The sequence below is a fragment of the Emydura macquarii genome, unplaced genomic scaffold, assembly GCF_026122565.2.
Source record: "Emydura macquarii macquarii isolate MOO-44397 ecotype Brisbane River unplaced genomic scaffold, CSIRO-AGI_Emac_v2 contig_1113, whole genome shotgun sequence".
Lineage (NCBI taxonomy): Eukaryota > Metazoa > Chordata > Testudines > Chelidae > Emydura > Emydura macquarii.
In genome coordinates, this window is record NW_027131250.1 from 146,750 (window position 1) to 217,413 (window position 70,664).

A 70,664-nucleotide genomic window follows, 5' to 3' on the forward strand; every position below is an offset into this window, starting at 1 on the left:
GGCCAGTGCCCCCGTATGGGGGCGGTAGTGTGGGGCTCTGAGACTCCCTAGTTGGTCGCTGCTGTAACTTCTTATTAAGCTGCTGACAAAGTCTCTCTACGCTGGGATCCTGAGAGCTAATAAACCCCCCTGACTCCCACGCTGCTGAGAATCGCTTCTGACTGCACGGCCCCTTCGGGCCGTGTCACAGCTCCTCAGGGTCCCAGCCGGGGGGACTCCCAGGGGAGCTCAGGCAGAGCAGATAGGCTGAACACTGCAAGGCTCCCCTCCCAGAGCTGGGGATAGAGCCCAGGAGTCCTGGCTCCCAGCCCTCCGCTCTGACCACTAGACCCCGCTCCCCATCCAGAGCCAGGATAGAGCCCAGGAGTCCTGGCTCCCAGCCCTGCCCCCGGAGTCCTGGCTCCCAGCCCCCTGCTCTGACCACTAGACCCCGCTCCCCATCCAGAGCCAGGATAGAACCCAGGAGTCCTGGCTCCCCTCCCCCACTAGACGCCCCCCCTCCCGTCCCAGAGCTGGGGATGTCCTGACCCCTAGTGGCAGAAATTATTGGCCCCAGTTGTCCTGAAAAGTGGAACTGTCTTGCCAACGCCCAAGAGCTGGAGGAAGCTGGGCATTGCCTGTGGACAGGAAAAGGAAAACAGGGGAACGGACTTTGGCCTCATTTGGAAACCTGGACAAACATTGATCCTGTGCCAGACCGGGAACCTCCCTGGGAAATAATGGAACTGAAAACAATGAGCCAGAGGTGAGAAGCTATAAAAGTTAACATGTAAAAGCTGCAGCTACCGTACCAAGCACCGGGCCTCCAGCGCCCGGAAAGGACACCCCGCAAGCCTGGGGGTCTGTGCTGCCTTCCTCTGTCTTGGCAATAGCGGCAATGGGACCTTTGGTTTCCCCTGGAGGATGCCTTGGGGGTCTCGGAGACGTAGATTGTCACCGAGCCAGTCGAGTCAATGGAGCCAGCCCCCAGCAGGTGCCAATTGGCCGTGGCGCTGTTGGAGTCCGTGGACTTTGTGGTGTAATAAAACATTTGTGCTCTGTACCCACAAGCGAAATAACGGCATGAAAAGACCCAGACTTCCCTTTTTTTTTTTAAAAATCACTGTGGGTCAGTTTGAAATTAATGGGGCCGTAGATTCCTTCCTGACTCCATCTGGAGCCTTCCAGCTCTGACCTGTGTCATAGCACAGCCCCTTTTTGGTCCGACTGTTCGACTGGAAATGATCCTGGCCATGTACATCTTCTCCCCTGTTTGGGAAGCCCCAGCTCTAGAAATCGCTTGGCCCTTTATGCCCCCGCCGCACATTCAGCTGCGGGCGGCTGCGTCTCTTTGCGGAGTTGCTGCGTTGGCGAATAGATTCTTTCCCTTCGGTCACGCTGGGTTTGCTCTTCTGAGCAACTCCTTTTTCTAGCCACCACCGCGGCTTCTGGGATCGAGCCTTTTCCTGCGGCTGGAAACTGCAAAATAGAAATAAAATGCTTAGAAAAACAATAAGGAAACTCACTGATTTGGGATACTGCGGTGGGAACCAGGGGGTGATGTCCTAGCAGCATGCTGCACAGACCCTGACTGAGATCGGGGAAACTGAGTCCCAGAAAGGTGAAGTGATTTGGCCAAGATCACACAGCAGAGACACGGAGAGAAACCAGGAGTCTGGGCTCCCAGCCCCCCACTCCAACCACTAGACCCCACTCCCCTTCTAGAGCTGGGGATAGAACCCAGGAATCCTGGCTCCCAGGCCAATAGAAAGGCACCTAGAAGCTTATCTCAGTGAAGTGTCTCTGCTTTCATTTTTATTTCTTTGTGATTTCTTAACCTCGTTTGCTGCTCAGGCGATAAGGCAGTCGGTCGCCCTCTGAGCTGCAGCAATAAATACAGACCGTGGCAGGATTTCTCAGGGCTACCCCAAGTCGAGATCTGCGGCGCTGCTGAGCAGCGGCCACCTCTGGGGCAGAGCGCCGCGGCCAGCCTCAGGGCATAACAAGGGCGAGAAATTCAGCCGAACAAAGGGCAGCCGTCGAGCAGCGGGGTTCAGCTGGTTGGGAACTTTTTGAAGCTGTTTGATCGACCGGGGGAGGGGGAATGCAGATTTGTTGGCATAGAAACATTTGCTTGAAATGTCTCAGTTTCGAGAAAACTTTTGTCCAGAAGATTTCTCAGGGCCAAGATGAAAAGTCTGGTTAAAACTAGACAGAAAGACCAATGACAAGTGCTTTCGCCTGGGATGGACGAGAAACAATTCTTATTATTAGGACCCTGTTGTACCAGGCACTGCACAGCTCTCGACTGAGATCAGGGTCCCATCACGCCAGGTGCTGCCCAGACGCTAACTGAGATCAGGCCCCTTGTGTCAGGCACCGCATAGATCCTGCCTGGAGCAGAAACTTAAATGTGGGTTTCCCACATTGCACCTGGTTGCCCTGGTCCATTCTGGCACAGGAAGGGGGTGTGGCTGGGTGGGTGTGGGTGTGATTTCTTTCCACACAGAACAGAAACAAATGTCGAAACCTCCACCTTTGTCGCAGAGCAGAATTCTTGTTTTCCGGCCAGCAATAACCACGGGCTCTTTAGGGCTCGGTCTCTATAACGGCCTCAAAAAACCCGCTCAAATGTTGCCACTCCTCATTTCTCCTTTGCCTGTGCGAACCCCTCCAGCCTGCAGACTGGGGCGCGAAGCCTCGACAGTGCGTCATTTGTGCTTGCAAACGGATGGGATGAAAATAACTCTGGGGGCTGGAGTTTGGGGCTGGCAGAATGGGGCGCTAACGGAAGGGGTGCAGTGAAAACCAGCCAGAGCACAGCAGGAAACGCGCTGGACTCTGGGTGGAAAGCCTGGAAGTGACGTGGCCGGGGGCACTTTGGGTTGGAGTTATTGGATCGAGGTTTGGAACAGCCCCTGGTTCTGCTCCAGATACCCAGTGTGAGCCCTTCACTCCATCTCTCTAGGCCTGGTTCCCCGATGATGGTGAGCAGCCAAAATAAGAGTGAAATTGACCCTCTGCGTGAGTTTCACGGCTGGGGGCTGACACTCAGCCTGACTGCCAAAGGTCTCCTGGACCCTACAAGTTTTCAGGCTGGTGGGGGAAACTGAGGCATAGGGAGGGGATGTGACCTGCCTGCGGTCACCCAGAAGTGAGTGGAAGAGCTGGGGCTAGACCTGATGTCTTCCCACTCCCAATAAGTGCTTTAAGCTACGACCGTCCTAATCCTTCCTCCCTTTCGCTTTCCATTCTCCGGCAGGCTGTGCTCGGGCGGGAATTTGGTTCCTTCAGGATGAATTAAGAGCCTTGGATCCTAACACAAATAAGGGGGAGGCGGCCGACAGACAAACCTGCCCCTGAAAGCCGCCTGCTGGCCGAGAGTTACGCTGAATTCCTGCCCGACAAGGGGCTGGATCCTCAACTGCTGTCAGTGCCCTTCACTGGCTCCAACAGAGCCGCGGCCCATTGACCCCAGCTGGGTTCTGGCCCCAGCGACCCCAGCCGGGAGTCCCAGGTCCCAGGGCCAGAGGAGAGCCCCGTGACGGGCGGGTCTGACCTGTGCGGCACAGCCCTGGGGATTCCCCTGCGTTAATTCCCCGTTGCACTGGAGCAGGTCTCTACTTCTCCTCCACGTCCCCAAAAGTGCCCCTGGGGTGGGCGCCCGTACCGGGGTGGGTAGGAAATACGAGCCCCGCAGGGCTCAGCTCCGGCCAGCTGGGCACGGAAGAGCCTCCTGCCCTGCGGGGCTGGGCGCGGCTCCGGCTGCGGGACGATGCCTGGACTCACCCTGAAGTGGGAATCGCAGCACGGGCAGGGCAGTTCTCGGCCTTCCCTGGCTGGCAGAGGCCAGTCCCCTCCCTGGGGAGCCAGCAGGGTCTGTGTGGGTGTGGGGTGCTCTGGGGGCTGCACGGGTGGGCCTGGGCCCTGCATACGGATCTTCATCTCTGAGCTTAGTGCAACCCACAACCAGAGAGAGAACCCAGGAGTCCTGGCTCCCAGCCCCCCCCTGCTCTAACCACTAGACCCCACTTCCTTCCCAGGTCTGGGGATAGAACCCAGGAGTCCTGGCTCCCCTGGGCTCACGGGCTCCATAGACCTGGTTGTGCCCGTCCGCGTGGGGGGAATTTGCCCCTGTGTACGAGGTGCCCGGTGGCTGTAGGGGGTGTGAATTCTCAGGCCTGCCATCGTTAGCTGCCCCTGTCGAGCGGCTGGCGGGTGCGGTGCCTTGAGAATGAAACCGAGGAGGGCCCATTCCCGTCCTGAGCCCCCCCCCGAAGGACACCTGGCTTCCTTCCCGGCAGCGGGGCACGGCACTGACTGACTGCCCGGCTCAGCTCACCCGGCCCATACCAGAGCCCCGGGCAGGGCCCTCATCCGCTCCCGGCTGGGGAGAGCGAATTCAAGGCTGGGCAGTCGCAGAGCAGAACGCAGCGTGGGTCCCACGGGGATGTCCAGACCGGGCCGGGTGGTGACCGGCCGTCTTGGGTCTCTGTCCAGCCGGCCAGGCTGTTGGCCGGGGCCTGTGACAGGGACAGCAAAGAAATGGGCCCCACGTGATAGAAATGTCAGGCTGGATGGGACCTGGAGAGTCCCGCACCCAGCCCCGGCGCTGGGGCAGGACCAAGTGAATCTAGGGCAGCCCTGCCGGGGTTTGTCCAACCTGGTCTTAAAAACTGCCAGGGACGGAGACCCCAGCACCCGCCTGGGATGCCAATTCCAGAGCTTCACTGCCCTGAGGGCTCGCAAGTTTCCCTCATCTCCGGCCCACGTCTCCACTGCGGCAACTGAGCCCAGCTTCCTCTGCTCTAGCCTGGACACGCCCGGCGCTTTCCGCCTCGTCTCTGGAGCCAGGTCTCCTGAACCTTCCATCACTTTTGCTGCCTGTCTGGACTCTGCAGTTTGTCCACATCTTTCCTAGCGCGCGGTGCCCCTACCTGGAGCCGTTCTCCAGCTCAGGTCTCAGCAGGGCTGAGCAGAGCGGGACATTGACCTCCCGGGTCTGACCTACGACAGCCTGTTAACACACCCCAGAATGGCATTTGCCTTGTTCACACAGCGTCATGTTGTTGGCAGAAGCAGCCTTCCCTGCTTGGATCTTCCCTGCTTGGACCTGGGCCAATTTTGATCAATGAGGATGAAATTTACCCCTCGCCAAGGGGTTTTATTTCGAGGGCTTGGGTGGGACTTGGTGCTGGCCCCTCTCCACAGGACGGGTGGATTTCACATGCAGGTTCTGCAGCTCGTTTAGGAGTTGGTGGCTGCCGTCTGCGTGCGGCAACCCATGGCTGTTGTGGCTGGTAAAATCTTGAGGCAGGTACTGAGATACTACAGGGATGGGCAGGGTGTAAAACCATGGGGGGGGAGAGAGGGAGATTGTCTATCGCTGACACCAGCAGCCCACCAGTATCCCACTGCTCACACCAGTGTCACCCTCTCTGCTCAGTGGTAGCAACATTTATGCCCTTGTAATCCAGTCCCCATCATTCTCCCCCAGCTCCGGTTGTTTGTGACTCTGAAGGCAGCTGTATTTTTCACTTTCCACTTCTTGGGCACATGGACTTTCCCCAGAGTTGCTGAGCAAGGGTCACGTCAATACAATGGACCATAAACGCGATAAGGGTGGTGAGGAAGCTTTATTCCCTCACTCCCAGGAGCCAGGGAGTTCCTCTGATGTTGCTGTGGACTGCAGGCCAGGAATGTTTCTTGTAAATATGACAGTTGCCCTGTGATCTGCAGCTCACAATCGGCTCCCAGGCCTCACCCCACGGTAACGCCAGTGGAAGCTCGCTCTGTGCTCTGCCCCCCAACCAGCCCAGCTGCCCTGGGGCTAAACCCCAAAGTAAATGTTCTGCATCGACTCAAGCCCCACTTTACAATAGCGAAGTCATCTGCTCTGCGGGTCGGCAGGGGGGCAAAATGAAACCTACAGAGTAGCACAGGCCCTGTCTATCCTGTAGGTTTGATTTTGCACCCATGCCGACCTGCAATGCAGATGACTCCACCCTAGAAGTGGCTGCATCTCAGCTCCGGGCAAGGATTGCCTGTATAAACAGCCTGTCACGCTGGCTGGATTGGTGGGGGGAGCATTTAGTATATTGTCTGACATCAAGCAGTGGGTCAAAATCATAGTGATTCATGTGAGATATGCCAGGCCAGGTGCTGTTAGAAAGGCTGTGATGTGCTAAGTCAGATGATGATGTTTATGTGTGTGATGGAAGTTATGGATGTGGTTGATATTATCAGTATTTCAGATTGGGCTGTCTGGGTAACGCCTCAGACAGGATGGCGGCAGGACAATAGCCTGTTTAATGGCCCATTAAGACATTCCCAGGTGCAAGAGGCCCAAGGGGAGAAGCCAGGGATACACCTGATGAGGTACCAGAACTGGCCTATGTGACTCTGGACTCCATCTTAGTTCCTGTAAAATTCCACAAGCAGCATGGCCAGGGCCAGGGGGTATATAAAGCGATGGCCTGGGAAACCATTTTGTCTTTTGTTCCTGTTCAGCTCCAGGCACACACCTACCTCTGGATCAATTCACTTGCAACTGAACGGAAGGACTAAAACCCATCCAGATACTGGCTGTATGCCAGAGGAACTGTACAAGCCTGCAACTCCACGATTCTTCCAGAAAAACAGGGCTACTTACCAGTAACTGTTGTTCTTCGAGATGCGTTGCTCACGTCCATTCCATTATAGGTGTGTGCGCGCCCCGTGCATTGGTTCCCGGAACCTTTTTCCCCTTAGCAAGCCCCGTAGGGTCGGCTCAAGCGCCCCCGGAGTACTGCGCTCATGCCGCGGTACATAGGGCGCCGCCGACCCCGCGGGTCCCCAGTCCCTTCTTTCTGCCGACTCCGACAGCAGGGACGGAGGGTGGGTGTGGAATGGATATGAGCAACGCATCTCGAAGAACAACAGTTACTGGTAAGTAACCTTGTTTTCTCTCTTCGAGTGATTGCTCATACCCATTCCATTATAGGTGATTAATTAGCCAGACCTCGGAGGTGGGTAGGAGTCAGCGTTGAGCCGCCCTTGCCAGCACGGCTCTGCCGAATCCTGCGTCCTCTCTTGCCTGCTGCACAATGGCGTAGTGGGACGTGAAGGTGTGGACCGACGACCAGGTCGCTGCTTAGCAGATGTCCTGCAGGGGCTCTCCTCCCAGGAAAACTGCAGATGAGGCCTGGGCTCTGGTTGAGTGCGCTGTCACAGCTCCTGGAAGCAGCACCTTCGCCCGCTCGTAGCAGGTCCTGATACAGGCGGTGATCCAGGTGGAGATGCGCTGGGTGGAGACAGGTGAGCCCTTCATTCGGTCCGCTACTGCCACGAACAACTGCGTCGACTTCCGGAACGGCCGCGTCCGCTCAATGTAGTAGGCCAGGGCCCCTCTGACATCCAGCGAGTGCCATCTCCGCTCCTCCTCCGAACCGTGCGGTTTGGGAAAAAACACGGGGAGGAAGATATCCTGGTTATAGTGAAACTGAGACACCACCTTGGGTAGGAAGGCTGGGTGGGGTCTCAGCCGCACCTTGTCTTTATAAAAGACAGTGTAGGGGGGCTCCGAGGTCAAAGCTCATATCTCGGAGACCTCCTAGCCAATGTAATGGCCACCAAGAAGGACACCTTCTAAGAGAGGACGAGCAGCGGGCATGTAGCCATGAGCTCGAAGGGGGGTCCTGTCAGCATGGTGAGGACCAAGTTTAAGTCCCAGGGAGGCACTGGGTCACAGACCTGTGGATACAGCCTCTCCACCCCTTTGATGAACCTGACTGACATGGGGTGTGAAAATAAAGACCTCCCTTCCAACGGTTGGTGGAAGGCCGAGATGGCCGCCAGGTGTACCCTGAGGGAAGCCAGAGCCAGGCCCTGCAGCTTTAGGTGAAGCAGATACTCCAGGATCGCCTGCATAGGCAAGCAGTTCGGTGGGATGCCCTGGGACTCCGCCCAACAGGTAAACCGCTTCCACTTGGCCTGGTACACGACCTAAGTGGAAGGTTTTTTGCTGCCCAGCAGAATCTGTTGGACCTGCGCCGAGCAGACTCTCTCTCCCTCCGTCAGCCACAGAGTCTCCACGCCGTCAGGTGGAGGGAGTCCAGGTCTGGGTGCAGCATGCATCCCCGGGCCTGTGAGAGCAGGTCATAACACCTCGGGAGCGGGAGCGGCGTGGCGATGGAGAGGTCCAGCAACATGCTGAACCAATGCTGCCTCGGCCATGCTGGGGCGACCAGAATGATGTCCGCCCTGTCCCTCTCGATTTAGAAGGATTGGACATACACAAGTCCATGGGGCCGGATGCAATGCACCCGAGGGTGCTGAGGGAGTTGGCTGAGGTGATTTCAGAGCCATTGGCTATTATCTTTGAAAGCTCGTGGCAACAGGGGAGGTCCCTGAGGACTGGAAAAAAGCAAATCTAGTGTCCATCTTCAAAAAAGGGAGGAAAGAGGATCCAGGGAACTACAGACCGGTCAGCCTCACCTCAATCCCTGGAAAAATCATGGAGCAGGTCCTTAAGGAATCCATTTTAAGGCACTTGGAGGAGAGGAAGGTGATCAGGAACAGTCAACACGGATTCACCAAGGGAAAGTCATGCCTGACCAACCTGATTGCTTTCTATGATGAGGTGACTGGTTCTGTGGATGTGGGGAAGGCGGTGGATGTGATATACCTTGACTTTAGCAAAGCTTTTGATACTGTCTCTCACAGTATTCTTATCAGCAAGTTAAAGAAGTATGGGTTGGATGAATGGACTATAAAATGGATAGAGAACTGGCTAGAGCATAGGGCTCAACGAGTAGTGATCAATGGCTCCATGTCTAGCTGGCAACCGGTCACAAGTGGAGTTCCCCAGGGGTCTGTCCTGGGGCCGGTTTTGTTCAACATCTTTATTAATGATCTGGAGGATGGGGTAGATTGCACCCTCAGCAAGTTTGCGGATGACACTAAGCTGGGGGGAGTGGTAGATACCCTGGAGGGTAGGGATAGGATACAGAGTGACCTAAACAAACTGGAGGATTGGGCCAAAAGAAATCTAATGAGGTTCAACAAGGACAAGTGCAGAGTCCTGCACTTAGGAAGGAAGAATCCCATGCACAGCTATAGACTGGGGACCGACGAGCTGGGCAGCAGCTCTGCAGAAAAGGACCTGGGGGTAACGGTGGATAAAAAGCTGGATATGAGTCAGCAGTGTGCCCTGGTTGTCAAGAAGGCTAATGGAATATTGGGCTGCATTAGGAGGGGCATTGCCAGCAGGTCACGGGAAGTGATTATTCCCCTCTATTCGGCATTGGTGAGGCAGCATTTAGAATACTGTGTCCAGTTTTGGGCCCCCCACTACAAAAAAGATGTGGACAATTTGGAGAGAGTGCAGCGGAGGGCAACCAAAATGATTTGGGGGCTGGAGCACAGGACTTATGAGGAGAGGCTGAGGGAACTGGGCTTGTTTAGTCTGCAAAAGAGAAGAGTGAGGGGGATTTGATAGCGGCTTTTAACTACCTGAAAGGGGGTTCCAGGGAGGATGGGGCTAGGCTGTTCTCGGTGGTGGCAGATGACAGAACAAGGAGCAACGGTCTCAAGTTGCAGGGGGAAGGTCTAGGTTGGACATTAGGAAAAAGTTTTTCACTAGGAGGGTGGTGAAGCATTGGAATGGGTTACCTAGGGAGGTGGTGGAATCTCCATCCTTACAGGTTTTTAAGCTGAGGCTTGACAAAGCCCTGGTTGGGATGATATAGCTGAGGTTAGTCCTGCTTTGAGCAGGGGGTTGGACTAGATGACCTCCTGAGGTCCCTTCCAACTCTAATATTCTATGATTCTATGATTCTATGACTTTGGGCAGCAGCGGAATGGGGGGAAACGCGTACAGGAGGGTCCCCGTCCAGTCTATGAGGAACGCGTCGGAGATGGAGCCCGGCTCGCGACCCCGGAGCAAGCAGAACCTCGGGCACTTCTTGTTCCAGGACAATGCGAACAAGTCCAGCTGGGGAACACCTCAAATGTGGAAAATGGAAGTCACCACCTCCGGGTGCAGCGACCAGTCGTGGCGGGGTAGAAACGACCTGCTGAGGCGGTCCGCCTCGTCGTTCCTGACCCCTGGGAGGTGAGAGGCAGAGACGTGGAAGTCGTGCCTCACCGCAGGGTCCCAAAGTTGAATGGCCTCCTGGCAAAGGGCCGAGGAGCGCGCCTCCCCCCGCCTGTTTATACAGAACATGGCTGCTGTGTTGTCCGTCAGGACCTGCACCATCCTGCCCCTCAGGAACTCGAGGAAAACCTTGCAGGCCAGATGGACTGCCCTGAGCTCCCGAACATTGATATGGCGGCACCGTTCCTGCGTCGACCAGAGTCCCTGAGTGCTGAGGTTGCTGCTTATGTGGGCCCCCCCCCACCCACATCTGAGGCGTCCGTAATCAGGGTTACTGACGGTGCCAAGTCTCTGAAGGGGACTCCCCTCAGCACCTCCCCATGGTCCCTCCACCACTCCAGGGAGGACAGGACCTGGGTGGGGACAGTGACCGCTCTGCCTAGCGAGTGCCTGGCTGGGGCATACACCGAGGCCAACCACCCCTGGAGAGGCCTGAGTTTGAGGCGAGCCAGCCTCACCACGTACGTACAGGCCGCCACGTGTCCCAAGAGCTGCAGGCAGTGCCTGGCTGTTGTCGTGGGGGACCTGTGAAGATGGTCGATTATGGCGGCCATCGCCTCAAAGCGAGGCTGTGGGAGGCAGGCTCTGGCTAGGATGGCGTCTAGGGTGGCCCCGATGAAGTCTATGCGCTGCTCCGGGGTGGGAGTGGACTTCTGCCCGTTGATGAGCAGCCCCAGTCTGGTGCATGTGGCGCAGGTGAGTGCCTGGCTGTCCTGAACGTGGGCCCTGGACCTGCCCCGACCATCCAGTCGTCCCGGTATGGGAAGATCTGAACCCCTCTGCGGCGCAGGTGGGCCGCTACCACCGCCATGCATTTTGTAAAAACCCTGGGGGCGGACGAGAGGCCAAAGGGCAGGGCCGAGAACTGGTAGTGGCAGCCAGCTAACAAAAACCGGAGGAACCTTCTGTGACCGGGGAGGATAGTAATGTGAAAATAAGCGTCCTTGAGGGCAGCATGCCAGTCCCCTGGGAATGATGGAGGCTAGGGAAACCGTGCGGAACCTGAGGTGCCTGATGTACTTGTTCAGACGTCAAAGGTCCAAAATGGGCCTTGGGAATTAGGAAGTATCGGGAGTAGAACCCCTTTCCTGAGGAGGAACCTCTTTCACCGCCCCGAGGAGGAGGAGAGAATGTACCTCCTGGATGAGGAGATGCTCGTGAGAAGGGTCCCTGAAGAGGGACGGGGTAGGGAGAGAGTCCGGGGGGAAGACCGAGAGTTGCAGGGCATAACCTCTGCGCACTACTCCCAGCACCCAGCGGTCTGAGGTAATGCTCTGCCCCTCTGGGAAATACAGCCGCAGTCTGTAGGCAAAGGGGGAAGTTAGATCCAGGGGCATGGGGGAGGTGCCACCCTCGGGCGTCCCATCAAAATTGCATCTGACTGTGTCCCAGTTTCATGCGGACGGGCTCGGCAATGGGCAACCTGACAATGACAACACACCGGGGGCTTTTAGTTAGGATCCTGATTTACTCAGAGAATTTGCTAATACACAGAGAGATTCTAGCCAGCCGGGAGGTGGTGGCACAGACAGACACCCAGACACTGTGCAGACTCTTGGTTTTGCCGTGGCCCCTTGGCATCGCCCCGGCAGCACGGAGGGGCCTTGGAGGGGTGAAGCTGGGAATTCAGGCCTTTATTCGCAGGAATCAGGTGCTGTGGGCATGTCCCGGGCAGGGCGGGGGGTCAGGAGAGCAGTTTCACCAGCAGCAGCCCAGTCAGGCCGGGCAGCTAGAGGGCAAAGGAGAATTTCCCCAGAACCGGGCTGCCTCCACTGCGGGCGACACGGATTGCTTTGCGGGAGGCGATTGTGTTTAGGGCGGTTGCCTGTGGCGGGATTGTTTCAGTGGTGGTGGTGGTTTCTGGAGGGAGAGTGGTGGTGGTTGTTGTAGGGGGGTTGGTGTTGGTGGTGGTTGTGATGTTGGTGGCGACGGTGATGGTGGTGATGGTGACGGTGTTGGCCGGTGTTGTGATGGTGATGGTTGTTGTCGTGTTGGTGTGGGTGACGGTGATGGTGCTGATTGGAGTTGTGAGAGTGATGACAGCGGTGGTGGTGTTTGTTGTGATAGTGGTGTTGATGAATGGTGTTGTGATGATGGTGGTGTTTGCTGTTGTTATGGTGTTGATTGTTATAGGAGATGTTGTGGCAGTGGTGGTTGTTTCAAGAGCGGTTGTTGTAGGAGGAGTGGTGGTGGTTGTTTCAGCAGCGGTTGTTGTAGGAGGGGTGGTGGTGGTTGTTTCAGCAGCGGTTGTTGTAGGAGGGGTGGTGGTTACTGTCTCTGCCGGAGTAGAGGTTGCCTGTGTAAAGAGGTACATGTTGACTCTAGAAGTCAGGAAGGTCCCAGATTTAATGTTTTGTGTAGACACAGTACCGCAGCCTTGTGCAACAAATGCTGAAAGAGTTGAACCTGAGGGAGAAAATCAGCCTCTTATTAGGCAAGGGCAGCTCTGGTTCCTGCTCTACCCCCATCACCTCTGTCCCCACAATCCAGCGCTTCCCTCCTCCGCCTCCCGCTCCCATCTTCCGCTCCGCAACCTTTCACAGAGCACCGGTTGAGCTGGAGGGCCTGATTAAACGCTCCGACGGGCCATATGTGGCCTGCGGGCTGTGGTCTGCCCATCCCTGGACTAGATGATCAGAATGATCCCTTCTGACCTTAAAGTCTATGACCCCATGAGACTCCTGGGTTCTCTGTCCCCAGACCTGCATCACTGATATAACAATCGTTCCCACCACAAGAGTCCGCGCTGTCACAGCTCCAGGAGCAGGGCGGCGTCACGGAAGGAGGGGGGAGCTGGTCCGGAAGGGAAAACTTCCAAATTCTTCCCTCTCCCCCCCAGCCAAAAACCCCTCCACCCCGCCCAAGGGCTCAGCATGGATTCTAGGTTTCACCAGCAGCTGGGCAGAGCCTGAGGTGTAAGATCCCCGGGGCAGCACCCAAACTGCGGCGAGCTGGCAGAATTTACCTTTCAGTATCTGCCCAGTGAAATTGATGCAGTGGATCTCGTCCCCTGTACAAGGGGTGACCTGGGTGGTGCAGGAACCGGAGTTCAGAGCGAAGCAGGTCGGGCACTGCCGCCCATTTGGATTGATGTTCCTATGGGGCACTGAGAACCGAGAGAGAGACACAGTCACAGGGCGGGTTAAACCTCGGTCAAACTCTGGGTTGTGCCCGCTGCCCTGCATTGCCTGAGCGGCCGAGCGAAGGCCCCTCACCCCAGCTGGACGGCATTTCTCCGTCTGTCTGTCACAGGAAACCTCTGAACCCGGCAGCCCATCATTCCAGGAGTGTCTGGCATTCTCTAGGCGCCCAGGGCCAGAACCTGCTGTCTTTGGGAGAAATTGGAACCGCCCTCCACCTTCCCCCGCCATCTGATTAGTCCAGCCACCTCTCGATGTCTGCAGATCAAACAGCTGGTGGATCGGCCCATTGACCCCCCCATCTCAGCCCTGCCCAGCGTCCCAGGGGGTGTAACACGGTGACACCCTGAATGACAGATCTCCCGGACAGAAAGAAGGATGACGGTGGGGGAGGGAGAATGGGGATGACGGGGGCATAGACACAGACCCAGGCATGGGGGGAGAGAAGAGGGGAAGAAAGGTATGTGGGGGGGGGGCACTGAAGCCTTGGCAGAGGCGGCGGTGATTATAACACCAAATTGTCTCCAAAGCATTCCAAGAACTTGTTGGATGATCTGAGTCCTGCCATGTTATTTTCCCAACCGATCTCAGGTGGTTGACGTCCCCCGTCACCACCACGGCCTGGGCTTTGGATAATTTTCTTAGTCATTTCATAAAAGCCGCATCCACCTCTTCTTCCTGGGTAGGTGGTCTGGGGTCGACCTTTACATCCCCCTTCAGTTCTACTCCTTTTATCCTTTACCCAGAGACTTGCAACAGGTCCGTCTCCTATTTCCAGCTCGACCTCAGAGCAAGTGTAGACATCTTTGATATACAAGGCAACACCCACTCCCTTTATCCCTGCCTGTCCTTCCTGACAAGCTGTCCCCTCCTGGACCAATAACCCAGCCCTGTGTATTATCCCACCAAGCCCCTGTGACACCGTTACGTCGTAGTCGTGGTTATTCACTAATTCCAGAACTGAAAGCGACAGGAAATCAAATTGTTTTGGAAAATGTCATAGAATCATAGAATCATAGAATATTAGAGTTGGAAGGGACCTCAGGAGGTCATCTAGTCCAACCCCCTGCTCAAAGCAGGACTAACCTCAACTATATCATCCCAACCAGGGCTTTGTCAAGCCTCAGCTTAAAAACCTCTAAGGATGGAGATTCCACCACCTCCCTAGGTAACCCATTCCAGTGCTTCACCACCCTCCTAGTAAAAAACTTTTTCCTAATATCCAACCTAGACCTCCCCTACTGCAACTTGAGACCGTTGCTCCTTGTTCTGTCATCTGCCACCACCGAGAACAGCCTAGCCCCATCCTCCCTGGAACCTCCTTTCAGGTAGTTAAAGGCCGCTATCAAATCCCCCCTCATTCTTCTCTTTTGCAGACTAAACAAGCCCAGTTCCCTCAGCCTCTCCTCATAAGTCCTGTGCTCCAGCCCCCTCATCATTTTGGTTGCCCTCCGCTGGACTCTCTCTAACTTGTCCACATCCTTTTTGTCGTGGGGGGCACAAAACTGGACACAATATTCTAAATGCTGCCTCGCCAATGCCGAATAGAGGGGAATGATCACTTCCCGTGACCTGCTGGCAATGCCGCTCCTAATGCAGCCCAATATGCTATTAGCCTTCTTGGCAACATGGCACACTGCTGACTCCTATCCAGCTTTTTATCCACCGTTACCCCCAGGTCCTTTTCTGCAGAGCTGCTGCCTAGCTCGTCGGTCCCCAGTCTATAGCTGTGCATGGGATTCTTCCTTCCTAAGTGCAGGACTCTGCACTTGTCCTTGTTGAACCTCATCAGATTTCTTTTGGCCCAATCCTCCAGTTTGTTTAGGTCACTCTGTATCCTATCCCTACCTGCCAGGGTATCTACCACTCCCCCCAGCTTAGTGTCGTCCGCAAACTTGCTGAGGGTGCAATCTACCCCATCCTCCAGATCATTAATAAAGATGTTGAACAAAACCGGCCCCAGGACCGACCCCTGGGCAACTCCGCTTGTGACCGGTTGCCAGCTAGACATGGAGCCATTGATCACTACTCGTTGAGACCTATGCTCTAGCCAGTTCTCTATCCATTTTATAGTCCATTCATCCAACCCATACTTCTTTAACTTGCTAATAAAAATACTGTGTGAGACAGTATCAAAAGCTTTGCTAAAGTCAAGGTATATCACATCCACCGCCTTCCCTACATCCACAGAGCCAGTCACCTCATCATAGAAAGCAATCAGGTTGGTCAGGCATGACTTTTCCTTAGTGAATCCATGTTGACTGTTCCTGATCACCTTCCTCTCTTCCAAGTGCCTTAAAATGGATTCCTTAAGGACCTGCTCCATGATTTTTCCAGGGATTGAGGTGAGGCTGACCGGTCTGTCCAAACGGGCTGTTCTGAATTTTTCACACAAGAACCAACGGGGATAAACTGGCCAGTGACCGACAGGCCTGGGATCCTGGAGCAGGTTTCCAACCATCTCAGCATTTTGATAGGTGCATTTTGATAGGTTCATGAAGGTTTAGATTTGAACAGATCCTGGCTGCTCCCTCTCTTGGGTGCAGCCCTCGCCCTTCGGATTTCAAATATGTTAGAAAATCGGCCCCAACTGCTCTACCATGCTGGATGAGATACCTGCCAACTACATTTATTTCATTGGATGATAGAAAAGACATTTGATAAATTGACTTTGGGGGCAATAAAGGTGAGAAATGGTAACAAATACAATCATGTCGGGTGCTTGTCCACATGAACAAATCGACTGTGGCAAGTGGGGGTGTGAAAGGATCCACTGGGGTGTGAATCTACCCTGTGCTGGCTTGTCGTGATCTAGCGGTTCACATGCACCCCGCTGACGTGCTTGAACCGTTGGTTAATGTGCTGTGAACGAGTCCCCTTCCATGGTGTGCTAACGACCTGATCATGTGCATCACGGAGAGCTAGAGTCACAGCCCAGATCACCGCCGTCGAACTGTTTGTGTGAACAAGCTCTAAAACAGGGACAGTGAGAACAGATCCCTACGTACCGTCCAGTACAGCCGAGTTACATTTATCTGCGTTGTTGCATCGTGAAGCGTTGAGCCTTAGGTACATGCCATTCCCAACAGTGAAAGTGATGGGGACATTTATGCCACTGTTATAGTCATTTATACACTCTTTGGAGAAGACCGACGTCTTTATCCCACCTGTTGTAAAGAAAGAAAACAGGAAAAGGCAATGAGTGGCTGAGGGGGAACCTCGAGTAGGAGCAGGGAGGTTATTTCACCTCCGTGTTTGGGTCACTGGGGGGCTCTCCTGGGACCAGTTGTCCAGTTCTGGGCCCACAAGTCAAGGCGGATGCTGGTCAGTTGCGGGGGGAGGGAGGGTCAGGGTCAGAGAAGAGCCACGAGGCTGATTCCAGGGCTAGAAAACCTGCCTTAGAGCGAGAGATGCCAGGAGCTCGATCTATTTAGCTTAGCACAGCGAAGGTTCAGGGGTGACCTGATCCCCCACTGTCAGCACCCACAAGGGGAACAAATATTGGATCCTGGCTTGTCAGTCGAGCAGGGGAAGGTCTAACATGATTCATCGACTGGGCACTGGAGCTGGACAGATTCAGACTGGAAATAAGGGGAACACTTTTGACAGTGACAGTAATTAACCACTGGAGCAATTTCCCAGGGGCCTGGTGGATTCTCCACCCCTGACAATTTTTAAAGCAGGATGGGATGTTTTTTCTACCAGATCTGCTCCAGGAATGATTTGGGGGCAGGTCTCTGGCCTGTGCCGTGCAGGGGGTCAGACGAGATGATCACAATGGTCCCTTCTGGCCTCGGAGTCTATGAATCTGTGGGCAATGTCTGCACTGCAGAGTTAAGCCAGGTCCAGGCACCCGGGTTAGCCAAGCCCTGGTGTGAGCATCCACAGCGCTAAGGCACCCAGGTTAGATCCATCCGGACACGGCCACGCCAGTGCTGCAGTAGCTGTATTGAAGCGCTAGGACTGTTGGGTGCATATCCCCTGGTTCTTAGCGCTGCACTGAGCTGTGCCGTTCTCTGCGGTGAGTCTCTCTCACACAGCGTCTGTGCTTGAGAGCTGGGTGGAGACGGAGCCGCCTGCAGGGAATGTGGATGTAAAACATCATCAAGGGGCATGGAAACCGGCAGGTGACTTCCAGTGCAGAAGAAGGGAGTAGGCTGAAGAGCAGGAAAACACAGCCCTAAAGGAATTCTGGGAAGGTGTTGGAGGATTATCAGCAACCATGTGAAGTAACCCAGGTTACAGCTGCGTTTCCACTGCAAAGTGGGTGTGTTGCAGGCCATGTTAAAGTTGAATCTGGGTCTAAACTACACCCCAAACTGCGTCGTCAGCTCCCTGAGCTCAAAGCTCGTATCAGCTGAGGTTAAAGGTTTGTGTGTGGACAGTGGGGGGAGTAGGGCTAAACCCCAGATCACAGCCCACATCAGCTCTGCAGTGAAGACATACCTGAGTGGGCTGAAGTTTTAATAAACCCAGTTGTGACTGTGTGTGGTCAGAGAGAGCGAGAGAGAGAGAGATGGGTGTATGGAGATGATAGATAGATAGATAGATAGACAGATAGACAGATAATGACAGACCACGTTAAAGCTGGCCGTGTGCTATGCATCCTTCTTACAGGGTAAATGGAAGGAACGACTGACTCCCTTTTATTCAGTGGAAGGGTGAAAGGACAGGTCTGTACCTAAGGTTTTCGATTCCAAATGGGCAAACTTTGAGAAATGAAGAGAAGAAGTGAACTCAGCTGGAGTGAAGAGCTCAGGGCATTGAACATGGAGAAGGTTTGGAATCTCTTTAAGTCAAAGGGTCCAAAACTAGCTTGAATTTCATCCCAAACAAGGAGGAAACCCTTGTAAGGAAGGGCTCCAGACCTGAGCCAATGACTAACAGCTTCATGCAGGATATTGGCAGCAAGCCGACAGGCTACAAGGAATCTCAGCACCGATTTCCCGTTTTTAAACACGATTCAGAAAGTGCACGTCTGCTGGAACCAGCTTTGCTTTTCACAGCGCAGCCGTCCAGTTTGGAATTGAAAAGGTAGTGAATGAAATTCAGTAAATAAAGCAGCAGGGGTGAAATCCTGGCCTCCTTGAAAGCAATGGGAGGCTTACAACTGACTCCCGTGGGGCCAGGATTTCAAACCGCCCTGTCTTCAGGTCACCATCAATGCCACAGTGACGTTACCTGAATAAATCAAATGTCGGGCAAGAAATGGCTATAAACCGGCCATCAACACATTTAGGCTCGAAATAGAGGTGAAGGTTCCTAACCTTCAGAGGAGTGAAGTTCTGGAACAGCCTTCCAGGGGGAGCAGTGGGGACAAAAAATCTAACTGGCTTCAAGCCTGAGCTTGATACGTTTCTGAAGGGGATGGCATGACGGGTCAGCCTGCGATGGCACGTAGCCGATCTGCGACGGCTAGCAGCAAATATCTCCTACGGCCGGTGATGGGACACTAGATGGGGAGGGCTCCGAGTTATGACAGAAAATTCTTCCCAGGTGTCTGGCTGCTGGGTCTTGCCCAGATACTCAGGCTCTCACTGATCACCACATTTGGGGGAGGAAAGAAATTTTCCCCCATAGCAGAATGGCAGAGGCCCTGGGTGGGTTTTCATCTTCCCTATAGGATGGGGCATGGGTCACTTGCATGTTTAAACTAGTGTAAACGGGGGATTCTCTGCAGCTTGACATCTTTAAACCAGGATTTGAGGCCATCAGTGACTCAGGCGGAGGTGATGGGTCTGTTAGAGGCGTGGGTGGGTGAGGCTCTGGCCTGCGATGTGCAGGTCAGACTAGGTGATGCTGATGGTCCCTTCTGACCTTAAACTCCATGAGTCTAAGAGTTCTGTGCCATGAGAATGTGCTGGGGTGATGGGCTGTGTTGGGGTTGCCTTAGCGATGATGATGATGATGACGACGACAACACACTGTGGGGGAAGGTGTAGTTGGGCTGACGCAATGTCACCTACCCAGTGTGGATTCTCCTGCCGCTGAGCGGCAGCCACCCGCAGCCTTCGTCACTGCGCAGGTCCCTGGAGCAGCCTGGCAGGTCTCCGCTAGGCCGTAGCACGTTTCACAGGTCAGGGATCCTGTGGGAGAAAGAAGAACAAGTGTTTTCTTCACCTCTGACGCCTCCCCCACCCCAGTCTGCGCCTCCTGCACAGCCCAAGCAGAGAACCTCGCCCAGCCATTCCTCCGTCCAGCCCAGATCTGATGCTGAGCTGGAGCCAATCGTTTAGACGGACGTCCAGTCTCAATGCACAGACTCCAGGGAAGGGAGAATCCTCCCTGTCTCATGATAAGCTGCTGCCAGAGTTAATTCCACCTTGGACTGATCTAAATCCAACTCCCAGCCATTGATCTCATTCTGCCTTTGTTTGCTAGCCTGGAGAGCCGCTGCTACCGGAAATTGCAGGCCTGATTCCAGGCTACGTTCGATCCCCGAGCAGTGGAATTTTGTGCTATGTTCAGTCCCTTTGTGCTGCCAAAGCCGTGCGGAGGGGCCTTTGTGGTAATAAGAATTCAGGGCAGTGCCCAGTGATGGTTTCCCTCAGGCCCGGTCGACACTGAACATTTCGGTAGATATAGCTACGGTGCCTGGAGGGGTAAAATATCCACACCCTGAGCACCACAGCTAGGCCGACCTAACCCTGGAGTAGACGCAGGTCGCTGGGTGAACGCTTCCCTCGGCTTGGCTCCTGTCGCTCGAGGAGGTTGAGTTCTTACAGGGACGGAAAACCCCTTCCCCTGGGATAGGCTGGGTCTTCACTGCGGGGCTCTGCCGGCACAGCTACAGTGCTGGAGCTAGGCTGCTACAGTAACCGTAGTGTAGACATGGCCTTATACCATCCACAGAGCTCATCCCACCTCCCTGCACAGGCTGGACGTTCCCCTGATCATCGATCTGCGGGGTACACAAGTGTAGACGTCCATGAGGGTTTAAATGGCCCCAACAGCGGCTGACTCACCTTGTGCACGCGTTGTAGCTAGGAGAGCAGGGAGAAGGCAGAGGATGAAGAAAGCCGTCATGGTGCTGGGGGGAGCACGGGGCTGGGCTGGGAGCTGAACGGAGCCGTCTGACCTCTGAGACAGAGAACGCTGCCAGATTGAAGGAGAAGAGAGTCAAATGAGGACGGAAAGGGAATCACAGCTAAGACTGAGGGGAGAAAGCAGCAGGGAACAGAGCGGCACAAAGAACTGGTATTTTGGCTCACTGGCGGTTCCAAAAGACTGGGGAGGAAATCATTTTGGGTTCACCCAAATTCTTGTCCAACTGAAAAGCTGAACCAAAGTGTTTTTCATTTTCAGGTGTTCAAAAGCATTTTAAAATTGGTTTAAAAATAAGGAATGCAGTCACCTTTGACAACAAAAGGCATTTGAGTTGAAAACAAGCAAAACATTCTGGAAATGAGACAAAACGTTTCCGTTTTTTCAGAATTTTCGTTCTAGGATTTTTTCCTGCTCAAGCAATTGACAAAAATTCATGAAATGTTTCAGTCGTCCCAAACCTGCATTCTTCAATGCAGAAAAGCTTTGGTCGAAAGATGTCTCCCAACTCTCCCTTGCCTCAGACATGCCTAGAGATAACAGAGAAGGAGCTCCGGGGAATCCGGAGACGGGCACTTCCTAGATGCAAAATTGTTACTGATGGAATCATACTAACCAGCAAAGCAAAGATGTCCAATGGAGCCAGTGAAATTAAAGGGGATATGAACCACCCGTGTGTCACGTCTAGTTAAAATAAATACCTTGAATGTGGTAGGAAACAATTAAGCAATGAGTAAGCCTATATCCTGTGTACTTATTGTCAGACGGCCATCTCCCCAGCAAGTGTACGGGTCCAGTGACTTCAACAAAGTTACACTGATGTACACCAGTTGGGGGTCTGGCCCCATTGACTCCAATAGAGCTACGGTTGAGGGACACCGGCTCGGCATCTGCCCCAGTTTTCCACTCCCTCGCCCATGTTTGCTTCAGTTCTGCAATATCCTTTCTAAAATGGAGCAAATGGCACTGCCTCTGGTATGCCGGGGTCAGAGCATCCTCCCGATCTGTACAGCAGCACTGCAGTATTTTCCATATTATTCTGCATCCCCTTGGGCAGCCTGACGTCTCGTTAGCTTTTTTTTCTGCAGCTGCACAGTGAGCTGAGGTCTCCATTGATCTTCCTACGGGGATGCTCAGGTCCCTCCCCTGAATCAGCCCGGTTCAGTTAGAACTGTGTCAGGTCAAAGAGTGGTTTACCCTTCCCCCCCTCTCCTCCAATACATGTTACTTTGCACTGATCAAGACTGACCTTCATCTGCCGTCGCGTTGCCCACCAGCCCAGCTCCGCCAGGTCTCGCTGAAGTTCCTGACTAACCTAAATTGCCTCATCTGCAAATTTCACCACCACATCACTCACCCCCTTGCAGGTCATTTGAGTTCCTTGAGCATTGGACCTGGGATAGAGCTTTGACACCTCCACTTCTGAACTTATGCCATCACACAAAATTACCATGAATTCCTATTCTGTTTTCTAGAGAAGCAAATTGTGGGGAAAAAGACAAGCTTCCGAGAGACACAAAACTCTTCCTTAGAGGTCAGCGTAGCTCAAAAGCTTGTCTCTTCCACCAACAGAAGTTGGTCTAATAAAAGCTATTCCTTCACCCACCTTGCCTCTCTAATATCCTGGGACTGCTGCAGGATGTTTCTGGCTACTGTCCTGTTCCTCCTCTAGGACAGTCCATTGCCTTCACCCCAGGACAGCTTTGATTCCTTAACGCCCTATGCTGAGGGAGCTTCCCAAAGGCTTTTTGAAAATCCAGATCAAATATGTCCCCTGAGTCTTCTTGACTCCCAAGATCTGGGATGTTCAAACCAGTTGAAGGAAGTTCCATGCCCAGCTCCCATTGAGTTTTAGCAGATGCTGGCCACCTCGCTGCTGTGTTTGCCTTTGAAAATCTCCGACTCATTCACACACCATTCGATCAGTGAGGCATCTTTTCCTTTGCAAAAACTGAGCCCGTTTATCCCTGCTCTATCAGCTTCATGGGGTTTTAAAATGGGAGCCTGAGTTTGAAATAGATCTCCATCCTTTCCTGTAATCAGGAAAGATTACAAAGAATAGGTTCACACGGCTTTAAAAACTCTTACCTTCAGCCGCACAATGGTTCAGTTAACCTCCTAGTTCTCTCTACAACTGAAGAGATGCACAAGGTCGTCCAGCACAGCCCCTTTCCTCTCTCTAGTTCAAAGACAGAATCGGATTCATCTATAAATAGGGAGGAACAGTGAATGATTTACTGAAATGGAACAAATTATACGACCCTCACACCTGAGCCTTCCCTCTTTCAGTACAATTCACACTAACTCATTCTCAACCCATTCGCTTGTTTTATAGAACTTGGCCCATACAGTCGTCTGGTTCGGCTAGTTCGTGCAACAGAAATAGGAGGTGATACACAGCTCAGTTACAGGTGTGACTGTTTGCACGTTAGACTGTTTAACCAGATCGTCGGGTGCTGTAAATCACAGAGCGATGGCCAAATGGCAGGAGCTGGGATCTGGCCCCGTTGACTCCAATGGGGTTAGGACCAACTGACACAGCAGGACAGCTACCTCCATTGACTCCAACGGAGTGGCGGCCGATTGACCCCAAATGGGGGTCTGGTGAAACTGCCATAACAAAACTAAGGACGGTCATTGTGTTGGCGCCATTACAACAGCAGGTTGCTAAAAGCCTCCTCGTTAACTTGTGTAAACATTCATACGTGACAGCTTTTCTTACCCACCCCATTTCAAGGGCTGCATCAAGCTGGGTCTCATGAGCACAAGGCTGCACCCAGCTGGGGAAATTTAGTTAGAGAATAACTGGGCAGAGAAGAGCATTTCGGCCTGGGTTGCATTTCAAGCCAGTTTTGCTCCCTGAGGTTGTAGAGGTGGGTAGGGGGCTTCCAGACAGAATCCAGGTGTTAGGATCTCCAGGAATCAAGAGAGAAAGAGAGAGAGAGCGGTTTGACATCGACTGATGAAATGTGATGTAAAAGCTGGGCATTATTTATATCCATGTATGAAAGAGAGTTGGCAGTTTTTCAAGGAGACATTATCAAGGACACAAGAGCAAACTCTCTCGCTGCGTAGGAAAGGTAGGAAGTATGACAAGAGACCACCCCGGTTTACCCAGGAGATCTTCAATGATCTGAAGCTCAAAAAAGAGTCCTACAAAAAGTGGACACCAGGTCAAATAACGAAGGGTGAATATGAACAAACAACACTAGCAAGTAGGGACAAAACTAGAAAGGCCAAGGCACAAAATGAGATTCAAATAGCTAAAGACAGAAAGTGTAGGAAGGAAACATTCTACAAATACATTAGAAGCAAGAGGAGAACCAAGGACAGGGTAGGCCCGTTACTCAATGACTGGGGAAAAACAATGAGAAAATGTGGAAATGGCGGAAGTGCTAAATGACGTTTCTGTTTCAGTTTTCACTAAGAAGGCGAAAGGTAGAAATCAGACATTTAACACAGTGAAAACCAGTTAAAATGAAGTAGGATCTGAGGCTAAAATAGGAGAAAAAAGAAGTTAAAAATTACCCAGACAAGTTAAATGTCTTCAAGTCAGCAGGGCCTGATGAAATACATCCTAAAACACACAAAGAGCTGACTGAGTCATTAGCAATTATCTTCGAAAACTCATAGAAGACGGGAGAGATTCCAGAGGACTGGAAAAGGGCAAATACAGTGCCAGTCTATAAAAAGGGGAATAAGGAAAACCTGGGGAATTACAGACCAGTCAACTTACCTTCGGTACCTGGAAAGATAGCAGAGCAAACAATCAAGCAGTCAATTTGCAAACACCTAGAAGGCAATAAGGTGATAAGTAAGAGTCAGCATGGGTTTGTCAAGAATAAGAACAAATTGTGTCAAAGCAAAGGGACAGCTTTCTTTGGCAGGGTGGCAAGCCCTGGGGATGGGGGTAAGTGATAGATGTGGTATATCTTGGCTTATATTACTGTCTTGGATGACCTCCTGATAAACAAACCTGGGAAAGGCAATGTAGGCTGTAGTAGTGAGAGCCTGAGACATGAGGCCTAGTATAACAGGCCAGGTCTGAGGCCTGAGCTAAAGTAATGGTCAAGTTTGTTATAAAGCAAAGTTAGCAGAAGCCATGCGGTGAATGCTGGCAGTAACTCAGGCAAACAGATTCCAGAAAGGTACCAGAATATCCCAATATCCCAAAGACAACGAGGGCTGACTGACCCTTCCGAATGACAATATGAGGGACAGGATGGTTTGGCCAAACCATCCAGCGCAAGGTAAAAAAGGTGATGTCTTACCAGGTCAGAGGGTAACTACACAAGTCAGAGGACAACACGCAACTTGTTTGTATCTGTGCATAAAGGAGGGTCGCAAAGGGAGTGTCTTTGGCTGGCTGAGTGAGGAACGGAAAGTCCCGCCGTTTACTGAGCCAGTCCCGCTGTCAGGGGTGTGCATGGATTAAGTGTCCTCGTAGCACTCGTAAGATGCTTTTTACTGTGCTCGATTGACAATAATCCTGACCTGGTGCCTTCGTTGCTGAAAAGGATCTGTGGCTGTAGTGGATAATCCGATCGTGGTTTGGTGTCTCGGTTATCTGCGCAGAGCTGGGTCAGCATACACACGGGGAGGACACACACACGCAGCCAACAACTGACAAGAAGGCCTTGCCTACACTAGAAAAATAAGTCAGTCTGACATAGGTCGACTTACAGCCACCACAGTAATTACACCGACCTAGCCCTGTCTCTCAACTCCCTGCTGGGAGCCCCACAGGCTTCCAGGATCCTGGTGGGCTGCCTCCCCACCATTCCCTGTTCCCCACCAGGAGCCAGCCCAAGGCTCCCTCCCTCCTTGTTCCCAGGTGAAGGCTGCCTGGGGCTTCTGGGAGCAGGGTACAGCTGCCCTGGCTTTTCACCCCCACCACCTTTTCCCCCCTGGGAGCTGGCAGCCTAGTCAATTTCATGGCTCAGTTGTGACATAGACAAGGCTGCCCCAGCTCCAGTGGTGGAGAAGCAGCCCAGGGCTTCTCCATTCCCCCATCTCCACTGGGAACTGGGCAACCATATCAATTTCACAGCTGAGCTGTGAACAGGACCCCCACATGGAGGGGCGGGGGAGGAAGGGTACACTTTATCAGGGCCTGGAGGCCCTGGGGGGCCCGGCCTAGGCTGCAACCCCCATTACCATAAGGAAAAAAAATGTTCAAGGCTCATGAGGTTGTATGTCTGGGATGAGGGATTGTGAGATGTGTGTGGGAGGGGGCCCGTGTTACACGTTTGTACTGGGCCCGAAAAACTTTTGCTTGTGCCCTGGCTGTGAAATTGACAAGGCTGCCCCAGCTCCCTGCAGGGACAGGCTTTTCGCCCTGCTCCCAGCTGGAAGCAATAACAACCCCGCAGCTGATGTAAGGGACGCAGTGTCTACACTGTCACTGCGTCATCCTAACTAAGCCAACGTAAGCCCTACCCCTCTCCTCCAGGTGCATTTATTACGTCAGTTACATATTATGGAGTTATATTGGGGGAAGGAGCATTTTACTCTGTGCACCTCCCGTTTTGTCAACAAAAGCTGACTTTTGGGCATGAGGGATCGGTCCTGGGCCCGGTTCCATTCAATATCTTCACAAATGATTGAGGTAATGGCATAGAGAGCACACCTATACAGTCTGCAGATGACACCAAGTTGGGAGGGGTTGCAAGCACTTTGGAGGACAGGATTTGAATTCAAAATCATCTGGACAAATTGGAGAAATGGTTTGAAGTAAATAGGATGAAATCTAATAAGGACAAATGCAAAGTTCTTCACTTTGCACATATGGGAAATGCCTGCCTCGGAAGGAGAGCTGCGGAAAGGGATCTGGGGATCATAGTGGATCACAAGCTAAATATGAGTCAAGAATGTCACACTGTTGCCAAAAAAGCAAACATCCTTCTGGGGTATATTAGCAGGAGTGTTGTCAGCAAGACACGAGTAGTGATTCTTCCGCTCTGCTCCACGCTGATTAGGCCACAGCTGGAGGATTGTGTCCAGTTCTTGGCGCCACATTTCAGGAAAGATGGGGACAAACTGGAGAAAGTCCAGAGAAGAGCAGTAAAAATGAGGAAAGGTCTAGAAAACATGAGCCATGACTGAGGGAAGATTTAAAAAACTTGGGTTTCTTTAGTGTGGAGAAGAGAAGATTGAGGGGGACATGATACCAGTTTTCAAGTACATAAAAGGTTGTTACAAGGAGGAGGGTGAAAATTGTTCTCCTTAGCCTCTGACGATAGGACAAGAGGCAATGGGCTTAAACTGCAGCGAGGGAGGTTTAGGTTGAACATTAGGAAAAGCTTCCTAGTTGTCAGAGTAGTTAAGCATGGGAACCAATTACCCAGGGAGACTGGGGAATCTGTGTCATGGGATGAAAAGCTCCAGAGGGGTGGCCGTGTTAGTCTGTGGGAGGTTTGTAAGAACAGGTTAGACAAACCCCTGCCTGGGATGGTCTAGTTATGACGTGGTCCAGCCCCGAGTGCCGGGGATGGGACTAGATGACCTTGCGAGGTCCCCTCCAGCCCTGCATGTCTATAGTTCTATAGCGACGGGGTCTGTAGCGATGTAGTTCCATTCCCAAAGTCATACAAACACCACCTCCCCGGGCCGTGATGGCTGGGTCTCCGGCTCATAGGGGCAGAAGCAACCAGCCAACTTTCTACAGTTTTCACTGGATTTTCTCTTCCCAGTGCTGCTTGATTGTTCATTCCAACCCCGCCTCTTGCTCAGTCTCTTCCTCATGGCTTCACTCCCTGCCGACCGCTCCTATTCTGCTCTGTCCCCCTACATCCACTTCCCTTCCCATTAAGCTGATTCCCTTCTAACTAACCCCTCTCCCCCTATAATCGTGGCAGTAACATACCATTCGCTGCCCACCCATTGCTCGCTCTGCTGGTGTGTTGTACCCGTCCCCTGCCCTGCCTCTGACTTGTCTAGTTACCCTGTCAGCTCTTTGGGGCAGAGGCTGTCTGCGACTCTGAGGTTGCACAGTCTTACAGAGGATTCCACCAGTCACCAAAATGCAGCCAGCTCTGGGGCGCAGCCTGGCAGCTGTTTGGCAGTGAAGAACAACAATATGCAACCGTTTGTCTCCTAAACAGACATGCACACAGTGGGGAAGGTGAAATGCCATCTTAACTAGAGACAGTTCAGGGCTTGTTTACACTTAAAACACGGCAGCAGCACAGCTTCAGGGTAGACACCACCTATGGTGACGGGAGAGGGTCTCCTGTGGGTGTGGTTGGTCTACTTCCCTAAGAGGTGGTAGGTGGAGTGATGGAAGAATTCCCCTGTCAACCTAGTGCTGTCTACACAGGGACTTAGGTTGTCTTAACTATATTGCTCAGGGTTGTGGATTTTTCACACCCTTGAGCAACAGAGCTGGGTGGGCCTGATTTTCGAGCATAGACCAGCCCTCTGAAAAGAGCTACAGGAATGATCCAAGGTCTGCAAACCTGCCATGGTGGGAGACTCAAGGAGCTGAATCTATGTAGTTTGTCCAAGAGGAGAGGTGCTGCACCTGCTGGGACATTCAGACATCAAAGACGCGGGGACCAGAGCAGCACCTGGGTGGATGGCACATGCTCAGTTTCAACTGGCAATTTGCCTTTCTCGAGGCTATAACTACATTACTTACTACCCTGGTGTCTGACTTCACTGCTCCCTACATGGCACGGATGCTGTCCTTGCCAAGTCGACTCCTGCCTTATCTTATTTATGACCCTTTGCGTTTATTTGTCTTTGATCAGACAGCTCAGCACCAACGGCAGCTTCTGGGGGAACGGCAACTTATGATGCAATTTCTCAGGAGTCTGAAGCAACCGGCCGAGGAAGAGGAGGAACTGGAAGCTGGGAGGAAGACAGAGGGAAACTGAGGCTTAGGGAGTCGAACCATTCACTTGTTCTCCCAGCCATACTGCCCACACTCATCTATCTATCTAGACATTCATCTAGCCATCTCCATCCACCCCATCATCTATCTATCTATCTGTCTGTCTGTCAGTCTATCTATCTAGAAAGACCTACAGGGCAGGACTGCGTTGACATATCTGGGCAGTGCCTGGCATAAGGGGGCCCCTGATCTGGCTGGGATCTGGGGAGCACCTGGCACAATGGGTCCCTGATCTCTAGGTACGACCCTAGTACATTTCTGTCTCTCTTACAGGCCATGGGACCTCAGATCCCTGTGGGCCAGGATATCACTGAAACCAGACACCTCTGGGGTGGTGGTGAACCCGCACAGCATGACAGCAGCGTTTAGGAAATGTGCCCTGGAGATTAAATATCCTCAGGGGGGAGCCCAGTGGCTTTAACAGAGACAAGGGCGGAAATCAGCGACTGTGAGAAGCACAGAGAACAGAGAGAGAAATAAGGAATAAGATCAAATCGGTTCCGTGGGTTAGCAAAGGGTTAATCTGAGCACAGCCAAATGAGTCAATTTACAGCTTTGTGCCAGCTGTGTCCTATCACAAACTATCATTGCTTCTTCCTTCATCTATAGAAACCAGGTGTCCAGGTTGTTTGCTTATAAAGAGAACCTGCTTCCCCATCACCCATTCGCTCCGGATCTGGGAGGCTGAAGGTAAGAGCTGTCCCTGTCAAACTGTTCTCTCCTTGTCCATGAGCAGCTGCTATTAAGATCCAAATTCTCATGCTTAAGTATTGTCTTAAATTGGGACCTAGGAGCTGATCAAAGATTTTTCAACCCAACTGAGAAAAGTTGCACACCCGCGTTGACATTTTTCAGCCAACACGTGCTTTTTTTTTTTTTTTGGGAGAATTGAATGGCGATTATTTGTCTTTCTCCTTTTCTGTCCCGGAGACGCAACGTTTTGCACAGTGAATTCCCGCAAAATGTGTTTTTTCTTTCCAGTAAACAAATCCATCCATGCCAATCAGAGAGGGGATAAACCATTTGGAAAAGGGAAAAGGCTCCAGATGCAATTTCAATTGAGAACCGTGGGGACAGTAAAGATTTATCTCGAAAGACGCCAGTGAAGAAATCCAAAAATAAACAAGTGAGATTTTTGAAAAATGCAATGAAAAGCATCTCAGTTTTATTGGGATTTATTTTCCTTTCCATTTTTGATCAGCTCCGCTGCTGTTTAAAGGGTTAAATTGTAATTTAAATTCAATTGCAAATCTCACTTGGGGTCTATGTATTGCTCGGCGTGATGGGGAGCAGCTCTGGATTTCGGGTGTGACGTGGGCAGTGCCTGGCACAATGGTGAGCCTATCTGGGTCTTGGGTGGGGCCCAGTCAGTGCCTGGCACAATGGGGATGGGCGGGACCTGGGTGACAAAATGGAGAGACCTTGTGTATCATGGGCATGGGCTGTGTGGGCCTGGCATGATGAGGAAGCCCCTGGATCACAGGCGGGGTCCAGAAATTGTTCCTGTGGAAATGGTAGGAAAATGCCCACCCCCTGTCCGTTGTTACAACCCATTTTCCTCTGGAAAAGTGGGGTGGGGAAAATTTTCAAAAATTAAAACAAGAGAGAAAGTAACTGATTTAAAATAGTAATAATAATAATAATCACAGCCCCTAGTTCTCAGAGCACTTTACCAAGGAGGGTCGGTATCGTTATTCCTGTTTTATAGATGGGGAAATTGAGGTATGATGGGGCAGGGGTTTGCAAGCGGCAGAGCGAGGAATAGTTCATCGGTTTTCTGAAACGCAATGCTGGGCTCTATCCACTAGGTCCCGCTGCTTAGTCTCACCGTTTAACTTTCTCTTTAAGCAAAAGGGCTGAAAAAGTGTGGGTGGGGAAATAATCAAATTTTAACGCTTGGCTTCTGTTTTCTAACTGGGGAAACCAGTCATGAAGCGGGGAAAGGTAGATTTCCTCCCTAGATGGTCTTACTTTTTTCAAATTTCTATTGGGGAGGAGGGGTGTTTATCACTTGCAAGGGAAATATATTTGATGGGGGATTTTTTTCCCGGGGAAAATTCCAGTGGGAAAAATTCCCCCTGTCAAGACTAATCTGCAGAGATTTAAGACATGGGATTTACCATATTGAACAAAACCAATGTCCTCTTTTGTCCCATTATCTGACCGATAAGAGAGGAGGTGATAAGAAGCTGTGAGGTGATGACTGATGGAAAGAAAGGAAATTGGCCGTTTCGGTTTTCTCAGTCTGGTAACACAAACAGGAGTCGGATTTAAAGTCTGAGAAACGTAGTGGGATTCTCAAAAAGCGCCTAACTCCCTTGATTTCAGTGGGAATTAGGGGCCTAACTCAGGTCAGCAATTTAAAATATTCCATCGACAGGCACTTCTTTACCTTGGGTCCGACTCATCTTGTGTTCCCAAATAGTTTTCAGAAGGAAAATACAAGGTCTGCTTTCTCAGTTGTACTAAAAGGGGCTGTTTCCAGACATGTTAAAGCTACTTTCTACCACCAGGGCAATGCAAAGGGCGCGTTTGGCTGAAGGCGCCTGTTTCAGCTTTGAAATAGCGAGTGACGCTGCTATCAGTAGGGTTCAGAATTAACATGCTGTCTGAAGCTGGTTTTAGCTGCTGGCACCCCCTGCAGTTGAGTGGGTATCATGGCGAGTCTGCCTCAATTTCCCCTTTGGTTGGCCAGTCACCATTTAGCCCCGTGTCTGGTACTTCCTTGCTAGGACTCCACCCAGCTCTTAAATATTATCTCCCCTTTTGGGGTGGGAGCCGGTCTAGTGAGTCAGGACCTGGAACCTTAGAGAAGAGCTGAGCGACTCCAGCTTCAGCATGTTGACTCTGGACCCTACTGATGACAGGATGGGGCGAGGAGGGGAGAAGAAATGACACGGGACAGGTGCGTAGTCACGTCCCTTAATGCCTGACCGGAAGGTACCCCGGGACTGTGGTGAAGGGCGCAGGGGTACAAACCTAGCAGACTGTGTCTGCAATTCCCACTTGCTCTCTGACTCTGGCAGCCCAGCTAGGCTCTGCCCCCCAGGGGCTCTTCTGCCTTCCCAGCTGCTGCCCTCCTCCTCTGGCCCTGCAGCCTTTTCTCACCCCAGCTGTGAGACGGCCACTGGTCTGCCCCGTGGACTCTTCGAGGTGCGTCCACACTGCAGCTGGGAGGGGTCAGGGCCAGTTTGGGAAGAGGGACCCGCGCTAGCTGTGCTCGAGCTGTGGATAGTTGTGCCACCGTGTGCCTGGGTAGGGCGGTTGTGCGTGAGAGGAGTGTGTTAGGGAGGAGGTGTGGAGAATGGGTGTGGGTTGTGTTAGGGAGGAGTGTGTGTGTGTGTGTGTGTGTGCGTGTGCGTGGGAGGTATTGTGTGGGGGGAGGGTTGTTTGGTGGGGTCGGGGGTTGTGGTTTGTGGGTGGGGTTGTGGGAGGAGTGTGGGGAGGTTATGTGTGTGGGGGGGAGATGTGGGTGGAGGTTGCGGGGGAGATTGCGTGTGGGTGAGTGGGTTGTGTGTGGTTGGGGTTGTGTGTGGGGAGGGTTGTGTATGGCTGGAGTTGTGGGGGAGGCTGTGTGTGGGTGAGGGGGCTGTGTGTGGTGGGGGCTGTGTGTGGGTGGAGTTGTGGGAGAGGTGTGTGGGGAGGTTGTGTGTGAGTGGGGATTTGTGGGTGTGGTTGTGGGGGAAGTTGTGTGTTGGTAAGGGTGTTGAGTGTGGGTGAGGGGGCTGTGTGTGGGTGAGGGGGCTGTGTGTGGTGAGGGCTGTGTGTGGGTGGGGTTGTGGGAGAGCTGTGTGGGGCGGTTGTGTGTCTGTGTCACTGCTAGTTGTAGTGCACTAGCTGGCTCGAAGCCAGCACATGTCCAACTACCAGAACTGGGCCTCACCCCTTCACCACAGAGGCTGATGCCCCCTATGAACCGGGCTCCCCTTCGCGGCTGGGATACCACAGGGCCTGTGCACCCCGAGACACACACACGGGGCAGCTCGCATCTCCCCAAGCTGGCGTCTCTGCCGGGCTGTCTTCCAAGCGATTTGCTTTCCGTGGGGAAGGGAGTTTCCTGGTCCGGCAGGGGGGGGCTCTGTAGGGCATCCTGTGTTTCCCGAGGTGGTCCGCAGAAAGCCAGCCTAGAGTAAGGGGGGTGAGTTGAGCCTCTGTGCCTTACAGAGCAGCCTACTTCGTCTCCCTCTGCTTTGGGTTCTTGCGGGTGATGGTTCTGGATTTGATGCAGTAAAGTCGTGTGGCGGTGCCACCTTCCAGCAAGAGGATTTGGTGCCTTTCGCTCCCATCTCCTTGTGTGCACCATGACTGTGGACTCGGCTTCCTTTAGGGCCGGTTACTGTCCCGGCCATCAGGCCTAGAGATGCCGTTTGAGTTCATCGCCGTGAGTCGCATGCTTAGATTGGGCGGGAAAGGGGCAGATTTTATGGTAAATCCTATGGCCGCCCAGGGCATGAAATCCTGCAGTTCTCCTCTTCCAGGGTCATCTCCCCCCAGCCTGGGCACGCGGTGGCTGGAGAGTTTGGAGCATCCGTGGCAAACAAGAGTCCAGTCCAAGTCTGAGCCCAGCCCCACACTCTTCTGGTCACCATGCGGGGCTCCCTCATACTCGGACTCCTGGCTGTACTCCTACCTGCAGCTAAAGGCCAATGTGAGTCTCCAAACCAGGAGTTTTACATAATTGTCCTTTTGCATCCCTTGGCTCCACTGGCGTCACTCCTGATTTGCCCCAATGTAACCCTGGCTCCAGTGGAGTCATTCCTGATTTACTCCAGTGTTATTCCATTGTCTTAATTGGAGTCACTCCTGATTTACTCCAGTGTCACCCTATTGACTTCACTGGAGTCACTCCTGATTTAATCCAGTGTTACCCCATTGTCTTAATTGGAGTCACTCCTAATTTGCCTCAGTGTCACCCTATTGGTCCTAGTAATTCATATCCATTTTATGGCTCCTTTACATCATGTAAAGGGGCCTTTGTGTAAACTGCTCAAGACCAGACAGACCGGCTGTGCCACATACCCTTCATACATCACTCTGTAACCCTCTCTATAGCTCCCTGTGACCATTCACCCCTCTGAGGCTTTGCCTACAGAGGGACGCTCTAGAAAATGAATCCAAATTAACCAAAACTGATTTTGAACTGGATTAAATCCATCTAATTTGGAATAAAAGTGGCCTTAAATCAGTTTCTTACTTTACCTCCAATGTGAATTAAACAAAACTGAATTAAGGCCACTTTAATCCCAACAGAAAGTGTCCAGAGAAGAGTTTAACCAATCCAGTTTAAATCCACACTTTAGGTTAATCCAGATTAAAAATGGCTTTAATTCAGTTGCATTCACCTCCACCATGAATGATTTGAATTCATTGAGGGTGTGTACACTGGGGTTTAATCTGGTTTAACTAATCCAGATTAGTGACACCTGTAAATACCCCCATGTAGACAAACCCTTAGGGACACATGGGAAGAAGGGATGGACCTTTGCACCAGAATTAACCCTGGATCTGTGGTGTTTCTTCTCACAGTTTTATGTTCACTTTGCACCAGTTCCCTGGCGAATTGTTCTACCAATACGGAGACGTGCAAGGTGACCTCCTTGCAGGGGGCCTGCATCTTTACTCTGGAAACGGTCTCCTCAGGTGAGTGAGGGGGTTTGGTGCTTCCCTTTCCTGCCCCAGACCGACCTCGCTTTCCAGCCAGCCAGTGACACTTTCACCCCTTTGCCAAAATCCGGGGCCTTACAGGGTCGCTTCCAAGAGGGTGAGAAATAAACAAGATGGATCAGGTCTATTCCAGAGGGGGGTGTGTGTGGGGGGTGGTTGTGTATGTGTGTGGGGGAGATGTGTGTGTGTGTGAGCAGGTGTTGGGTGTGTGCATTGGGTTGTGCATATGGGGGATTGTGTGTGTGTGTGGACGAGGGTGTGTGTGTGTGTGGGGTGGTTGTGTGTGTGTGTGGGGGAGATGTGTGTGTGTGGGGACAGGTGTTGGGTGTGTATGGGGGTTGTGCATATGGGGGATTGTGTGTGTGTGTGGACAAGGTTGTATGTGTGGGGGGGGTAGTGTGTATGTGTATTGTTTGTGTTGTGAGGGAGAGTTGGGCATGTGGATGTTGTGGGTTGGCTGTGTAGAGTGTATGGGTTTGGTGTTGTGGGGTGGGAGCTTGTGTGTATTGTGGGGGGGTGGGTTGTGTAGCGTTTGGGGGCAGTTGTGTTTGTTGGGGAGGTTGAGGGTGAGTGTGTGGGGGGCTGTGCATGGTGGGGGAGGGTTGTGTATGTGGGTGCTGTGGGTTAGGGGTGTGTTGAGGGGAGGGAGTTGGGTGGGGTTTGTTGTGGGGCAGGGGCTTGTGTGTGCTGTGGAGGATTGTGTGGGGGAAGATGTGTGTGTGTTCTGAGTGTGTGAGTGGGTTGTGTCAAGTAAGGGATGGAGGGTCTGTGGGGGGGTGTTGTGGGGAGGGTTGTGTGGGGGAAGATGTGTGTGTTGTGAGTGAATGGGTTGTGTTGAGTGGGGATGCAGGGGTTGTGAGATGTGTGTATTGTGGAGGTGTTGTGTGGTGGGGGAGGGTGCTATAGGGGAAGGTGTGTGTGTTGTGAGCGTATGGATAGGTTGTGTCAGGTGTGGATGGAGGAGTTGTGGGGTGTCTGTCCGTGTGTGTCGTGGGGGAGCGTGGTGTGGGGAAAGGTGTGTGTGCTGTGAGTGTGGGTGGATTGTACTGGGTGTGTGTGGAGGGGTTGTGGGGCGCACGTGTGCGCACGCACGCAGGCTGATTTGGTTGTTGTCTTTCCCTGCACCTAGGAGGAAATGACAAAGAGAACGTCCACGCAGCTTGCGTGGAGGACAGAGCTGCCTGCCGTGCAAACCTCCTCAGCCTGACCGTCGGAACCGACACACGAGTGAGGGCCAACTCTGTGTGCTGTCAAGGGGACAAATGCAACCAGAATCTAACCGTGGCCGGTACGTCCCGGGTTCTGCCCTTCGCAGGCACAACCAGCCGACAGGCGGGAAAACAATTTACCTGCGAACGTTCAAAATGTCAAAACTCTTTCTGTTTTGCAGGCTTAAAAATTGAGTTTTACATTTTTTGCGTGTGCAAAATATTTTTTTGGGAAAAAATCAAATTGGCCAAGTTTCATCCCCCACTAACTTTTTTGCCCTTGAGTGCGGCACAATGAGCAGAGACTGATTTTTTTTTCCGGTTTCGAGCTGGTTCCGAAAAAAAAATCGAAAACAAATTTTGGTTCCGCTTCAGCTGAATCCAAAAGGTTTTCAGACATTACCGGGAATCGAAAAAGTCAATTTTCGGGTTTTTTCTCCCTATCATGAACCTGGGTCTTCCACATCCCACCTCCTCCTGTAACTCTCCTCTGGCATTTTGTAGCTAAATAACCCTGGGGTGTGTTTGGGTTTTTTCCGATCTTTTCCTTTTTCCTCTGTAACGTTTCCAAACATCTCCAGTGCTGCCAAAGTTACAAAGGGCCAGAGTCGCATCATTTCATTTTTATTCCTTTTACTGCTCTTCACCTTTCCCCCAAACCGGAGACAATTGGGAACATTACCGGGGAAAAAAATAAAAAACCACAGATTTCAATCGACTACATTCACTGGCAAAAAAACCAATCCGCCGCTCCCGAGAGCTGAAATCTTTTGAACACCAAAATGAAAATCAGCGAATTAAAACAGTTCATTTTGGAATTTCCTGGTTAAAAAAATGTGATTTTCCCATGGGATATTTGGCTTACGTTTGACACTCTGGAAAAGAGGGAGGGATGCAAAGAATTGGGTGACATGGTCCAAGCTATAGGCTTGGAGAATGATTTTAGAAGCAGCGTTTGAACAGGGCCAGGTTGCATTGGTGAAAGCCAGAGAGCAGGATGTCATTGGTGTCGACAGGTGAGATGATAAGACCCTGGACGAGAGTTTTAGCCGTGTGAATGCTCCAAAATTCTGACATGATTTTTTCTCCGATTGTTCCCAGTGCCGTCAAACAGCACAGCCACGAATGGGCTGCAATGCGTCGCCTGTGACGCACCAAATGCTGACGAGTGCAAGGACAACCTGAACGTGCCCTGCATGGGTTCTGAAGATCATTGCATTGACTTTGCTGGGACGCTCGCTGGTAATTCCTCCGCCTGGAACTTGGGAACTGACCTAGTTTCCCTGGGCATTGGGAATTCCTACCATAGCTGGTGAAATCCAAAATCCCCTCACCCTAGAACTAGTGAAATGTATCAAGTGACATCTTTATTTTCTTTGATACGGGCCCCTGTTTTTCAGCACCGAAGATTTATGAGAATCAGCACCTGGGGTCCTAGTTTTTCCTGGGTTCTATCCCTGCCTCTGGTAGGGGAGTGGGGTCTTATGGTTAGCGCAAGGATGGGGAGCCAGGACTCCTGGGTCCTTTCCCCACAGTCTAGTGGGTTAGAGCCGATTCAGGCCAACTGAAGCATTTTGAGAATTTGTGTCAAATTTGCCCAATTGTTTCTTCCTGAAAAAACCAAAATGGTCCGATTCAAAATATCATTTTCTCTCAGTTTTTATACTGAAAAAAAGCATTAACAGCTCCTCTGAAAATCCTCCAATGAAACATTTCCTTTCGACCGTAACTAATTTTTGTCACCGTTTCCATTTTACCGAAAACCGTTCATTCCGGATCAACTTGAAACCGAGTGCTTTCAACCATTTGTCAGGCTGAAAACTGACCCCCCCAAAATGGGCTATCGGCAAAGCTCAGTGGCCCAGGCTGGTGGGGAGGGGGGCGAGATGGAAAAGGCCAAGCCTCTCTTGCTTCTGATCCACTGTTTATTTCTGTCTGCAGCTAATACCAACACCACTTTGATCTTGAAAGGCTGCGCTACCCAGAGCGCTTGTGAGTTGAAAGTCAATGAAAGCTTTTACTATTCCCAGAATACGTATACACTAACCAAAGCCAACTGCCTCCCGGCTACCAGCAAGGGTTCTACCACTGCCGTTCATGCCCTGGCGTTCTTCTCAATGTTGGCCGGGCTGCTCCTGGTGAAACAGCTGTCCTGATTTGCCCTCTCTCTGCAAGATCCTGGAGAAACCACCTCACGGGCCCCCACTGAGATTTGGGGGTGCCTTTGGGGACATGAATTAGTCGCAGGTGATCAGGATACATATAGGTGTAATTCTCCTGCTTCAGTTATGCAGGATGTCAGCCTTAAATGGCCTTAAAATAAGTGAATCAATGAATCCAGCGGGCTGAATAAAAATGGGATCGAACCCGTTCAGGTGTCTGCTTGTTTCTTGTGACGGGGAGGCGGGCGAAGGATTTTTCCAGCATGCACAATGCTGTATTGTGGGGGTCACTCCCCCTGCATCACCCTATAAGAATGGCCATACCGGGTCAGACCAATGGTCCTGTCTTCCGACAATGGCCGATGCCAGATGCTTCAGAGGGAACGAACAGAACGGGGCAATCCATCCGAAGGATCCATCCCCTCGTCCACACCCAGCAGCTGTTCTACTCTGCCTCACGCCCCCTCCTTCCTTGTCAGAGTGAAGAGCGGGTGAGCGTCTCTGTAGTACGGCCGTCTTATCCGGCCGGGTCGCTGCGGCCCTTCCTTGGGTCCAGACTCGGGGGGAAGCCACAGTGCCTTCCTAAATGGGGAACAATTAGCTCGTGTGTGGGTCTTAGCTCTGGCCCTCGGGCAGGGCGGGCAAGCCCGTGGTCTCTAACCTTCCAAGCCCCCGCAGGGTGACGCACATCGGCAGTCTATTGCCTCGGGCCCGGAGGCCGGATGAGGCCAGCAAGCAGTTTAGTGCCCTGACCCCTTGGCAGGGCGGGCAAACGAGTAGTCTGTGGCCCCGGCCTTTAGGCAGGGCGGGCCAGCAAGTAGTTCAAGGGCCCGTCCGTTAGGCAGGGCGAGGCAGGCAGTGGATTCGCTATCGGTAGCAGCTGAGAAGAGCACACGGCTATGGCTATCCCTGGGTCACTTCCTCCCCGTATCCCCAGGTACCTGTAACCTCCGGGTCCTCCGGGTCGCAGGGGTCCTCGGCCCGCGGCAGGCCCACCAGTCCCTCCTCGTCCACTGGTGGCAAGGCAGGGAGCTCCTTGGCGGGGGGCAGCTCCTCTAGGTCACAGGGCTCCTGGCGTGCTTCGGCATCAGGCAGCTCCTCCAGGTCCCGTCCGGCCTCAGGGGGTATCTCCCATCCGGGTTGCTCGGGGGGGCTCAGTCCAGTCACTGGGATCTGGGCACCTGGTCCAGTCACTGGGGTCAGGTAGCCTGGTCCAGTCACCGGGGCCCAGAGGCCCTACCCAGTCTCTGGGCCCTGAGGCAGGATGAGGGAACGGTCGGGGTCTCTGCTCTGGGAGGCGAGCAGCCCTGATATCGGCTCAGCTCCAATCTAGCCTAGGCCTCAGCCAGCGGGGAAGCACGTCTGCATCCAACAACAGTCTCCTCTCTACTGAGCTCCGGGGCCTGTCTTTTATACTGCCCCTTCCTGTAGAGACTCTGCCCCGCTGTTGCTGATTGGGCTGGCCGGATGGTCCTATCACTGCCAGGCCTTTCAGTTGCCGGGCAGACTGGCCTGCCAGCCCTATCACAGCCCGGCCCTTCTGTTGCTGGGCGGACTTGCCTGCTGGGTCTGTTTCGGTCCAGCTGGGTCGCTGTGGCTCTTCCTCGGGTCCAGACTCCAGGGGAGGCCACAGCGTCATCCTACAGTCTCCATAGAAAATGTTGATGAACGTGAAAAAAATTGTCTCCGTTTTTTGGGCACAGAATTTTAAATTTTGCTTGGCAGAAAATTTTGATTTTTTTTCAGCGGAGATTTGAAAGCTGGAATGTTTCCGCTCAGAACCGCTGCCCTGATGCCTCCTGGGAGTTGTAGGCCATGTGCTCAAGCATCCATTCTTTAGAGTCTGGGCTTGCTGGTTAGAGTACATTTCCCACGATGCAACACAATATCTGCTCTTGGAGAGGAGAGGAGAAGAGATGCATCATGGGAGTCCCTAACCACGGTGCATCATGGGCGTTAATTATCTTTTTTCCCCTTCTTACTCTATTTTGCTCAGGGGTGTGAAAATATTTGCACCCTTCTGCACCATACCTATGCTGATCTAACCCCTGGTGTAGACATGGTTAGGTCCATGGAAGCATGCTGCAGTTGACTTAGCACTTTCTGCCTGGGGAAATGGATTAGCTACGTTGATGAGAAAATCCCTGTCATGTTAGTGTCTGTAGCATAGATAAGCCCTTATTCTTTCTCCCTCTCTTTTTCTTTTTATATTTCCTAGGGCTGGGCAAAAACGTTTTTGTTTTACAGATGACAACATTTTGTACTAGATAAAAAGTGTGATGAAAAACATTTGCACCATTTGCAAGGCTCCAATATTGTCCGTGAAGTGATTTCAAAGAAATGAAATCGAAACCAGGTTGAGGCAGGGAGGGGAACAAACCTTGCTGGATTTTCAACCCAATTCATATCCAAGCCAGGTTCCTCATTTTTTTTTAATTGCTTCATTGGAAAATTTCCCCATAACATTTTGAACACAATGAAAATTTGTCTATGGAAAAACATCCCCCCAGTCATACCTGTTTTCCCAATTAGCCCCCTGTAGGTGGTGTCTACACTGTAGTGCTACAGCTGTGCCACTGCAGTGTTGTAAAGGTATACAAGTCCTGAACCATCTCTTGTTAAGGTGGCATTTCACAGTCCCGTTGAATGTATATCTGGGAGACAAATGGTTGCATATCGTTGTTCTTTGCTGCCAAACAGCTGCCAGGCTGTGCCCCAGAGCTGGCCGCATTTTGGTGGCAGGTGGAATCCTTTGTATTGTACAAACCCAGAGTCGTGAACAGTCTCTGCCCCAAAGAGCCTACAACACAGCTAGACAAGACAGATCCAAGGCAGAGGGATGGGGCACAACACACCGATGGGGTAACCAATGGATGGGCAGCGCATGGCATGTTAGTGCCATGATTGTTTTTGTGTTGGGGGGGTTCGTTAGGAGGGGATCAACTAAATGGGAAGGGAAGTGGGTGTAGGGGGACAGAGCAGAATAGGAGCGGTCGGCGGGGAGTGAAGCCGAGAGGAAGAGACTGAGCGAGAGGCGGGGTTGGAATGAACAATCAAGCAACACTGGGAAGAGAAAATCCAGTGAAAACTGTAGAACCGTCGCTGGCTGCTTCTGCCCCTGTGAGCCGGAGACCCAGCCATCACTGCCCGGGGAGGTGGTGTTTGTATGGCTTTGGCAATGGAGCTACGTCGCTTCAGACCCCGTCGCCATAGAACCATAGACATGTAGGGCTGGAAGGGACCTCGCAAGGTCGTCCAGTCCAGTGCCCTGGACGCAGGGCAGGACCACGTCATAAGTAGACCTTTCCTAACCGGTTCTTAAAAAACTCCAATGATGCAGATTCCACAACCTCCCTGGGTAATTTGTTCCTGTGCTTACCTACCCTCTCCCTGACAGTGAGCAAGTTTTTCTTAACGTCCAACCTAAACCTCCCTCGCTGCAATTTAAGCTCACAGCTTCTTCTCCTCTCGTCAGAGGTTAACGAGAACAATTTTCACCCTCCTCCTTGTCCTTGAAAACTGGTATCATGTCCCCCTCAGTCTTCTCTTCTCCAGACTAAACAAACACAAGTTTTTAAATCCTCCCTCAGTCATGGCTCATGTTTTCTAGACCTTTCCTCATTTTTGTTGCTCTTCTCTGGACTTTCTCCACTTTGTCCCCATCTTGCCTGAAATGTGGCATCCAGAACTGGACACAATCCTGCAGCTGAGGCCTAATCAGCGCGGAGCAGAGCGGAAGAATTATGCTCATGTCTTGCTGACAACACTCCTGCTAATACATCCCAGAAGGATGTTTGCTTTTTTTGCAACAATGTTACATTCTTGACTCATATTTAGTTTGTGATCCACTATGACCCCCAGATCCCTTCCGCAGTGCTCCTTCCTAGGCAGTCATTTCACATTTTCTATGTTTGCAATTGAGTGTTCCTTCCTAAGTGGAGTATTTTGCATTTGTCCTCATTGAATTTCATCCTATTTACCGCAGACCATTTCTCCCATTTGTCCAGATCATTTTGAATTTTAATCCTATCTTCCAAAGCACTTGCAATCTGTCCCATCATCTGCAAACTTTATGTGTATTCTCTCTGTCATTATTTAAATCATTTATGAAGACATTGAATGAAACCAGAACTAGGACCGATCCCTGCAGGACCTCACTCAATATGACCTTCTGGCTTGACTGTGAACCACTGATAATACTGTCTTGGAACAGTTTACCGACCAGTTATGCACACACCTTATAGTAGCTCCAGCTAAGTTTCATGCCCCTAGTTTGTTTATGAGAAGATCATGTGAGACGGTACCAAAAGCCTTACAAAAGTCACCATATACCACATTTCCCCTTCTCCCATCCACAAGGCTTGTCACCCTGCCAAAGAAAGCTGTTAGGTTGGTTTGACACAATTTGTTCTTGACAAAGCCATGCTGACTCTTACTTATCACCTTATTATCTTCTAGGTGCTTGCAAATTGACTGCCTGATTATTTGCTCCATTCTCTTTCTGGGTACTGAAGTTAAGGTGACCGGTCTGTAATTCCCTAGATTGTCCGTATTCCACCTTTTATGGACTGGCACTGTATTTGCCCTTTCCCAATCCTCTGGGATCTCTCCCGTCTTCCATGAGTTTTTCAAGATAATTGCTAACGATTCAAATATCTCCTCAGGTCTGCTCATTGCGTATTCTAGGACAGATTTCAGTGGACCCTGCTGACTTTAAGACATCTAACTTGTCTTTTTAACTTGTTCTTTTCCTATTTTAGCCTCAGAGCCTACCTCATTTTCACTGGCATTCACTATGTCAAATGACCAATTGCTACTAACCTTTTTGGTGAGAATCAAAAGAAAAAAATCATTTAGCACTTCTGCCATTTCCACATTTTCTCACTGTTTTTCCCCACTCACTGAGTAACGGGCCTACCCTGTCCTTGGTTTTCCTCTTGCTTCTAATGTATTTGTAGAATGTTTCCTTCCTACACTTTCTGTCTCTAGCTATTTGAATCTCGTTTTGTGCCTTGGCCTTTCTAGTTTTGTCCCTACTTGCTAGTGTTGTTTGTTCATATTCACCCTTCGTTATTTGACCTGGTGTCCACTTTTTGTAGGACTCTTTTTTGAGCTTCAGATCATTGAAGATCTCCTGGGTAAACCGGGGTGGTCTCTTGTCATACTTTCTACCTTTCCTACGCAGCGAGAGAGTTTGCTCTTGTGTCCTTGATAATGTCTCCTTGAAAAACTGCCAACTCTCTTTCATACATGCATATAAATAATGCCCAGCTTTTACATCACATTTCATCAGTCGATGTCAAACCGCTCTCTCTCTCTCTCTCTCGATTCCTGGAGATCCTAACACCTGGATTCTGTCTGGAAGCCCCCTACCCACCTCTACAACCTCAGGGGACAAAACTGGCTTGAAATGCAACCCAGGCCGAAATGCTCTTCTCCGCCCAGTTATTCTATAACTAAATTTCCCCAGCTGGGTGCAGCCTTGTGCTCATGAGACCCAGCTTGACGCAGCCCTTGAAATGGGGCGGATAAGAAAACCTGTCACTAAAATATTTACACAAGTTAACGAGGAGGCTCTTAGCAACCTGCTCTGGGAATGGGAGGGGAGCTGTGGTAATGGTGCCAACTCTATGACCATCTTTAATTTTGTTATGGTAATTTCAGAGGACCCCCCTTTAGGGTCAATCAGCTATCACTCCACTGGAATAAATGGAGGCAGATTCCCATCTTCTGTCAATTGGTCCTAATCCCATTGGAGTCAGCTGGGCCAGATCCCAGCGGCTGTCGTTTGGCCATTGCTCTGTGATTTGCAGCACCTGATGACCTGGTTAAACATCTCTAACGTGCAAACAGTCACACCTCTATCCTTTGTAATTGAGCTGTGTATCACCTCTTGTCTGAATTGCACGAACCAGCCGACTGTATGGGCCAAGTTCTATAAAACAAGCGAAAGGGTTGAGAATGAGTCAATGTGGATTGTATTGAAAGAGGGAAGGCCCAGGTGTGAGGGTCGTATAATTTGTTCCATTTCAGTAAATCATTCACTGTTCCTCCCCATTTATAGATTAATCTGATTCTGTCTTTGGACTAGAGAGAGGAAAGGGGCTGTGCTGGACGAGCTGGTGCATCTCTTTGGTTGTAGAGAGAAGTAGGAGGTTAACTGAGCCACTGTGCGGCTGAAGGTAAGAGTTTTTAATGCCGGGTGAACCTATTCTTTGTAATCTTTCCTGATCTGCGGCAACGTGTGAAAAGGATGGAGATAGGTTTCAAACTCAAGATCCCATTATCAAAAACCATGAAGCTGATATAACGTATCAAACTGCTCAGTTTTTGCAAAGGAAAAGACACTCCCTGATGGGATGGTGTGTGAACGAGACAGGGAGATTTTCTAAGGCAAACAGGGCAGTGAGGTGGCCAGTGTCTCCTGAGACTCAATGGGAGCTGGGCATCGAACTTCTTTCGGCTGCTTTGAATGTTCAGAGAAGAGCAGAGAAGAACCAGTTGATTTGATAACAATTGATTTGGACTTTCAAAAAGCCATTGGGAAGCTCCCTCAGCACAGGGCGTTAAGGAATCGAAGCTGTCCTGGGGTGGGAGGCAATGGACTGTCCTGGAAGAGACACAGGACAAATGCCAGAAAACAGGCGTTTGCAGCGTTGTTGAGGCTGTGTCGGTCCCAGGTCATTACAGAGACAAGGCGGGGGAGGGAATAGCTTTTCCTAGACCAGCTTCTGCTGGTGGAAGACACGAGCTTTCGAGCTAGGCTGGGCTGAGGAAGAGTCTGTGTCGCTTGAAAGCTCGTGTCTTTCCCACACCTTGTTCCTCAAGAAAACAGAGCAGGAATTCACGGAAAATCGTGTGATGGCAAAAACTCAGCAGTGGAGGTGTCGAGGATCTAGCCCAGGTCCAGCGCTCAAGGAACTCAAATGACCTGCCAGGGGTGAGCGATGAGGTGGTGAAAGTTGCAGATGAGGCAAACTTATGTAGGTTAGCCGGGAAGTTCAGCGAGACCTGGCAGAGCTGGGCTGGTGGGCAACGCGATGGTGGATGAAGTTCAGTCTGGATCAGTGCAAAGTAACACGCAGTGGAGGAGAGAGGGGGGAAGGGTGAACCACTCCTAGACCTGACACGGTTCTGACTGAACTGTGCTAATTCAGGAGAGGGACCTGAGCATCCCCACAGGAAAATCTATGGAGATCTCAGCTCAGTGTGCAGCTGAAGAAGAAAAGGGCTAATGAGATGTTGAGCTGCCCAAGGGGATGGAGATAATATGGAAAATACTGCAGTGCCCCTATAGGGCTCAGTAGGATGCTCTGACCCTGGTGTACTGTGGGCAGTGCCGGTCGGTCCATTTCAGAAAGGATATTGTAGAACTGGAGCAAATCTGGATGAGGGAGTGGAAAACTGGGCCAGGCTAGAGCCCTGCAGTGGGACTGGGATCCCATGGGTCCTGTGGGACCCATTTCCACCATAGTGGGGCAGGTAAAATGTACTTTGTTGCGAGCACTATTGGGTGGGCAAAAAAACCAGAGTGTGGGAATTTGCAGGAAAACACTTGATAGCAATTTGTCACAAATAGAATTTCAGCAATATAGAGCAAGGGTTTATTTTTCTTAAATAAAGGTTTTAATACTTACATTTACGAGAGGGACAGAAAGAGATTTGATGTCTATTATAGAAAGAGTTAAAGTATTTTTACGTGGTGGAAGCAAGATTTGTTTGATACTTTTAGTGGTAAAAATTATGCCTGACTTCTGTTTATAAATATATGTAATGTATTAACCAAACATTTTTTTTCAGTAATAGGAGGGAATCTGCCTCTCCTGCGGGATCTAAGATTTCTGCGAGCAGGAGAGGAATAAAAACGCAAGAAACAATGTGGGAGGAGTTCTGAGAAGGATTAAAAAAATAGTCCGGTGCAGGAATGAACCCTGTACCCCAGAATGCCCACTCTGTCATTTCCAGGCATGTCTGTGTCATGGTAGAGCTGGGAGACATTTTTTTTGACTAAAACTTTTCTCCACCGAAAAATGCCGGTTCGAGGTGACTGAAACATTTTGCGAATTTGTGTTAATTTCGCTGTGCTGTTTAAAAAAAAACAACCAAAAAAATCTTGAAAAAAAGGCAACATTTTGTTTGGACACCTCCAGAATTAAACGTTTTGATTTTTTTCAGCTCCGAATGTCTTTTCGTTTCACAATTGACTGCATCTTTGTAGTCAAACCCATGTTAAAATATTTTTAAAAGCCTGACAATGAAACAAAGCCGTTTTCTGTTCGGCTTTTCAGTTGGACAAAAAATGGGGTCAACCCAGAATGATTTTTTTCCAGATCTTTTGGAACTGCCAGTGAACCAAAAACTCGGTTACGTGTGCAGCTCTGTGGCCTGATGCTTTTGTCCCTGAATCTCAGTGTAATTCCCTTTCCGCCAGGGCCAGGTTTATAATGGTGCCGGTAGGGCCATGGCCCTGGGCCCACACTCAGAAGGGGCTGTGGCGCCTGGACCACGGCCACACCTCACTCTGCCTGTGTTTTGCCACAAGGCCTCAACCCCGTTTGGCCTAATGCAGGGGCAGAGGGAGGCGCTCCATCCTTCTCCTGCGGCACCTGCCCCCTTGCTCATTTGGTCCCTGTCCCTGGCAGCCGGGCCCAGGTGGGGAGCAGAATGTGCAGAACCAGCTGCTTCTCACGCCAGCTGCTCTGGGTCGCTGGTCTCCCCTGTGGCATATTTCTGGCTCGCTCGGCCCCTGTCTCAGGCAGCCGGGCTGGATGGGGAGTAGCCCACCGCTGCCACCACCTCCACAGCCGGGCTCCCTGGGCAGCCACCACGCTGCACAGAGCAGCATCCCTGGGCAGCCACCTTCAGCCGGCATATGAAGCGGCTCCGTCCTGCCCCCTCGGCTCCCTGTCTCAGCCCAGCTGCCAGGGAGGGCAGCCGAGTGACCTGGAAACATGCCGGGGGAGGCACAGCGGGAGAAGGACAAAGCCCTCCTCTGCCCCCCGCAGATAACTCTGGTGGGGCGGGGAGAGCACAGCGGCTGCAGGCTGGGCACAGAAAGGGATCACTGGGGAAGTAGGTACTGTCTCTGCACAGCCCTGGGGGGGGATTCTGTCCACCTCCCCCCTCCCAGTGTGCTTGCCCCCGGCCCCTGCCTTGCTCAGGGACCGACCCCCACCTCCCGCTATGCTCTTGCCACCGGCCCCTCTAAGAAAATTAGTTTCCAAGTGTAGATGAGTCAGCTAGTGCAGGGAGCTGCCAGTCACAGCTTAACAGAGTTTTTTTCCAATCTTCTGGCAGATTCTAGTGCTACAGATACACGGGCCGATGAGCTTATTTGAAAACATTATTCTGTGCTTGCATAGCCATGTATGCAACTCAGATTGCAAGAAAGAGCCAGCAGGAACACGACCCATTAAGGGCACACGTCAGGAATAATCCTAGTAAATTCAGAGTGCTGCAGTTTCAGCTGCTACTAGCTGAACTTTTAAAACTTTTGCCAGCTTTCTTAAATAGCTAATTTTCTCTTGTTGAATTGGGTCTCAGTCCTTCTATTTCTGTACCTTAAAGATTCCTTTTACAGAGCTAGCACTCTATGCAACCCAGCACAATGCGGAGGTATTTTGATGACTCTCAATATTTTCAGAATTAGCAGAGCCGAAAGTAGAAATTAAGGAATAGTGATAGATGAAGGAATAAAAAAAAAAAAACCCAAACCAAAAAACCCCACCCTCTTCAGTGTAGTGAGAGGAGCATTAGACATGACTTTTCTATTGTCACTGGAAGTTGTGCATTTTATCCTCTGTGCAGATATTGAAATCTCAAGGATTTTACTTCTAATCCTGCTCTGGTCTATATACAATATATAGCTTTGTTTTATAATTGTACTATTATGTAGAGTTTGTTACCATGTCCAGTGACATCACATAATGGGAGAGAGCTAAAAAGTGACAATTTTTAAGTGCTTATATACAAATGCTAGAAGTCTAAATACCAAGATGGGTGAACTTGAGTGCCTCGTATTAAATGAGGATGTTGCTATAATGGGCAACACAGAAACTTGGTGGAATGAGGATATTCAATGGGACGTAGTAATATCAGGGTACAAAATATATCGGACGGACAGAAGAGGTCATACTGGTGGAGGAGTGGCACTATATGTGAAAGAAAGCATAGCGTCAAAGGAAGCAAAAATGAAAAAAGTCAAATGAACCAAACTGTACCATGGCATCTCGCTGGATAGTAATTCTATGCTTGACTAGAATATAGCAATAGGGATGTACTACCAACAGCCTGGCCAGGATGGTGATAGTGACTGTGAAATGCTCAGGGAGATTAGAGAGGCTATAAAACTAAAAAACTAAATACTAATGGGGGATTTCAACTATCTCCATATTGATGGAATACGTCACCTCAGGACAGGATGCAGGGATAAAGTTTCTTGACACCTTAAATGACTGTTTCTTGGAGCAGCTAGTGCTGGAACCCACAAGAGAAGAGGCAATTCTTGATTTAGTCCTAAATGGAGCACAGGATCTGGTCCAAGAGGTGAATGTAGCTGAACTGCTTGCTAATAGTGACTATAGCATAATAAAATTTAACATCCCTGTGGGGTGGAAAATCCCAAGCCCCAAGCAGCCCACCATGATGACATTCAATTTCAGAAAGGGGAACTACTCAAAAATGAGGAAGTTAGTTAAACAGACATTAAAAGGTACAGTGCCAAAAGTGAAATCCTTGCAAGCTGCATGGAAATTTTTTAAAGACACCGTAATAGAGGCTCAATTGAAATGTACGCCCTAAATTAAAAAACATAATAAAAGGATGTGCCACGTGGCTAAACAACAAAGTAAAAGAAGCAGTTAGAGGCAAAAAATCTTTAAAAAGTGGAAGTTAAGTCCTATTGAGGAAAGTAGAAAGGAGCATAAATGCTGGCAAGTGACCTGTAAAAGTATAATTAGGAAGGGCAAAAAAGGATTTGAAGAACAGCTATCCACAGACTTAAGTAACAGCAATTTGTTTTAAAAGTAGATCAGACGCAGGGGGCCGGCTAAACAAGCAGTGGGGCCACTGGGCAATCGAGATGCTAAAGGAACACTCAAGGAAGATAAGGCTATTGCAGAGAAATTACATGAATTCTTTGCATCGGTCTTCACAGCTGAGGATGTGAGGGAGATTCCCACACCTGAGCCATTCTTTTGACAAATCTGAGGAACTGTCCCAGACTGAACTGTCCTTAGAGGAGGTTTTGGAACAAATTGACAAATTAAACAGTAATAAGTCACCGGGACCAGATGGTATTCACTCAAAAGTTCTGACGGAACTCAAATGTGAAATTGCAGAACTGCTAAGTGTGGTATGTAACCTATCATTTAAATCAGCTTCTGTACCAGATGACTGGAGGATAGCTAATGTGGTGCCAATTTTTTTAAAAGGCTCCAGAGGTGATCCCAGCAATTTCAGGCTGGTAAGCCTAACTTCAGTACCAGGGAAATTTGTGGAAACTATAGTAAAGAACAGAATTATCACACATAGATGAATACGATTTTTTGCGGAAGAGTCAATATGGTTTTTGTAAAGGGAAATCATACCTCACCAATCTACTAGAATTCTTTGAGGGGGTCAACAAGCATGTGGACAAGGGTGATCCAGTGGATATAGAGTATTTTCAGAAAGTCTTTGACAAGATCCCTCACTAAAGGTTCTTAAGCCAAGAGTCATGGGATAAGAGGATAAGTGCTCTCCTGGATTAGTAACTGATTAAAAGAGAGGAAACAAAGGGTAGGATTATATGGTCAGTTTTCAGAGTAGAGAGAGGTAAATGGTGGTGTTCCCCAGGGGTCTGCACTGGGACCGGTGCTGTTCAACATATTCATTAATGATCTGGAAAAAGGGGTAAACAGTGAGGTGGCGAAATTTGCAGATGATACAAAATTATTCAAGATAGTTAAGTCCAAAGCAGCTTGAGGGGAGTTACAAAGGATCTCACAAAACTGGGGAACGGGGCAACAAAATGGCAGATGAAATTCAGTGTTGATAAATGCTAAGTAATGTGCATTAGAAAACATAATCCCAACTATATACACAAAATGATGGGATCTAAATTACCTGTCACCACTCAAGAAAGAGATCTTGGAGTCATTGTGGATAGTTCTCTGAAAACATCCACTCAATGTGCAGTCGCAGTCAAAAAAGCTAACAATGTTGGTAATCGTTAGGAAAGAGATAGATAACAAGACAGAAAATATTGTATTGCCTCTTATACATCCACGGTACGGCCACATCTTGAGTACCGTGTGCAGATCTGGTTGCTCCATCTTAAAAAAATATATATTGGAATTGGAAAAGGTACAGAAAAGGGCAACAAAAATGATCAGGGATATGGAACAGCTTCCATATGAGGAGAGATTAATAAGACTGGGACTTTTCAGCTTGGAAAAAAGAGGCCTGGAAGGGGATATGACAGAGGGCTATAAAAATCATGACTGGTGTGGAGAAAGTAAATAAGGAAGTGTTATTTACTTCTTCTCCTAACACAAGAACTGAGGTCATCAAATGAAATTAACAGATAGCAGGTATAAAATCAACAGAAGGAAGTATTTCTTCACACAACCTACAGTCAGCCTGTGGAACTCCTGACCAGAGGATGTTGTGAAGGCCAAGACTATAACAGGGTTAAAAAAGAACAAGATACGTGCATGGACGGTTAGCCAGGATAGGCAGGGATTGCTGTTTGCCAGAAGCTGGCAATGGGTGACAGGATGGATCACTCGCTGATGACTTGTTCTGTTCATTCTTCTGAAGCACCTGGCATTGGCTGCTGTCGGAAGACGGACACTGGGCTAGATGGACCATTGGTCTGATCCAGTCTGGCTATCCTGAAATCTTAGATTTTTGGATGCCAAAGAAATTAAACACCACTTTTATTTGTCAGATTAGAAATAAATGTAATTAACATCTGGCTTTAGAAAGTACCATGCACTGAGTGGTCAAAAATTGTATGGAGTTACGAAGGACCAAACCAGGTTCCTTTATGGGAGAGAGTTTTATGCATGTTTACGCTGGTGTTTCTTGCAAGTGGCCAGTTGGGCTGCATGATTACGTTTTCTTGTTTCTCAGAAAGGAAGTATGTGGCCCTATAAAGGCAAAGCACACAGTGACCTCATGCACTTTATAAAACCCCTTGGCTGGGGGTAGGAAGGTGGAGAGGCTCGAGGGATGGGGAAGGGGGGTAGGGCCTTGAGGGGGAAGAAGTAGTTGTGGACAAGAGGCAGGGTGGGGTGAGGTTCCAGCGCTCCTGCTGCAGTGTCCTGTGGTGGCCCACAAATATATTTGACACCGGGCGCACGGAAGGTTAATCCAGGCCTGTCTCCATCCTCATTTCGGTTTTAACTCTCTCCTCTTCCAGTCTGTCAGCATTCTCTGTCTCAGAGGTGAAACGGCTCCGTTCAGCTGCCAGCCCAGCCCCGTGCTCCCCCCAAAACCATGATGGCTTCCTTCATCCTCTGCCTTCTCCCTGCTCTCCTAGCTACAACGCGTGCACAAGGTGAGTCAGCCGGCGTTGGGGCCATTTAAACCCTCATGTACGTCTACACTTGTGTACCCCGCAGATCTATGATCAGGGGAACATCCAGCCTGTGTAGGGAGGTGGGATTAGCTCTGGGGATGGTATAAGGCCATGTCTACACTACGGTTACTGTAGCAGCCTAGCTCCAGCGCTGTAGCTGTGCCGGCAAAGCCCCGCAGTGAAGATCCAGCCTATCCCAGGGGAAGGGGTTTTCCGTCTCTGTAGGAACTCAACCTCCTCGAGCGACAGGAGCCAAGCCGAGGGAAACGTTCAACCAGCGCCCTGGGTCTACTCCGGGGTTAGGTCGGCCTAGCTGTGGTGCTCAGGGTGTGGATATTTTACCCCTCCAGGCACCGTAGCTATATCTACCGAAATGTTCAGTGTCGGCCGGGCCTGAGGGAAACCATCACTGGGCACTGCCCTGAATTCTTATTACCACGAAGGTCCCTCCGCACGGCTTTGACAGCACAAAGGGACTGAACATAGCACTAAATAACACTGCTCGGGGATCGAGCGTAGCCTGGAATCAGGCCTGCAATTTCTGGTAGCAGCGGCTCTCCAGGCTAGCAAACAAAGGCAGAATGAGATCAATGGCTGGGAGTTGAATTTAGACCAGTCCAAGGTGGAATTAACTCTGGCAGCAGCTTATCACAGCTTGGGCTGTGCAGGAGGCGCAGACTGGGGTTGGGGAGGTGTCAGAGGTGAAGGAAAAACTTGTTCTTCTTTCTCCCACAGGATCCTTGACCTGTGAAACGTGCTACGGCCTAGCGGAGACCTGCCAGGCTGCTCCAGGGACCTGCGCAGTGACGAAGGGTGTGGGTGGCTGCCGCTCAGTGGCAGGAGAATCCACACTGGGTAGGTGACATTGTGTCAGCCCAGCTACACCTTCCCCCACAGTGTGTTGTCGTTGTCATCATCATCATCGCTAAGGCAACCCCAACACAGCCCATCACCCCAGCACATTCTCATGGCACAGAACTCTTAGACTCATGGAGTTTAAGGTCAGAAGGGACCATCAGCATCACCTAGTCTGACCTGCACATCGCAGGCCAGAGACTCACCCACCCACGCCTCTAACAGATCCATCACCTCTGCCTGAGTCACTGACGGCCTCAAATCCTGGTTTAAAGACGTCAAGCTGCAGAGAATCCCCCGTTTACACTAGTTTAAACATGCAAGTGACCCAGGCCCCATCCTATAGGGAAGATGAAAACCCACCCAGGTCCTCTGCCATTCTGCTATGGGAGAAAATTTCTTCCCTCCCCCAAATGTGGTGATCAGTGAGAGCCTGAGTATCTGGGCAAGATCCAGCAGCCAGACACCTGGGAAGAATTCTCTGTCATAACTCGGAGCCCTCCCCATCTAGTGTCCCATCACCGGCCGTAGGAGATATTTGCTGCCAGCCGTCGCAGATCGGCTACATGCTATCGCAGGCTGACCCGTCATGCCATCGCCTTCAGAAACGTATCAAGCTCAGGCTTGAAGCCAGTTAGATTTTTTGTCCCCACTGCTCCCCCTGGAAGGCTGTTGCAGAACTTCACTCCTCTGAGGTTTAGGAACTTTCACCTCATTTCAAGCCTAACCTTGCTGACGGCCGGTTTATAGCCATTTCTTGTCTGAAGCTTGATTTATGGCTTACGTGGTGACCTGAGAACACAGTGGTTTGAAATCCTGGCCCCAAATTGCAAAACTCCCATTGACTTCAGTGAAGCTGGGATTTCAGCCCTGGTGCTTTATCTATTGAATTTTATTCATTAAGTTTTCAACTAAAGAATGGACGGCTGTGCTGCAGAAAGTGAAGCTGCTATGGGAGGAAATGCACGTTCTGAATTGTGTCAGAAAAGGGAAATTGGCGAGGAGATCCCTTGCAGACTGTCGGCTTGCTGCCAATATCCTGTGTGAAGCTGTCCGTCATCTGCTCAGGCCAGGATCCCTTCCTCACAAGTGTTTCCCCCTGGCTTGGGATGCAAATTGAAGATAGCTTTTGCCGCTTTGATTTAAAGAGATTTCAAAACTTTTCCATGTTCAAGTCCCTGGGCTCTTCAGTCCAGCTGATTTAATTCATTCCCTCACTTACTCACCCTTAGTTACAGACCTGTTTTTGTTCATCCTTCCGTTGAATAGAAGAAATTTAATGATTCCTTCAGTTTACCCTGTAAGAAGGAGGCATAGCACACCGTCAGCCTTAATGTGATCTATCCCTCCCTCTGTCTGTCTGTCCGTATACACCCATCTCTCTCTCTCTCTCTCTCTCTCTCACCATGCTCAGGAAATTTTCTCAGCACAGTCACAAATTTTGACAAATGGGTTTATCAAAACTTCAGCCCCCTCAGGTTATGTCTTCACTGCAGAGCTAATGTGGGCTGTGACCAGGGGTTTAGCCCTACTCCCCCCGTCTCCCTCTCCTGTCCACTCACAAACCCTTTAACCAAAGCTGATACAGGCTTTGAGATCAGGCCAGCTAACGCAGTTTGGGGCATAGTTTAGGGGTGTCATTTAGGAGTTTGGGATTCTGCTTTAACTTGGGCTGGAACCTGTCCACTTTGCAGTGGGACACAGCTGTAACCTGGGTTGTTTCACACAGTTGCCCATAGTCTTCCAACGCCTTCCCATAATTCTTTTGGGGCCGTGCATTTCTGCCTACTCCTCTTTTCTGCATTGGAATTCACCTGCTGGTTTTCATACCCACTGAAGATGTTTTACACTCCACATTCCCTGCAGCCGGCTCCATCTCTACCCAGCTCTCAAGCACAGACGCCATCTGCGAGAGACTCACCGCAGAGAACGGCCCAGCTCAGTGCAGTGCTAAGAACCATGGGATAATCACTCAAATTCCCTAACGCTTTGCTGGGGTTAGTGCAGATGGAGCTAACCCCCCGGGTGGCTTAGCGCTGTGGACACTCACAGCAGGGTTTGGCTAACCCGGGTGCCTGGACATGGGTTAAATTTGCAGTGCAGAAAATTGCCCACAGTTTCATAGACTCCAAGGCCAGAAGTGACCATCGTGATCATCTCGTCTGATCCCCTGCACGGCACAGGCGAGAGACCTGCCCCCAAATCATTCCTGGAGCAGATCTGGTAGAAAAACATCCCATCCTGCTTTAAAAATTGTCAGGGGTGGAGAATCCACCAGGCCCCTGGGAAATTGCTCCAATGGTTAATTACTGTCACTGTTAAAAATGTTCCCCTTATTTCCAGTCTGAATCTGTCCAGCTCCAGTGCCCAGCCGATGGGTCGTGTTAAACCTTCCCCTGCTTGACTGATGAGCCAGGATCCGATATTTGTTCCCCTTGTGGGTGCTAAAAGGGGGGACCAGGTCACCCCTGAACCTTCGCTGTGCTAAGCTAAATCGATCGAGCTCCTGGCGTCTCTCGCTCTAAGGCAGGTTTTCTAACCCTGGAATCAGCCTCGTGGCTCTTCTCTGACCCGCCCCAACTGACCAGCGTCCGCCTTGACTTGTGGGCCCAGAACTGGACACAGGGTCCCAGCAGAGCCCCCCCAGGGCCAGACACGGAGGTGAAATAACCGCCCTGCTCCTACTCGAGGTTCCCCCTCAGCCGCTCATTGCCTTTTCCTGTTTTCTTTCTTTATAACAGGTGGGACAAAGACGTCGTTGTTCTCCAAAGAGTGCGTACCTGACTATAACAGTGGCATAAATGTCCCCATCACTTTCACTGTTGGGAATGGCATGTACCTCAGGCTCAACGCTTCACGATGCAATGACACGGATAACTGTAACTCGGCTGTACTGGACGGTACGTAGGGATCTGTTCTCACTGTCCCTGTTTTAGGGCTTGTTCACACGAACAGTTCGTCGGCAGTGAGCTGGGCTGTGACTCTAGCTCTCCGTGTGCGCCCGGCTGATGCACATGATCAGGTCGTTAGAGCGCCGTGAAAGGGGACTTGCTCACAGCACATTAACCAACGGTTCAAGCACGTCAGCGGGGGATACATGGACAGCTGGGTTGCGGCAGGCTAGCGCAGGGTAGATTCATGCCCCACCACATCCTTACACCCCCCACTTGCCACACTTGAATTGTTCATGTGGAAGAGCCTCTAGCACAATTGTATTTGTTACCATTTCTCCCCTTTATTGCCTCCAATTTACTCCAATGTCATTTCTGTCGTCCACTGAAATAAATGTAGTTGGTGAGTCTCGATCGAGCGGGTAGAACAGTCGGGGCCGATTTTCTAACGTATTTGAAATGTGAAGGGCGAGGGCTGCACCCGAGAGAGGGAGCAGCCGGGATCTGCTCAAATCTAAACCTTCATGAACCTATCAAAATGCACCTTTAGACAGGCTGGGGGATTCGCCCCCCACCCTTCCCATGGGAAGCTGTTCCCAGACCTCCCTCCTCTGATGGTTGGAAACCTGCTCCAGGGTCCCAGGCCTGTCGGTCACTGGCCAGTTTATCCCCGTTGGTTCTTGTGTGAAAAATTCAGAACCGCCGTTTGGACATTTTCCAAAACAATTTGGTTTCCTGTCGCCTTCAGTTCTGGAATTAGTGAATAACCACGACTATGACGTAACCGGCGTCACAGGGGCTTGGTGGGATAATACACAGGGCTGGGTTATTGGTCCAGAAGGGGACAGCTTGTCAGGAAGGACAGGCAGGGGTAAAGGGAGCGGGTGTTGCCTTGTATATCAAAGACGTCTACACTTGCTCTGAGGTCGAGCTGGAAATAGGAGACGGACTTGTTGAAAGTCTCTGGATAAGGATAAAAGGGGTAGAACTGAAGGGGGTGTAAAGGTCGACCCCAGACCACCTACCAGGAAGAAGAGGTGGATGCGGCTTTTATGAAATGACTACGAAAATTATCCAAAGCCCAGGACTCGGTGGTGACGGGGGACGTCAACCCCCCGAGATCGGTTGGGAAAATAACATGGCAGGACTCAAATCATCCAACAGGTTCTTGGAATGCTTTGGAGACAATTTGGTGTTATAATCACGCCCGCCTCTGCCAAGGCTTCAGTGCCCCCCACACCTCTCTTTCCCTCTTCTCTCCCCCCATGCCTGGGTCTGTGTCTATGCCCCCTTCATCCCCATTCTCCCTCCCCCACCGTCATCCTTCTTTCTGTCCGGGAGATCCGTCATTCAGGGTGTCACCGTGTTACACCCCCTGGGACGCTGGGCAGGGCTGAGATGGGGGGTCAATGGGCCAATCCACCAGCTGTTTGATCTGCAGACATCGAGAGGTGGCTGGGCTAATCAGATGGCGGGGGAGGGTGGTGGGCGGTTCCGATTTCTCCCAAAGACAGCAGGTTCTGGCCCTGGGCGCCTAGAGAATGCCGGACACTCCTGGAATGATGGGCTGCCGGGTTCAGAGGTTGCCTGTGACAGACAGAAAAGAAATGCCGTCCGGCTGGGGGGAGGGACCTTCGCTCACTTGCTCAGGCAATGCAGGGCAGCGGGCACAACCCAGAGTTCGACCGAGGTTTAACCCGCCCTGTGACCGTGTCTCTCTCTCGGTTCTCAGTGCCCCAGAGGAACATCAACCTGAATGGGCGGCAGTGCCCAACCTGCTTCGTTCTGAACTCCGGTTCCTGCACCACCCAGGTCACCCCTTGTACAGGGGACGAGATCCACTGCATCGATTTCACTGGGCAGATACTGAAAGGTAAATTCTGCCAGCTCGCCGCAGTTTGGGCGCTGCCCCGGGGATCTTACACCTCAGGCTCTGCCCAGCTGCTGGTGAAACCTAGAATCCATGCTGAGCCCTTGGGCGGGGTGGGGGGTTTTTGGCTGGGGGGGAGAGGGAAGAATTTGGAAGTTTTCCCTTCCAGACCAGCTCCCCCCTCCTTCCGTGACGCTGCCCTGCTCCTGCAGCTGTGACAGCGCGGACTCTTGCCGTGGGAACGATTGTTATATCAGTGATGCAGAGCTGGGGAGAGAGCCCATGAGTCCTGGCTGTCCCCCCCACTCTAAGCCCCCTTTGTTTAATGTGGAGTTAACCCATTGCTCAGCACGGAAGCTCCTGTCCTAAGTCTGTGTCCAGGGCTCCCAGCGCGCTGTGGTGTTTATAACAGAACTGAAGCGAGCGGTTGGGCTGCCGGGGCCGGTGACAGCTGGGCGTGTTCCCGGGTGATGCCGCATGCGGGGGAAGGAGCTGCCCCCGGCAACCGGCTCGGTTCCAGACTCCAGCTTCAGCCTCTTGTGTGCAGCTGCAGAAAGACGCGCAGGGGAGCAAGGGGGTGACAGACGCCCGCCCTGCCATGGTCCGGTACAGCGAAAGCAGGGAGATCACCGGGAGATGGGAGGCGGAGGAGGGAAGCGCTGGATTGTGGGGACAGAGGTGATGGGGGCAGAGAAGGAATCAGAGCTGCCTGCGCCTAATAACAAGCTGATTTTCTCCCTCAGTTTCAACTTCTCCATCTGTATCAACATTTGCTGCACAAGGCTGCGGTACTGCATCTACACAAGACATTAAAGCTGGAACCTTCCTGACTTCTAGAGTCAACATATACATCTTTACACAGGCGAGCTCCGTTCTTGCGGAGCTAATACCCATCACAAGCGGTACAACTACCAACGCTGTCACAACCCCCAACGCTGCCACAACTCCCAATGCTGCCACAACCCCCAACGCTGTCACAACCCCCAACGCTGCCACAACCCCCAACGCTGCCACAACCCCCAACGCTGTCACAATCCCCAACGCTGCCACAACCCCCAACGCTGCCACAACGTTGCCCCCCCGCCCAAAACAAATGCCACCAGTGGAGGCAGCCCAGCTCTGGGGAAATTCTCCTTTGCCCTCTACCTGCCTGGCCTGACTGGGCTGCTGCTGGTGAAACTCCTCTGCTGAACCCCAGCCTGCCCCGGCCCTGCCTACAGCTTCTGATTCCTGCGAATAAAGGCCTGAAGTCCCTGCTGCACCCCCCAAGACCCCTCTGTGCTGCCGGGGCCATGCAAAGGGGCCGCTGCAAAACCAAGAGTCTGCACGGTGTCTGGGTGTCTGTCTGTCCCAGCTGGTAGTGGAATCTCTCTGTGTATTAGCAAACTCTCTGAATAAATCAGGATCTGAACTAAAAGCCCCCGGTGTGTTGTTATTTTCAGTTAGCCCATTGCTGACCCCAGCCGCAGATGACTGGGTGGGACACATAGGAATTTGCCTGGCTGCCTGAGTACGTGTGCAGATCTCTATCTCTAGCTGTGTATATACACACACAATCGGAATTAAAAGTCTACATTCCAGGAACGCCAGGTCGGTTGCACACTCAAGCACTGTGAAGTTAGGCAGTGGCAGAATAGACGTGGCCAGTGCAACTGTAATTCAGTCCCCCGGCGTGTTTGTGTTGTGCTACAGCCTTTGATGACACGATCACAGTCTGTTTTTTTCCACAGCAGCCCTGCCTCATTCAATGTGTCTTTTTTATTCTCGCTGGGAGGGGGCTGCCCCAGGCCATATTTCCCACGCACCGTTCCGACCTGCGCTGCGCTGAATGATCCATTCCACCTGCTGGGCCCCTCTGTGGAGTTCTCGCCACCGTAGCTGAGAGCGTCACAAACATTAATGACTGGGTCTGCACAACCGCCCTCCGGGACCCGGGAAACTGAGGCACAGAGGGCCAGCTCCTCACAGGGAGTCCTGCCTCTCAACTCCCCAGCTCACGTCCGAGTCCTGGTGTGATTCTCAAGCTAGGCAGGCCCCCGCCTCTCTCGCCCGGATACAGCAGAGGTGCTCTGAGGCCGTGTCTATGTGAGCGGGGGATGGTCCTGCAACTGCGGGGGACGGTCCTGGCTTCTGCATTGCCCCGGTGGAGTTGGACGGTGAAAGGATCCGAGTCCTCGCTCCTGCTTCCTTCACCTGCCGGCCCTCGCGGCCTCACCTCCCGCTCTCCTGCGCGGCAGAGGCCTCGTAATCCGACAAGGCTGGGCCCAGGATCCCTGGGGCCTGAACCCCCAGTCTTGTCGTGATCACTCAGGACAGGGGCTAGGTTGTCCCCACTGCGGGTGCTCTCTCTGCACCGGGGGGTTAAAGGAATAAATAACCCAGCTCTGTGGGCACGAGGACACCACCACCAGCGTGTCTGGGACATGAGACAAGTTCACCACCTGTCTCTCACTGTCCAGCCACCAGCGGCACTGCGGTGACACCGCGGGTCAGAGCCTGCTCTGGCAGGGCCCACACGCCCTCAGGTGCTAGGGGGCAGGACCCTTCTCCCCTGCATCAGCCCTCCCCCGTCAGAGTAACAACCCCCCGCCAGTCCGGCCTGCGGGACCTCTCGTCCGGTGGCGTCTCCCTACGCTGGGCTCTGCCCCGGACCCTCTGCTCTCCCCTACCGCTCCCCGCACTCGGTGCCGGCGTTACGCACGGCTCCTGGCTTCCGGCCGGCGTGGCTGCTCTGCGCTGCTCCAGCTTCAGCTCCGGTTCCCCGGCTCTGCCTCTGGCTCAGCTCTGCCCTCCAGGCTCCTTCGCGGGCAGCAATACCATCTTCCAGGTGCCCCAAAAGTAGACACGGCGGGGGGGGGCCGCTGATGGAGGGGGCGGGAGGGAAGAGGAGCTGGGGAGGCACCTGCAGCGGGGTACCCGCTGGGGGGGGGCGGTGTCACTCCCTGTCATGGAAGTCAGTCCCTCCCTGTGGGACCCCCTCCGCAGGGGGTGGGTGGGGCGTGGGTGGGCGGGATCCAGCAGCTGTGGCTGCAGGGGAATGGACCAATCAGCTGCAGATGCAGGGGAGGGGCCAATCGGGAGGCGGACCAATGGGGGTTCTTTCAGGGCTGCTGGGACATGGCCTGGTATTTATACCTGCCGGGCGCAGAGGGTGGCACTTTAAAAGAGGTTGTGCCAGGGAAATGAGCAATCATGTTTGGGCAGAAACAGACTCATTTTCCCTTTATCCGCATCGCTCTGCCGCACGTATGGTAGGTACCGTTGACGCACGGTGGCGTAAAATTCGGATCTTTTCCGGCATTTCCTTTCATTTCTCTAACTGCGTACCTCATTACTGAGTAGTCAAAAGCCCCGTTAGCAGAGGGGTAGCAAAACTTCACCGAGGGCCGATAGACCCCCGGGACTGCTTCAGCAGATGCTTCTCTCTTCCAAGGGAGACCCTTTCCTTCCACAGAGCTTTTAGAAAGGTGCCTCTCTTTTTCAGCGCACACACTTGATTGTGCGTCAAAGGGACGTTTCCTTTCAAGGGATCGAGCGCTATTTCTGAGATGGTCACTGCTAAGCCATCAGAGGGTGAACCCAGTACAGCTTTCCTTTACGGGGGGGCCAATTTGCTAAGTAATTTGGGAAGGGCCGGGTTTCTCTTCACACAGCTAGACATGTTTTAACAGCTCCAGCTGTTAAAAAGGACCTGCCGCTAATTCATCTCTTTTTATACCTGACTGGTGTGCTTCTGAATGGATAAACCGCTGGCCAGTCTGGAGGGAAAAGCCCGGTTCTTAATCTGTAAACCGCTGGCATAGAAGTATTTAAATCCACCGCCAAGGGAGCCATAAGGTCTCTTGGCACGTAGGTGCTGACTTTTGGTTTTGCTGGTGGGTGCCCCTCCCTGGATTCTGCCACGGCCAGTGGCCAGGTCCGGCTTCCCGCCCATTTGTCTTCCCCACGGGGCTCTTCCCCCACCCACCCGGCTTCTGCTGGGGGCCAGAGGCTAGTTGCCCCCTCCACTTCTGCCGGGGCCAGGGAGTTGGGTCCAACTCCCCACCATGGCTTCCCCAGAGGGTGGCAGCTGGTGGGGCTTTTTCCCCCCATCCTCCCGGTTTCTGCTGAGAGTCTCCAGGGGGCTGGGCTTAGTCCCCTCCACCCATCGCTGGACGTCTGCTGCTGGGGGTGCCAGCGGGTGCCCAGTTTTCCAGGGTCCCCACATTGGCCACCACCACGCACTCACCTTCCTATCCCTAGCCTGGTGTCGGGTTCCCGCTGCCAGGACTTACCTGCTGCCTGGAGTCCCACCTGGAGCCGGGCTGGGAGGGGGCTGCAGCCACACACACCATCGTCACACCAGGCACGTTCATGCAGGAAGGGGGGAGGCGGTTGGAGAGGGGCCCGGGGTGGCGCCAGGTGAGCTGTAGCAGGGACTGATGACCTAGGACAACCACACCTAACCCTGTCCCTAAGTGTGTGTGTGGGGGGGGCAGGCATGACTTGGGAGTTGGCCCCCCCCTCAATGCCCTGGCTGGAGCGGTGGCCCCAGGGGGCTGTGCTGTGATTCAGTGACTCACTCTCTGCTGGAGCAGGGAGACGCCTGTAAAACACATGAAACCAATTAACAGCTGATGGGGGGCGGGTGTCCCAAACAGCATCTGCAGCTGCCCGTGTGAAAGAGCTGCTGGCTGGCTGCCAACAGCCGTCATCCCGACCCGGGCAGGTGGTCACTCGGTGGGTGCTGAGTGTCTAGCCTGGTGTCGGTCACCCGGTGGGTGCTGAGCACCCACTATTTTTTCCGTGGGTGCTTCTGCCCCTCAGCACCCATGGAGTTGGCTCCTATGTCTTGGTAGCATCCTCAAAAGCTTCTGGGAAGAATTGTGCCTTGCCAGAGTACATTTGCCAAGCAAGCGTGGTGATTTGTAATTTATCCCTCAGACTTTCATTCAGGCCTTTCCTCCCGACAGCTTGCACCCATAGGTTTTCGGACCGGCTGACAGAAACTCTGCCATGGGTGGATCTGGTGGCATTTCGCTTGAGAGATCCCCTAAATAATCCCCCAAAGGGAGTCTATGGCATGGTATAGGCACCGCTCTTGCAACCTGGCCGGTAGGTTCTAAGCGGGTGTAAGCAGTGGTGGAACAGGCTGTGAAGATGTTGGTATTGTCAGAGACCAGGTACCATTCTTTTGCGTGCTTCCAAGACACACAAGCTGTTTCACCGTCAATAAACTTGCAGGATGAAACTTCCTAAGTGGGGGGGAAATAGGTACTGAAAGAGTTCATCAGGGTCTGTCAGGACGCTGGCCTTGGGTTGCTTTGTTCTTTGGCTGAACTTACCCCACAGAGAATTTTAAAACAGTTTAGCAATTTGGACCTTTGTGGGATTCAATGTGATCGCGTGTTGGCATAAACGCACTCCTTTTTCTGGTAGAAATCATCAGCATACCTATTTTGTTTTTCTTTGTCCATGCACCAACCGGGACACCCCAAAGCCTCTTGTTTCTGATGGAGGTGTAATCTGATGCATTCAGAAAAGCGTTTGTCAGATTTTTCTTCAAAATGCCAGATGTCATCGGTTTTTGCCACCACGGACCCTTTCGCTACGGCCGTGTTCGATTCCACCGTGCACTACGTCTCCAGGGTGACCCTCTCCCCATCCGTGTGGGCGTATGTCCCTCTGTGCTTCTGCGCAGGCTCAGCATAGCAGGAATATAAGTTTGCCACCCAGTGTGACAGGTAACAATGGGAAAAAGAGGCCTGGTGGGAGATACCCTTTAACTTTCGCAATTCCAAAACAATGTGTGCGGGGTCCAAATTTGCCATGAATGATAACGGGGTGTCCGATAGGGTATTCTTTGCTTTTGTTTCCGAAAGGGGACAGGCTGGGGAAATCATGGTAGTGGATTTCTTCACCGTGGTTAGGTTTATAATACAGGTGCTGGTCCTTCCCCTCAAAAAGAGCATCTCTTAGTATCCGGGTTGAGAGAGCTGGACTTTAAGAAATCTGCAAGATCCTTAACTGTTTCTATCATCACCTCCCGCTCATGGCCCCAGAGGATCCTGACTACATAACCTCGTCTTTTCAGATAGGTGGTTTTGAGCTGCGTCTTGTAATAAAGAAACCGGAAAGTTGTTTCCATCATAGGATTCTGAGTTTTTTCACGATAACAGGTGACACAGCCATGGAAAAAAACCTGTTAAATTCAAAGGCCGTGCTTTCCCCATCAACAAAGATGTAAAAAGAAGAGGTCTGCCTGTAATTCTCCACCCCACAACGCATACCGTAACTGTGTATTTTCTTTGTGAGTGGTGTACACCAGCCACTGAATAGCCGGGGTTGAATATCTCTTTTTCTGCCTGCAGTAGTTGTCCAGAGGGAGAAGGGCGGCGGGGTGAGACTGTAGGAACATAGACCTGTACATAGCCATGCAGACAGATGCCAAGGATCTATGCACAATTTTACCTCTCTGAATTTATCAGGACCTTTCTCTGCAATATCTCCCGTGTCTCTCATTTTCATGATCTCATCTCTCTACAGGATACAGGCCTGTCTCCAAATTTTGACATCCTATTGCCAATAAGACACGAGCTCTTTCTGCAAGTCAAACATCTCATGTTGTTTTTCCTGATACCAGACTAGAAATTCTGCTTTCTCCCCTTTTATCGTGCTGCCAACACCATAGGAACCATGTCATTTTGGGTTTCTAAAATGTTAAAAAAAGGTGGGAATTACCCTCTACAACCTTCAAACCCCATCGCCATTGGGAACTTGCTAAGATGTGTAAAGAGTCTATGAAACATGGCCTTAACGTCCACATATAGCACTCGACCACTCACTTCTTATTGTTTATTTACCTGTGCAACGTCTTCTCTGTTCACCTTGTCGGCTGACGACTCCCACAAGCTGCGGTCACCTTCCTCCACGGGGGCAGATGACAGGAGATCACATGTTCTCACGTGGGCGGCGAAGGAATCCATGGTTCCCTCTCAGCGTTTCCACAGTTTCTGGAAAACATGTTCTTGAAATGAGATGGCTTCTTCCACAGCATTGGGACTTCCGGGGCAGTGCTGCCGGATGACCAGCCACTGTGCTCCAGAGATCAGGGGGTCCAGCCCAGACCCTCGCGCTATCCCTATTCTGATTGGTACACATTTCCCTCATGGGATGGCCTAAGGGGGTGAAACTCTCGCCGATTGGTGGAGGGTGGTGGGAGGAGTTCTCAGGGAGGTTACACAACGCATTTCCAGCCGGGTAACCCCACCATGGAACCCGTCCCGACTGGTCATTGCTGCTTTCAAGGAGGTCCTAAAGGGCTCAAACCCACCCCAATTGGTAGAGGGCAGCAGGAGGAGTTCTTAGAGGGGTCACATGCCACCCCTTGTGTGACCCGTCCGTGCCTAGGGCAGCCCACCTGAAAATCCAAGGGCAGGACAGACTGCTAATGGAGAGCAGATTCTCCCAAACTGGTGGCTAACTCTGCAGTTAGATTTACTAACCTGTCACAACCAGGGCTTCTGATCCCACACACCGGTTATCAAGAAGCCACAACAAGGAATACACACATCCCCCTTTTCTGCATTTTAGTGTCTGGCTCCCAATTAGCAACTAGGTCCAGTAAAGAGAAGCCACAACAAGGAATACACACAGTCCCCTTTTCTGCATTTTAGTGTCTGGATCCCAATTAACAACTAGGTCCAGTAAAGAGAGAAGTTATTTAGAACTCTGTTCCCTTTACCAAAATGTTCTCCTGATCCCCAGAAGGTCAGCCGCATCGCCAGATCAATAAAAGTTTGGATCTTACCCAAAATACCACGATGCCAGCCCATTCTTTAGTAACTACAACTGAAGGTTGATTATAAAAGGAAAGAAAAAACAATAAGAGAGATGTTCAATGGTCAAAGCAATCAGAGACATACACGTGACTGTAAAGTCCACATATATCTGATTATCAGCAGAATTGTGCAGTTTGCAGGCTGGTACAGTCCCTCTGGTGCAGACTCAGTACCTGGATGCATCTCAGTCCTTTGTTTCACAGCGTCAATTGCAGGTGAGTTGATGCAGAGGCAGGAAGCAGGAATGAAGAGAAGATGGGGATGGTGGAGCTGCCTTTTATGTCCCTTTTCAGGTGGCTTGTCCCAAACCAGCCACACAGCACATGGCCTGGAAAAGGCCCAGAGTCCCCCATCCCTGAGCATGTTCTTACACGTCCTGGTGACTCATGAGGTGTCACTCCTGGGTCCTTTGCACTGGATACAGTGTACCTTCGGTTCCCTTGATGGGCCATTAAGCAGGGTTAGTGCTGCTGCCATCCTGTCTGGGTTGTCGCCCAGAAACACAGCACAAGTTGAAATACAGATACGCCAGGCATATTTAGAACTCACTACAACACTGACACATTCATATAAATGTGCTTATCAATCTTAGCAAATTATAACCTTCCCAGCAGTCCCTTGCATGGCATATTGGGGCTTGGACTGGATGACTGAGGTCCCTTCCAGCCCTAACCCTCTATGATTCTATGATATCCTATACAATATTTATTGCAGACATATAATATTGATACTTGTAATATTATAAATGGTCACCCTAATCCAGACAGCGTCACACCTTGCTTCAGGTCATAGGTCAGCCTCGATCCCATAAGTAATACCAAAGAGGGTGAGCCTTATGGTAACAGGTGGGAGGGGCCGTAGGGGCCAAAGGGCAGGGTCAACTTTTGATTGACAGTTGATTATTTGATTCCTCGTGGCTCTTTCTTGCAATTGATGAACATCCCTCATGAATTGTTGTCCCCAGAACTGGACACAGGATCCCAGCAGCGGTTCCACCAGGGCCAACTCCAGAGGGAAATAACTTCCCTGCTCTTACTTGAGGTTTCCCCTATTTACTGGGCCAGAGAGAACGAGCGCACAAGACAGAGAATGACTCTGTACCTGGCGGGTGGGACACTCCAGCTCTTGCTCCAGTGAATTTTCGAGCAGCTTAGACAATGTGAAAAGAACGTGAGTTCTGTAGCATTTTAAAGACTAACAAACTTAATTTCAGCAGGCGTAAACTTTCGTGGGCTTCAGCTCACTTCCTCAAATGCAGTTGGTACAAATGATACAGCAAAGAGGAAACACAGAAAACAGATAGAAGGCAACATTTACATTACAAGTACAGCTGTGCTTCTCCAAAAACACTTCAAAAACAGACTTGAAATAGAAACTGCTGAGTTAGAAATGATCTGCAAACTTGACACATTCAAACCGGGTTTAAACAGGGATTTGGAATGGCTCTCTCATTACACGAAGTAATTTGCTCTGATCACCCATTCTCACCTCCTACTCAATAGTTGTCATCAAGCCTCAAGTACCCGGCTTCTATCCACCTACCCCATTGTTTTCTATGCCCTTGGATATGTAAATGTTGCCTCCTATATGTTTTCTGTGTTTCCTATTTGCTGTATCATTTCTACCAACTGCATCTGAGGAAGTGAGCTGAGGCTCACGAAAGCTTATGTCTGCTGAAACTAAATGTGTTAGTCTTTAAAGTGCTACAGAACTCACGTTGTTTTTGCTGTACACAGACTAACACGGCTACCCCTCTGGAACTCTTAGACAATGTGGAACAGCTTCAACAGGACGGCAGAAATAAGCTCTACGGGCAACAGGGTTTTTATGCTTGTATCACTGCACCTATCCTAGCGCTTAGCCAGCAGGGAAAATCCTCCACCCTGACCGACATAGCTATGCCGGCCAAAGTTTCTAGTGTAGACCCAGCCTTACTCTTGGGTTTTCAATGAAAGCCAAGATTCTAGAGACCGAAGCGGCAGGTTCAGAGAGGGGCCGATATGACACCACCACCTACCAGCTGAATCTGAGCCTTGCAGTTATACATGGATATAAATGACCCCCAGCTTCTACATCGCCCTTTTCATCAGTCGACCTCAAACCACCCTCTTATACTCCAGGAGCTCCGAACACCTGGATTCTGTCTGGAATCCCCTACCCACCTCTACAACCTCAGGGAGCAAAACTGGCTTGAAATACAACCCAGGCCGACGCGCTCTTCTCTGCCCAGTTATTCTATAACTAAATTCCCCAGCAGGGTGCGTTGTCACGCTTGCGAGAACCAGTTTGACGCAGCGTCCTTGATATGGGGCAGGCAAGAAAATCTGTCACCAACAAATGTTTACACAAGTCAGCTGCTCTGGGGTTGGGAGGGGAGCTGTGGTAATGGAGCCAACTCCAAGGCCATCCTCAGTTTCTTTGCGATAGTTTCACTGGACCTGCATTCGGTATCAATCAGCCATTGCTGAGACACACACCCCCCCCCGCCGATGTGAGGCAATCCCCACGAGGCTAAGGGCCAAGGCAGCTGGTTTCTTCCCCCCAAGCCTTTTTGTCGGACCCCCTCTGCTGGCCAGCTGCCAGCCCGGAGCCAGGCTGCTCTCACCGTAACGGGATTTCTCTGCTTCTGTGCAACACAATAACTTCTGAATGCTGCATCTGATCAATTCTAAGCTTTCAGGGGATGTGTTAGACATCACTGGGCAGAACCCTATGGACCTGGGGGAAAATCAGAAAACCAGAATGGGGAAATCAGGGATGCACAGAGCCCCTGGGCCTCTGGCCAGCCCAGCCACACTTTTCAGCCAGCTCTGTAACTGTGTATAGGTCACAGAACCAGTTGGTGGCGCCATTGACATCTTCCAGCACGACGACACCCCACGGCCCAGCTGTGCCCATTGCCCCACTGGAGTTTCACATGTTGCAGCCTGAGTGGCTGATCTGCCAGGCAGAAAGAAGGATGGTAGGGGGGAGAAATGGGGAGCACACAGGGCCATTCCCTCATGAGAGGTTGGGGGAGCAGTGCCCCAGCGTGGGGCTCTGAGGTTCCCCAGTTGGTCGCTGTCGTAACTTCTAATGAATCTGCTACCAAAGTCTCTCTGCGCTGGGATCCTGAGAATTAATAAACCCGTCTGACTCCCACGCTGGCTGAGAATCACTTCTGACTGTAAGGCGGGTGCATGGCCCCTTTGGGGCGTGTAGGAACTCCCCAGGGTCCCATCCAAGGGGACCCACAGGGGAGTTAAAGCGGGTGCTGCTCAGCCTCCTCCATGAAGTGGTCGGGGGCTCGGGAGGGCCAGCCAGTGCTGGGGCCAACAGGCGGGCACTCCAGGTGTGGGGCCACCTGGCCGGCACTCCAGGGCTGGGGCCACATGGTGGTCGGGCTGCCTGTGCTATGGCAGGTGGAGACTGGTGTCTCAGGCCAGCTGGCAGGCCGGGACTCGGGTCACTCAGGATGGCCGGCCCAGGGCTGGGGTGGGCCAAGGCTGGTTGCTCAGGGCTGGGGCCAGTGGCTCAGGCCGGCTGATGGGCCGGGATTTGGGCTCCCTGGGGCGAGCCGGCCGGCTGGGGTGAGGCTTCTCCAGCCAGGTTAGGGGGTCAGGGCTTCGGCGAGGAGAGGCGGAAGGGGCATGGCCTCAGGAGGAAGGGGCGTGGCCATTGGCTAACCTCCCTGAACAGGGATTCCCGTGCTGCACATGATCCAATGCGGACGCTGTTCAAAAGTTATCCCCTTACAGACAGGGAAATGGCGTCAAGCTGAGCCCACGTCTACACTGCCAGGGACTCCACTGGCAGAGCCACGGCCCCGCAGCGACACCGGCACCACCCCGCAGTGTGCACACAGCCGGCGGCAGCGGCAGGGGAGTTTCTGCAGACACAGTATCTCCACCTCCGCACGTGACGTCCGCAGCAGCATCTCTCCATCGACCTCGCTGTGTCTGCGCCAGGGCCAGGCCGCGGCGCTCAGCTGGGCATCACCGTTGTGTCGAGCTACGTTTTCAGCATGAACCCAGCCGGATCCCAATGACTCGGCCACTCAGATCTGGGCGTCTCCTTTGGTGCAAGTGTTAGGGCCGGATGGGGAAGTCATGGGGGGAAGTTTGCCAACCTGGGCGGTGCAGGAATCAGACTGGGTCACCATAACGGTTCCTTGGCCTTACATTCTATGCAGGGGAATCACTGTGTTTAGGAGAACATAGATTGGGCTTCTTTCTTCCTTCTTCCGGCCTGAGCTCCTCTTCCCTAGATGTAGATGCAGCAGGCCCCGGTGTCATATAGAAAGTGGAATCACTTTCTGATAAGGATTCCAGATAACACAGCTGGTAACCGTTTCTCAGAAAGAGGCCAGAAGCGACGGGAAATCAGGTGCCACGCCTTTCCTGAGAGATTCACTAGCTGAAGCAGGCGCCTCCAGCCAAATGGGCCCTTTGCATTGCCCTGGTAGTAGAAAGTAGCGTTAAAGTGTTTGGAAACAGGCCCTTTTAGTACAACCGTTAATGCAGACCTTGTATTTTCCTTCTGAAAACTATCTGGGAACACAGGATGAGTCGGACCCCAGGTAAAGAAGTGCCTGACGATGGAATATTCAAGGGAGTCAGGTGCTTTTTGAGAATCCCACCAGGTTTCTCAGACTTTAAATCCAACTCCTATTTGTGTTACCAGACTGAGAAAACCGAAACAGCCAATTTCCTTTCTTTCCGTCAGTCATCACCTCACAGCTTCTTATCACCTCCTCTCTTATCAGTCAGATAATGGGATAAGAGAGAACTTTGGCTACTCCAGTCTTGCAAATCCCATGGACTAAATCTCTGAAGATTAGGCTTGAGAAGAGGAATTTTCCTCATGGCAATTTTCCCAGGGAAAAAAATTCCCCAGTGTAATTTTTTCCCTTTTGGGTGATAACATTTCCCCCTCCCCTTCATTGAAAATTGAAAAAAATAAAAAAGCAATGGGGTAGCGGGGGATCTACCTTTCCACACTTTTTGACAGTTTTCCCCAGTTAGAAAACAGGAGCCAAGCGTGAAAATTTGAGTTATTTTTCCAAGGTATCCAAACTGGACCTTTCTAAAACAAAGTCAGCGAATCCATCCACATTTGGAAAACTTTGGCAAGTTAGAAACTGAACCACTTTTCCCAACATATAAACTGTTGCTTGCTACAGGCAGTGACTCATCCCGAACTAACTTAATCAATTTGCTTTCACACCCTTCAGTTGCAGAAAACTGCTTGCAAGAACTTCCTTCAGGAGCAGTTTTAGGCAACAAACCACCTTTCATAAAAATTCTGCCACTACCCTTTTCATCCAGGGCCTGCTCAAAAGAAACATTTCCCTGAGCCCTAACAGACTTTTTCTGGGTTTCAGTTGAGTCTAGAACCAACTCTGGTACAACTGACAAATCCTCCATCAGAATAAGCTGAGAGGTACACTCTGTCTGCTCTTCAGACAGAAGTTTGGAGACAAACTCTCCGGCAGCAGCTAAACTGTTATTCTTCACATTCACAATGTCAGAAATTTCCTCCCCTCTGTCCCAGCCCACATGGCTGTTCCCAGACAAACTTTTGGAGATTGGGGTAGCTTCCTCCATGGGCAAGTCTTTACCCCCAACAGACACAGGTTTAGGAAAATTTCCTTCCTGGGTTTTAGTTGAATCCAGAACCACTTCTGGTACAACAACTGACAATCCTCCAGCAGCATAGGCTGAGAGGTATTTTCTGCCTGCTCCACAGACAGTACACTGGGGACCAATTCTCCCCCAGCAGATAAACTGCTTTTCTGAACACACAAGCCGCTATTTTCCACAATCCCAAGGCTAAAGACACTCTCTTCCTTGTCACAGCACACCTGACTAGACACAGACAACTGCTTATAGGCATGCACCCCCCTTCACAAATTTCCCCATCGATTACCGATAACACAGGAGACTTACATTTATACTCTCTCTGGGACCAGGTGACATTAACCTGGTTACATATATTTACCACATCAGTATCAAACATATCAAAATTGCTATAAACTGGAAAGATTTTTTCCCAATCGCTGTTAAGAGAATCTGGGCTTCCAGAAAGATACAGTTTCTGCTTTTCCAGGATCTGGAGTTGGATTCTGGCTTTTTCCATCTGCCTTTGATGAGCCCTCTCCTCCAGTTCATCCAGCCTTTGGATTTCACGTTCACGTTTGGAAATTCTTGCCTCAACTTCTAGTTTCAGCCTTCTGAGATCCTCCTCATCTTTTCTTTTTATCTCAGCCATTTCTTTCTCATGCTGAAGACGCTCTCTCTCTCCAGGCTTGCAGTTGATTGCTTTATCTGATTGTGAATCACTCATTCTGACTAACTTTAATCTTTAACACTCTCAGTATCAAATTTTAAAATTTGGAATATCGCGAGGTTCTGATCCAAAACCCAAATGTTCTGGTTCTGTGGATCCTGCCAAGACTAC

General features: G+C 51.3%; 2 protein-coding genes across 2 annotated transcripts; both read left to right on the plus strand.

Annotated features, from left to right (window-relative positions):
• The first annotated feature begins 29,239 nt into the window (after window positions 1-29,239).
• LOC137151606 (phospholipase A2 inhibitor and Ly6/PLAUR domain-containing protein-like) lies at window positions 29,240-37,434 on the plus strand. The gene is made up of 6 exons (XM_067545876.1): window positions 29,240-29,318; window positions 32,671-32,840; window positions 33,719-33,832; window positions 34,986-35,144; window positions 36,166-36,306; window positions 37,006-37,434. The coding sequence occupies exons 2-6, from the start codon at window positions 32,780-32,782 to the stop codon at window positions 37,218-37,220; spliced, it is 690 nt and encodes a 229-aa protein (XP_067401977.1). The 5' UTR covers window positions 29,240-29,318; window positions 32,671-32,779; the 3' UTR covers window positions 37,221-37,434.
• Window positions 37,435-50,711: 13,277 nt separating this feature from the next.
• Window positions 50,712-56,409, plus strand: LOC137151607 (phospholipase A2 inhibitor and Ly6/PLAUR domain-containing protein-like; the record flags this gene model as incomplete). The annotated part of the gene is made up of 4 exons (XM_067545877.1): window positions 50,712-50,769; window positions 51,526-51,645; window positions 54,387-54,545; window positions 56,269-56,409. Coding segments are annotated over exons 1-4 (478 nt in total), but the record flags the coding sequence as incomplete, so codon positions are not given.
• Between the last annotated feature and the right edge of the window lie 14,255 nt (window positions 56,410-70,664).

Bases quoted from the DNA above. Each gene is read 5' to 3' on its own strand.
- LOC137151606 (XM_067545876.1), top strand. From the start codon at position 32,780: ATGCGGGGCTCCCTCATACTCGGACTCCTGGCTGTACTCCTACCTGCA. The intron at 33,833-34,985 runs GTGAGTGAGGGG...CCCTGCACCTAG, and splicing joins TCTGGAAACGGTCTCCTCAG to GAGGAAATGACAAAGAGAAC. The intron at 36,307-37,005 runs GTAATTCCTCCG...TTCTGTCTGCAG, and splicing joins CTTTGCTGGGACGCTCGCTG to CTAATACCAACACCACTTTG.